Raw genomic sequence first — 70,613 nt, forward strand, 5'->3', positions numbered from 1 at the left:
GCTGATTCGCCTCATGGAATTCAGGCGCTGGCAGACAAACAGGCCCACATTCAAGGAAGACAACATTTTTAGAGGTGCGTTAACAGCCCGGTCAATGACTCGTATGCAGCAGTGGTTGCTTCCTTCCTCTTCCATTGTTCTGGCCTGCTCAGAGGGGAGCCCAGCCGGCGGCGGGGGGGGGGGGAGGAAGGGAGGGGGGAGTCCAGGGTGGGATTGGGGGCACTTGGAGGCATCAGGAAGTCCTGCTGCCTCGTCGTTTTTTGCGTGCCTCAGACGGGGTCGAGGCATGCGAAAATGACGAGACAGCAGGACTTCCTGGTCAGGTGGGGGGGCCGATTTTGCGCCCTCTACGTGGCTAGAAGAATGGTGCCCAGGGACAAGGGGTACCCCTTGTCCCTAGGCAGATACGCCACTGTTGACATGCCTCAGTTCTTTCTCAGCTGGAATGGGCCCAGGTTAGGAGCAGAAGCACCCAGGAATCCTGGTCTGCTTGGCATGCAAAAGGTCCCAGGTTCCATTCCCGGCATCTGCAGTTAGAAGGACCAGGCAGTAGGTGATACGAATGACTTCAGCCTGAGACCCTCCAAAGCCATGGGAAGGGTCTGTGGCTCAGTGGCAGATCGTCTCCTTGGCACCCAGAAGGTCTCAGGTTCGATCCGTGGCATCTCCAGTTAAAAAGACAAGGGAGGAGATGTTTTGAAAGACCTCCCAGAAAAGCCCTGCCACTCTAAGTAGCCAAGTAGTAATATGGGAGTAGCTAATATGGGACTTTCTCGTGAGGAGAACAGTTCAGGACTCCCTTGAGTCCTGAAATTTCAGGTCAAACTCTGAGGTTTGACGGTTAAATCCTAAGGTCGCTACCAGGGCTAGAGGAAAGTGTTCTGTCCCTTTAAGAGAGGTTTAATGCGTGGAAACTGGTAAATGAAGCTTTTCATGGTGCCGAGGGAAATCTCATCACCTGGCCAATAACTTCCTGTTGAGCCTTAAAGGGGCAGAACATTTTTTTCTCTCCAACCATTTGGCATCTCAGTCAAACTCTCACTAGGTGTGATTGTTTGGGTGGTTTGAAGGCTTCTGCGAGGGCTGAGAGAGTTCTGAGAGAACTGTAACTGACCCAAAGTCACCCAGCAGGCTTCACGTGGAGGAGCAGGGAAAGAAATCCTGTTCACCAGATAAGAGGGGAATCAAACCTGGTACTCTAGATTAGATTCCACCACTCTTAACCACTGCCCTACACTGGCTCACAATCTGTGTTCACAAATCTATATATATAAAAAGCTAACCGTGTATTTGTTGATGATAGTATACCTCAGTAACTGCTGGGCCAATTCCGCTGAAAATTCCCAGCCACTATAGTCAGCCAGGTGAGAGTGTTTTTAGATGTTCATATACCTGAAATTTCACTCCTGGCCCAGGTAAAATGCCTTTTTCCTGGCGCTCCCTGGTGAAGGACATGCAGCTGCCTGTGTGTAACTGTCACCCTTAGAATGTTCGTGCTGCTTAGAATGTTCACTCAGCCGGCCAGATATGAGCAGTGGAAACAGTGAAAACAGAAGCGACACCCATTGCCACCAACCAAACTTACTCCCAGGTAAAGGAACATGACCAGCCAGCCTAGATGTGTGGGAGGGGTGCCTTTCCATTCCGCCCCCCCAAGGAGTGCAGGCCCACACATCACTGACATCGCACAGTATCAGGCTGTGTGTTTGCATGAGCACATACTGCTGGCCTCTGCAATTGATTTGCTGCTACTGTTCCTTTCCCATTTCACCACAATAAGCCACAGCAACGCGTGGCCGGGCCCCGCTAGTGCATATATAATTTTGATTTGCAACTGTTCACGTGTATATGTGTTAAAAGAGGGGTCCCCAATCTTTTTCAGCCTGTTAGCAACTTTGAATTCTGACACAGGATGGTGGGTGCAACCACAAGATGGCCACACGGGAGCGAGAACCAACCACACACATGTTGAAGAAGCCAAGTGCAGGGCATAAGAGGAGTACATTTTAAAGACACTCTTGTAAAGAGGAGACACATACAGAGAATAAAACCAACACAGTAGTGGCCCCTGTCAATGAAATGTTATTTTAATCTGCACAAATGGGCAATCAAAAGTTCTACTGGGCAGGGCTCCACATGGTCCCACCCATTTTCTCAAAACACTTGGTGGATACCAGGAAAGGTCAGTATCAGGGTCCCCCTCGGCACCTCGTTGGGGACACCTATGTTAAACTTTTCCTACCTCCCGTAGCCACGGTATAAAATGTAGACCACGGAACTCACTGCGACTAGGTTAGTGCCATGTTAACATATAGAAACTAACATTTTCCAAGTTAGCGATGATGAGCCCCTGACTATTATGTGCTAAATATTAATTTTCTTTTAATATTTCTACCACATCGTGCTGAAAATCGCCATCGTCCTACGTCTTGCTGACCCAGAACAAACATTACTCAGACCCTTAGAGGCCAGATGGATGGGAAACAGATATCCATCAATCCATCAGACACAAGTTCTTGGCTCACTGAACCAGGGACGGGGAAGGACATAATTGGTTGTTCTAGCTTGGGACTGTCAACTTCAGGTGAGTCCACCTCAACAGTGATTGGGTAGGTGTACCAAAAGGTAAAGCAGCACCTCTCTACACCTGTCACTTTAGGTGGCTTAGAACCTAGCAAATATTTAAAGGATCACTCAATATGATATTTCAACGTAATTATTTTTTCTTTTTCACCTCCAGGTTTCCCAGTTAAACAGTGCAGGAAAGAAGACGGTGACAAAAAAATGTTCTAAGAAATATTATAATGACCCCGTTCTGTGTCTTTTACTTACAAATCATTGATTACAACGACTGAAACTTCATAGCTGCACATACGTGCCTCTTACATAAAGCATTACAGCATATAACAGAGGAGCATCGTATTATAAAAACAACCATCAGGGCCATACAACCTCTGGATTGGTTAATATTTCGTAGAAATTTCTTCAAGCCCAATATCTAAAGGTAACATAAAAACATCCAAAAGGGATCAGACCCAATCACCATCTCACTGGCATATTAACATTTATATTTTATACTAAGATGCAGGGGCGTAATGCCCATTGGGAAAGGTGGGCAGCTGCCCAGGGCATCACCTTGTGGGGGCATCACCTGGACCCTCAAAACGCAGGGTTCGTTTTTGGGTATTTCTAGTGGTTTTCCATTTTTGGCCTGCAGGGGGCGCGGTTTTTAGGCTAGCGGCACCACAATTTCAGCGTATCATCAGGAGACTGTCCTTATGCTACCCCCCAGGTTTGGTGAGGTTTGGTTCAGGGAGTCCAAAGTTATGGACTCCCAAAGGGGGTGCCCCATCCCCCATTGTTTCCAATGGGAGCTAATAGGAGATGGGGGCTACAGTTTTGAGAGTCCATAACTTTGGCCCCCCTGAACCAAACTGCACCAAACCTGGGGGGTATCATTAGGGAAGTCTCCTGATGAGACCCTGAAAGTTTTGAGACTGTGCCTTCAGAAATGTGCCCCCCCCCCCAGCCTGCAACCCCCATTAACAGCAATGCAGAAAATTCAATGCAGAACAAAGATTCTTGGGCAAATTTCTGGGATGTTCCTGCAGGGGGTGCATTTTTGGACGTATCAGCACCAAAATTTCAGGGTATCATCTGGAGGCTGTCCTGATGGGACCCCCCAAGTTTGGTGCAGTTTGGGTTAGGGGGTTCAGAGTTCTGGACCCTCAAAAGGGTAGCCCCCATCTCCTTGGTCGTGGTGGAGTGGCCGCCCATGGGAGGGGGGCATCCAACTCAGGTTTTGCCCAGGGCTACAGTTTGCCTCATTCCGCCCCTGCAAAGATGTACTCTAATTAGCTCCTTTGGAATAGAACAGTCAGTGCATACCTCTGAATGTTTCCTGAGCTTTACAGCATTTTGTTCCTAAAACTGCAAATGACAATGTGCACATTTAATGAGGAAACCTCGCGGTGAAATGAGGAAACCTGGTGCCGAAAAAGAAAAAAATAGTTCCGTTGAAATTGAGCAATACCGCAATATTCCGTTTAAATATTAAATTGAGCAATATTGCAATATTCCCTTTAAATATTTACCAGAGTCTAAGAAACCAAAAGCAACACAGTGGGGTGGCTGTTCCTCCAGAGTTCTCTTAAAATTACTGTCAGAGATTGCACCTAGTTGATTGAAATGCATTCCTAGCTCAATGTAATCGCTACAAGATATGTGTAACCAGCCTGCTACATGTTACCACTGCTGTTAAGAGATAGTCTTCCCTTGATCCTTTCTTTATGGCTTCACATGCTTTGTAGATAAATAGGCTTACCCCTGACACCCTCTGCTGTCTTGAGAAACGGGATGTTTCCGTTGCTCTAAATTTAATTAAATTAAATTAATTAAATTTCTGGGCATTATGATTAAAGAGGACTTGACCTGGGGTGTACAGACTGCCGCGGTGGTTAAGAAGGCCCAGCAAAGACTGTACTATCTGAGACTTTTAAGGAAACGACAACTGAATGGAAGACTCCTGGTGTCCTTTTACCGCTGTGCTATAGAGAGTGTCTTAACCGACTGCATCTGTGTATGGTTCTCCAGTTGCACAGTGGCAGATAGGAAGGCGCTCCAAAGGGTGATCGCTACTGCACAGAGGATTATCGGCTGCCCTCTCCCCTCCTTGGAAGAACTCTACAATTCCCAAAGCCTAAAGAAAGCCCAAAATATTCTGAGAGACCCGTCTCATCCAGCACACTGTCTTTTTGAACTGTTACCATCTGGCAGACGATACAGGTCTACCAAAACTAGGACAAAGAGGCTTAGAGACAGCTTCTACTCTAGAGCTGTGGCTACGCTGAACTCCGCGGCTTCGTGTCGATGTGTTTGGGGCTGTGTAGGGATGGGTGGAGGAAGGGGACAGTGAGGATGGGGTATGAGTCTGAAATTGTGTGCGCCGAGGAATGCTGCTGTACATTTCGTTGTGCGTGCACAATGACAATAAAAATGCTTATGCTTATGCTCTGTGGGAGCAGGAGGCCAGGTGGCCTTATCACTATCTGTCACTTGGGCCGCCTTAGCTCCAAAGTAACTTTTTCTCACATTCTTTGGGGAAGCGGGAGGGGGGATCATTTTTGAATAAAGGGGATAGCAAAGCTGGGTGCTTTGCTGCCTTCCAATAAACTCCACCAATCAACGATCCAGAGTCCGTTTATTGATCGAAGGTTCAAGACCCGACAATTACAACTGAGCTCCAGACTATAGGAAATAGTTCTCCGGGAGAAAATATCTGCTTCGGAGGGCGGGTTCTAATATACCAAAAGCCTCTTGAAGTCATTCTCTTCCCCAAACTCTTCTCTTCCCCAGGCTCTGCCTTCAAATCTCCAGGAAATAGCTAATCCTAAGTTCCTGACTGGTTCCCCTTGTTCAGAGGGGGGATCCAGCAGGTTCTCACAGGTTCCCGAGAGTAGGTTACTAATTCTTTGTGTGTGCCGAGAGGGGGTTACTAATTGGCGATTTTGCCACGTGATTTTTGCCTTAGTGATGCCCCTCCTCTCAGCAGTAGCGCGCAGAACTTGAAGCAGTCTAGCAGGAGGTGCAATCCGAAGCGCAGGTGGCAGCCTGCCGCCTGCTTCAAGGCAAGTATCTGCTTCCCTCTACTAAGGACCCGCGAAGCAGGGCAGTCCTTGCCACAGCCCCGGCCTCGGAATGCCCGGCCACGCCTGGCTACCGGGGTAGTCCCCTCACTAGCGCTCCATTGGCGCTACGCCACAGTTTGAATCCCACCACCATGGGAACCCAGATTAGAGGGCACCTGCTCTTAACTACTACGCCATGCTGGCTATCCCTAAAAACCTGCTGCATATGTCTGCCTTAGCCTTTATGGAAGGTTTGCAGTGCATCAAGGCAGCAGGCGAAGCCTTTCACGGGGATCCTTATCTCGTTCGCATCCACCCAAACAGCCAAGGAAGCGGTAAACCAGTTTCCAGTAAGGCTGCAACGCCAGATTGGGAAACGCCTGGAGGTTTTAAGGGGCGGCACATGGGAAGAAGGCAGGGTTCGGGATTGGGCGAGACCTCGGCCGGATACAAGGCGGCTGAGTCCACCCTCTGAAGCAGCTGTTTTCTCCAAGGGAACTAATCTTGATCATCTGGAGATCAATTATATAAGTGGGACATCTCCATGTGTCGGCAACCCCATTTCCTGTGCTATATTGCTTTGGGCATTTCAGGGAGGAACATGCCTCCAAATTGTTATCTGCACACAGAAAAGTTGTATTTGCACTCTGGAACAAAGGACAACTCTAGGACAAAGGGAGCAACCTTGTTTTCTGCTGCTCCAGAGACTAGGACCAGGAGTCATGGGTTCAAGGGGAAGGAAAAGAGATTCCATCTAAACATCAGGAAAAACTTCCTGACAGTCAGGGCTGCTCGACAGGGGAATTGCACTCCCTCGGAGGGTGGCGGAGTCTCCTTCTTTGGAGGTTTTTACAGAGAGGCTGGGTGGCCATCTGTCAGGAGTGCTTTGATTGTGCGTTCCTGCATGGCAGGGGGTTGGACAGGATGGCCCCTGGGGGTCTCTTCCAACTTGTGGCTCTAGCCCAGCCCTCCCTTGGACATTCTAGATTTTTTCCACATACAGGGAATTTTTGACAGAATATTGCCATGATAAATGGAACTCCTCCACCCCTCCTGTTGCTTGAAGAGAGAGGGTCCAGGAACAAGTTTACCAGGTGATGCATAGTGGCCTGTTAGCGTGGAAGAAGAAGAAGAAGAAGAAGAAGAAGAAGAAGAAGAAGAAGAAGAAGAAGAAGAAGAAGAAGAAGAAGAAGAAGAAGAAGAAGAAGAAGAAGAAGAAGAAGAAGAAGAAGAAGAACAAGAACAAGAAGAACAAGAAGAAGAGGAAGAGGAGGAGGAGGAGGAGGAGGAGGAGGAGATGGAGGAGGAGGAGGAGTTTGGATTTATATCCCCCCTTTCTCTCCTGCAGGAGACTCAAAGGGGCTTACAATCTCCCTTCCCTTCCCCCCTCACAACAAACACCCTATGAGGTAGGTGGGGCTGAGAGAGCTCCGAGAAGCTGTGACTAGACCAAGGTCACCCAGCTGGCATGTGTGGGAGTGCCCAGGCTAATCTGAATTCCCCGGATGAGCCTCCACAGCTCAGGCGGCAGAGCTGGGAATCAAACCCGGTTCCTCCAGATTAGATACACGAGCTCTTAACCTCCTAAGCCACTGCTGCTCCTTTGCTGTTTGGGTGGATGTGAACTAGGAGGGGGCAGAGTCGTGTGGTAGTGTAACATGCCATTTCATATGTTTCAAGTGCTCCTTGCCAACCGGAAATGAGCGCAGGAAAAACTCCTTGCCAATAGAAAACTAGCAGGCAAAACGACCACCGGCCAAAAGCAAAAAATCCTTTTCTCGTGCGGTGCTCGTTTTCCATTTGCTCGGCAGATGGCGTGACCAAAATCAGGATTCACAACCTATTGCTGGCATCGATGCTACCAGTCTACCTCCCCAGCAGTACGGTTGTGATGGGGAGGGAGCACAGCATTGTGGGAAATTTTCTTTAGAAAAATGCAACTTCCCGGGGTTACTAGAGGTTCATATGAGCAGTGTGAAAGGATAGCTAGGGATCACTGGAAGTTAGCTCTAGGAATTGCTAGGGATCACCGGAAGTTAGCTCTAGGAATCGTTAGAAACCCTAAAACAGTAGAAATTCTGGCAATTCCTAGATCTACGCTTTGTCGTTTCCTGTATGAACTTCCAGTAAATACACAAAAGAAAAGAAATTCTCCCGCACTTGAGAGTGGCGAATCCCTGCCTACGCCGAGTGTAGCTGTCCTGTTACAACTTCCTTTTCCTCTACCGCTAGACCCGACCTGGGTCTAAACTCAATGCTCTATCCAATGTACCCCACTGTCCCTCGCTACACCAATACCCTTCTTCATTTCTCCAGCTTCGTAGAAACCACCTACTGGATGGACATTCTGTCTTTCTACCAAGCTTTATGCAGACCGCAGGGTAAGACAGCATACATCATAGAACGTTGCTTCCCCGCTCGAAAAATCCACTGGAAGGTGATATACGGACACACACACACCCCGTTGTACCACAGTGCAGGTTTGAAGGTAACACACTTCCCGTGTTTCGGGTGTTGTGTACAAAACTCCCTTCTGTGCAAAACAGAACCTCTACCATTGTAGACAAATAACACTTTGCAAGACCGTCGAGGTCAGAAACGTCACCGGCTAGGACACCAATTTTTTCGCTTTCATGGCGAGAGAGTTTTTGGCCTGCGTGGGACAGCTGGGCGTGCTGTCCGAGTCTGCCGGGTTCTGCCCTCGGGCCGGTGTTTTGGGGCAGGCAAATTTCACAAACTTTTGCCCCGCCAAGAAGTACAAAATCGGATCCAGGCAGCTGTTGGTGCTCGCCAGGGGCCGGGTGACTTTGTAAGCCATATTGATGGCGTTGAGTATCTCGCAGGTGATGTCGTCCCGGTCGCGGAGGTAGTAGTACAAAGTGCGAGTGACGTGGAAAGGCAAGAAGCAGATGACGAAGACCACCAGGACGATGACGATCATCTTGACCGACTTCTTCTTGGAGCGGGACATGCGGGTGGTGCCGCGGGTCGGCTGCAGCAGCTGGCGGGCCATGAGGCAGTAACAGACGATGATGACGAGGAAGGGGATGCAGAACATGAAAACGAGCATCACCGTGCTGTAGACGATGAACTGGTCTAAATGCTCTCTCGCCGACGTGTCGTGGCAAGTGATGCCGTCGCACCGGGCGCTGGTGGTGATGAAATACAGCACCGGGGATTGGCAAGCGATGACAACGAGCCAGACGATGCCCGACACCCAACGAGCGTAACGGACCTGACCCCACTCCAGAGACCTCAGTGGGAGGCAGACACCCATGAACCGGTGGGCGCTGATACACAGCAGGAAGAGGATGCTGCAGTAGAGGTTGGTGTAGAAGAGGAAACGGACGATTTTGCACAAGCCCACGCTGAAGGGCCAATTGTCCCCGGCGCCGTAGTAGTACACCAGAAGGGGCAGCGAGATGACATAGAGAGAGTCCGACACCGCCAAGTTGAACATGTATGTTGTGGAGGCGTTCCAGGTCTTGATCCTGAAGACGAAGACGTAGAGCGCCAGCAGGTTGAGGCAGAGGCCGACCACGAAGACGATGCCGTAGGAGATGGGGAGGAGGAGGTACTTGAACTCCTCGTCGAATTTACACCTGTAAGGGTGGTCTTCGCTGCCGCAGTCTGAGGAGTTGGCGCTGGAGTTCAGGGACAGCAGGAACGTGGCATTCTCCATGGCACTAGAGAAAAAGCAGAAAGGAAACCATGAATGATTAATAATGCCCGTTTGGAATCTGTTTTGCAATGGCACCACGATCTTGCAGCTTTTGTGCCATCCTGTGTGGACAAGAAAACCCAAGATTATGACAGCAATGTATGCAAAACATGTTCCCCGTCCTTGTGTCAGGAACTGAGGTGCTTAGGGATTGAGGGGTACTTTTGCTCCAGTGTAATCGCTGCAAGACATATGTAACCTGATCGGTATATGTAAAGAGGCTTTCCTCTTCCTCTCTCTTCTGATCTTTAGGGCTTTAACATGGATTGTAGATAACTAGGGGCCTTTCCCCACTCACTGTTTGCTGCGCGCTACTCTTGCCAAGTAGCGCGAGGTCCAGCGGCACTCCCCACTACAGGGCAGCTTTTGGCCACAACCTCCGAGCCGGCCTCGACTCTGTCCGCCGCCTGCTACCTCAGACTGCTGGCCATTTCTGGCGCTGCTGAAAACGGCGCTTTTTGATGACCCCACGGAGAGCGCGGGGCAGTGGGGAAGCCGGGGAACACAATCCCCGCGCTGAAAAGGTCCACGCTGGATGAAACCGACGTCATTTTTTAAAGTGGGGAAACGGCCTAGGCTAAGTGACCCTGGCAGGCCATCTCCCAAGAGAAACAGGATGTGCCTGTTTGTCCCAAGGGCTGTATCTATCTCTATTGTAGCCTTGAGGCGCCTCAGCCTCTAAACAACCCTCTTCACATTTTCTCTGGGGAAAAAGGAGTGGGGGGGATCAATTGGGAATAAAGAGCTCCAAAAAAGCCAGGTCGAGCTTTCTCATGCTGGATACTTCACAACCTTCCAATAAATGCTACTGATCAAGAATCCAGAGTCTGTTTATTGACTGAGGAGACGAGACCTAACACCTTGAGCTATTATTTATTTATTTTTGCAGCACACGAGTGTTTACTCAGAAGTAATTCCCCGAGCTCAATGGAACTTACTCCCTTCCCTGCTGAGGATTGCTGGCTTTAGAAAATGCCTCTGGTTGGAATCATAGAATCACAGAATCATAGAGTTGGAAGAGAGCCCAAAGGACATCCAGTCCAACCCTCTGCCATGCAGGAACACCTAATTAAAGCACTCCCGACGTAGGTTCATCCAGCCTCTGTTCAAAAAACCTCCAAAGAAGGAGACTCCACCAAGCTCCGAGGCAGTGAATTCCACTGTCCAACAGCCTCATATGGAGTCTCATATGGGGCAGATAACCCTTGACTTGTCTTAGGAAGCAGGTTATTTTGTTTGCCTAAATTATTCCGATTGCAGAAATTCTGCACCAAGCCAGAGAAGGAAAGATTTGTGCGGAACCGGATTTGCATGTCTGCACAAGGAACCATGAATGTAAATAACAATGTATCATCCAAAGAGGATATCATCTAGGGTGTTGTGGGTTTTCCAGATTGTATGGCATCTTCAGAGGATGCCAGCCACAGATGCAGGCGGAACGTCAGGAGAAAACGCTACTAGAAAAAAAAATTTAAAATGGGTTTTGCTGGGTGCCTTTGACTTTGATTTGTAATTTGTACTAACCGCTGTTTTTAAAAAGGGATTTAGTAATTTATTTGTATCGAAATTTAATTGTTTTGTTTGATGGTTGTTTGGTTGTATTATGATTTAATTTTGTTGTACACCGCCCAGAGCCCTTCGGGGATAGGGCGGTATACAAAACCAAACAACAAATAAATAATAAATAAATAGAACACGGCCATACAACCCGGAAAACCCACAACACACCTGGAGATTCTGGCCATGAAAGCCTTTGGCAATAGGGGATATCATCTGTTCACATAGCATGTATTAGACGCGGATGTCAGTGTGGTTTAGTGGTTAGAGTATCAGGCTAGGATCTGAAAGATCGAATCCGTACTCTGCCATGAAAGCTTGCTGGGTGACCTTGGGTCAGGAACACACGCAACCTAGCCTACTTTTCAGGGTTGGTGTGGAGATAACATGGAAGAGAGGAGAATTATGTAAGTCACTCTGGGTCCCCGCTGGAAAGAAAGGCAGAGTGTAAATGAACTAACTTGCTGCATTCACATCAACAGCTTGGCAGGGAAGAAAATCCTGTCTTTGGAAGCAAACCAGAAATGCACCTGCCATGGAAAGTACCACTGCGTAGGAAGACAGCCGGCGCACTGAGATGTACATTCTAAGGAACATCTCGTGTATGCATGAAGTTCCTGATCTGGCTATAGGGTTGCCATCTCCAGCCTGGAAAATTCCTGGAGATTTGGGGGCTGTGCCTGTGGAGGGGGGGAATTTGGGGAGGAATTTCATCTAGAACACAGGTGTCAAACTCGCGGCCCTCCAGATGTTATGGACTACAGTTCCCATCATCCCCTGCCAGCATGACACCTATGATCTAGAACCTATGGCAGTGGTGGCGAACCTATGGCACGGGTGCCAGGGGTGGCACTCAGAGCCCTCTCTGTAGGCACGCGCAGAGTGGCCCCCCACACACACACATCTAGGCTGGCCTGGGCCGCTGGGCTCGATTATTAGCATTAAACCTAAGACCTAGTTTTGGGGAAGCAGTGCAGGTAACCCTGTTAAGCGCTGTTAAACCCCACTGATTTTCATGCGCTAAACTAAAGCGCGATCCTTTACCTGGGAGTACGTTCGGTTGCTGGCAATGGGGCTTGCTTCTGAGTAAACCCTCCTAGGGTCATGATTCACCCGTTGGAAGAGTTGCACGGTTGCTTCAAAGCAAAGCCACCGACGACCACCAAGTTTACTCCCGAGTAACACACGCCGCGGAGCCAACCATATTTTCTAAACTAAAACCTCAGTATTCAGGTTAAATTGCCGTGTTGGCACTGTGATAAATAAGTGGGTTTTGGGTTGCAATTTGGGCACGCGGTCTCCAAAAGGTTTGCCATCACTGACCTATGGTATCCAATCGTTTTCCCTCCAATATTGCCATTTTCTCTGGGGAAACTGATTTCTGTTGCCTAGAGATCAGTTATTTTATTTTTCCATTCATATCCCGCCCTCCCCAATAGGGCTCAGGGCAGCAAACAACAAATAGCTATAAAACACTATAAAATACACGTAACCCAGTAAAAGCAATAAAACAACTTAACTCAGATGATGACTTCCCCGCCTCCCTCCCCGCCGTGCCCACAGGGACCAAAATAAGATTCAGGTCAAGTTGGCTGGCCAAATGCCTGATGGAAAAGCACCATCTAACAGGCCCCCTGCGGGACCTGATCTTATTCAGGAGCTTATTCCACCAGATTCCAGAAGAACTCCAGGTAGAGGCTGGAGATTGGCAACCTAACTGTGGAAGGGAGCTAAGTCCAATTCAATAAGCCTTTATTGGCATATACACGATAGTATAAAAATACAGTTCCAGTTAAAAAGTGAATAGTAAAAAACTTCGCGTTTGTCATAGGCCCCTTCCGCACCCACAAAATAATGCGTTTTCAAACCACTTTCACAACTGTTTGCAAGTGGATTTTGCTAGTCCGCACAGCTTCAAAGAGCACTGAAAGCAGTTTGAAAGTGCATTATTCTGCATGTGCGGAATGACCCATGCATTCAGTTTACAAACTTCTGACAAAAACTTTGCCCCTATAAGGCAACAATGAAAATCCCGACAATTTAAAAGCATGACTACTTTATCTGATTCAGTATAATCAATCATAGAGTCTATAGCTTGGGATAGCAGGCTGGATCGGAGTTCTTGGTATAATAAGCAGTTCAGGAGAATGTGTGGGATGGAATCCAGCTGTCCTATGTTACAGGGACAGAACCTCTTATCGCTTGGAAGACCTTTAAGTCTTCCTCTATGTAGCGGAGATGGCATGATGTTAAATCTAGCCAGCATATAGGCCAGTAGTGGCGAACCTTTGGCACTCCAGATGTTATGGACTACAATTCCCATCAGCCCCTACCAGCATGGCCAATAGGCTGGGTATCCCTGTGTGAAAGGAATTGACATATTCGTTGGTAAAGGGAGCTAAGTTCTGTGTTCAGGTCTCTTTGCAGGGTTGGGGCGTCTCAAGATTCTTTTTAAAATGTAGCATTCGGCCCCTTTGGTGCAGAAGCGGCATATCCGATGTATGAGAAAATTCACATTTGATTGCTATTTATTTTCTATATATTTACATTTATTCCTCACCTTTACCACAGTTTCAGGACAGGTTTCAATAAAAACCACACCACAATAAATCACAGAAGTAAAAATCCAACAACAGTAAAAACACCATAAAATCCCATCCTAAAAACCCAAACACGAGCTAAAATCTCCCGCACCCACCCCACACACAAAAAAGAGAGGGGTATACAGATATCTCGGGGGGGGGGGGCTCCTAGTGGGGGGAGCCAGACAAATGCCCTAGTGAAGAGGACAGTCTTCGCCACGTGCCAAAACTTTGAAGAGAGTATGTGCTTGGCAAATCTCTGGAGGGAGAGCATTCCACAATGTGGGGGCCACTGTAGAGAAGGCCATCCAGCTGCCCCCAAACCCCTTACCTCTGAAGGGGAGGGGCAGCCAGCTGGACCTCTCCCTCCAATCTCAGTGCCCGGGCAGGAACATATCCACAGGTGCGCTCTCTCAGGTACCCAGGACCGAAGCCGTATAGGGCTTTATAGATTCCATTCAAACTGGAACTGGTTGGTCACAGGGTGCTGGAGTGGATGGGTCGTTGGTCTGATCCCGCAGGGCTCTTCTTAGGTTCTTAAATCCTGCCCTGCGCCAACCCCATCCAAAGAGAAGACTCACCGTTTTCATGACGCGTATCTTGTCCCGCCTAGTTTACGGGCCTGCACTTTGCATCTCTCTACCGGCCGCTCGGAAGATTGTGCAAGCAGACATTCTTCATCCCTTCTCTTAAATGGCTTTTTCCGGGTGCAGGGGGAAAGTTTGCATCTTAATGATTAACTCCCGGGAGGTGCAGGCCAGCTGTTGCGATGATGTGTGGGAAGATGAAATGCAAACAGGCGGGTTGGGTTACATAAGTGGCAATTTTGCCCGGGCTCAGATTTCCTGCAGCCACAGCCTGCTTTTTCAAGAAGGAAGAGCGGGGCACTGAGATACTCTCTGACCTCTTTAACTCCTGCTTACTCACACCTTTGATTCTGTTCCTGCCTACAATTGAAGAATGTATCGCAGATGACAGCGTTACAGTTAGCCAAGACGGTCAAACCAACCGGGTGTTGTGGGTTTTCCAGGCTGTGCGGTCTGATAGTTTTTGCTCCTAAGTAGTCCGGCTACTAGGGATGCCTACTTCCAAGTAGTAGTATAGAACCATAGAGTTGGAAGAGACCCCCAAGGGCCATCCAGTCCAACCCCCTGCCATGCAGGAACACATAATTAAAGCACGCTTGACAGATGGCCATCCAGCCTCTCTTTAAAAACCTCCAAAGAAAGAGACTCTACCACCCTCCGAGGTAGTGCATTCCACTCTCCAACAGCCCTTACTGTCAGGAAATTTTTCCAGATGTTTTCGTGGAATCTCTTTTCCTTCACCTTGAACCCATTATTCAAGCCTCTCCCTATGAGGAAAGGCTGCAGCGTTTGGGACTCTTTAGTTTGGAGAGAAGTTGGCTGAGGGGGAATATGATTGAAGTCTATAAAATGATGCATGGGGTAGAAAATGTGGACAGAGAGAAATTGTTCTCTCTTTCTCACAGTACTAGAACCAGGGGGCATTCATTGAAAATGCTGGGGGGAAGAATTAGGACTAATCAAAGGAAACACTTCTTCACGCAACGTGTGATTGGTGTTTGGAATATGCTGCCACAGGAGGTGGTGATGGCCACTCACCTGGATAGCTTTAAAAGGGGCTTGGACAGATTTATGGAGGAGAAGTCTTGATCCTCCTCGATCTCAGATTGCAAATGCCTTAGCAGACCAGGTGCTCAGGAGCAGCAGCCGCAGAAGGCCCTTGCTTTCACATCCTGCATGTGAGCTCTCAAAGGCACCTGGTGGGCCACTGCAAGTAGCAGGGAGCTGGACTAGATGGACTCTGGTCTGATCCAGCTGGCTTGTTCTTATGTTCTTATTCCTGGTTCTAGTCTCTAGAGCAGCAGAAAACAAGCTTGCTCCCTCACCAACATGGCATCCCTTCAAATATCTAAACATGGCTATCATGTCATTTCTTAACCTCCTCTTCACCAAACTAAAGATACCCAGCTCCCTAAGTCTCAGACTGGCAGACTGTGATATTAATCAAAGTTCAATAATACTAATAACAATAATAACAACTTAACAATAATAACAGCCATCAATGAACTCCACCCAGACACAAGCAAATGCGAGTAATCCCAGGTAGTTTTGCAACCCATGAAAAAGTTGTCCCGGTCTTATCAGATCATTGATTTGACTCCATCTCGCAGCTCTGGAGTGCAACGCCCCCATTCTAGGCGGTGAAGTTTTCTACCATTACTCTGGTCAACAGAAGAATCATTTCCCTGTTTACTGCTGAGATCAGCTCTGTTAATTTCGCTGGTTTAGGTTTTCATTTCTGAGGATTGAGAGCAGTTACTCAGACTTCAAGAGAACTGTCCAGTACGGACCAGGAAGCAATCAGACAGCAACGATTAAAACCTTGTGAATTGGCCGCCCACAAAAACCACCAAACGTTGAAAGCCAACATGGACAGAGGTGACACGAAACGCCCACAGCTGCCCGACTCGTCGAACTGGCACATAATTCTGAGTCAATGAACTGAACAGCTTCACTCACAGAACAGGAGTAGCTATGGCTCAGGAGAAGAAGAAGAGTTGGATTTATATCCCCCCTTTCTCTCCTGCAGGAGACTCAAAGGGGCTTACAATCTCCTTGCCCTTCCCCCCAATGTTCCTCCAGATTAGAGTACACCTGCTCTTAACCACTACGCCACTGCTGCACCCCAGTGTCCGCTTCGCACGCAGGAGTTTATTTAAAACATTTTAATGCCATCTTTCTACTTGATGAGGATCCCCAAGGGATGCACCTAAAAACATCATGGAACCATAGAGCTGGAAGAGACCAGAAGGGCCATCAGGTCCAATCCTATATCGAACCAGTGGTTTGACTGTGTGGAAGGCAGCTGCATATATTTATAGGTTCAGGTGGTGATGGTTGGCATGGTCTATATCTGCTAACCGTTGACTCATAGAATAATGGAGTTGGAAGAGACACCCAAGGGCCATCCAGTCCAACCCCCTGACATGCAGAAACACACAATCAAAGCACTCCTGACAGATGGCCATCCAGCCTCTCTTGAAAAACCTCCAAAGAAGGAGACTCCACCACTCTCCAAGGCAGTGCACTCCACTGTCGAAAAGTCCAGACTGTCAGGAAGTTCTTCCTGATGTTTAGGTGGAATCTCTTTTCCTTCACCTTGAACCCATGACTCCTGGTCCTAGTCTCTGGAGCAGCAGAAAACAAGCTTGCTCCCTCACCAACATGGCATCCCTTCAAATATCTAAACATGGCTATCATGTCACCTCTTAACCTTCTCTACACCAAACTAAACATCCCCAGCTCCCCAAGTCTCTCCTCGTAGGGCATGGACTCCAGACCTTTGACCATCTTGGTCGCCCTCCTCTGGACCCGTTCCAGCTTGTAAATATCCTTCTTGAATTGCGGTGCCCAGAACTGAACACAGTACTCCCTAATGTCGGACTGCCTTTCCTGTTCTGCATATCATCTTTGGGGGAGCGATTTGTAAGGGAGAACGATAAGAAGAGGTGCTTAATGTTTCTCCTCAGCTCCTGACATCCCCTCAAATATCTAAACATGGCTACTACATCACCTCTTAACCTTCTTTTCACCAAACTAAACACACCCAGCTCCCTACGTCTCTCCTTGTAGGGAATGGAAAACTCACATGGAACATATGTTTTCAGGGTTGGCACAACCACTACCAGGGGTCTGCAACTTGCGGCTCTCCAGATGTTCATGGACTACAATTCCCATCAGCCCCTGCACTAGGCAAACCCAGGGCCCGAGATTTTGAGGGGCACCGAAAAGACAAGAGAGGCCTACTCTGCCTGCCGGAAGGAAAGATTGCCGTTAACCGCCTTCTACAATCCCCAGACCTGTTGACTCCGCTTGTCCTGTGGCTACCCAGATGATGTTAACAAGGAGGGCTTGTTGACTTTTATTTTTATACCAGCAACGAAGTCTATTGTGTGACAAAATTAAACAGGTTGTGGAAAAACTTGTGAGTTGTTGCCAATACGCCTTGCGCCAGCACGGCCTACCCCCTCCGCTCACGCACCCGCACAGCTTTTTAAAAATGAGTTGTCGCCAATAAACCTTGCCGTATATATACATCAAAAATATTTGTTTTGCAGGTCGGGCCGGTAAGATCCTCATTCTCGCAGTGGCGTAGGAGGTTTAGAACTCGTGTATCTAATCTGGAGGAACCGGGTCTGATTCCCCGCTCTGCTGCCTGAGCTGTGGAGGCTTATCTGGGGAATTCAGATTAGCCTGTGCACTCCCACACATGTCAGCTGGGTGACCTTGGGCTAGTCACAGCTTCTCGGAGCTCTCTCAGCCCCACCTACCTCACAGGGTGTTTGTTGTGAGGGGGGGAAGGGCAAGGAGATTGTAAGCATTTTTGAGTCTCCTACAAGGAGAGAAAGGGGGGATATAAATCCAAACTCCTCCTCCTCCTCCTCCTCCTCCTCCTCCTCCTCCTCCTCCTCTTCTTCTTCTTCTTCTTCTTCTTCTTCTTCTTCCTCCTTTCTGTTGAATGGGGGCAACAAAGTCATAGTTTACTTTGGGTGCAAAAATCTTATGATTGGTCCTGTGTTCTTTCCGAGAGGTCCGTCTTCTTGGAAAGATTCAGTGGTGGGTCAGATTGGCAGCTCCAGATTGGGAAAGATTTTGGGGGTGGAGCCTAGGGAGAATTTGGGGAGGACAGGGATCACAGCGGGGTATCATGCCATAGAGATCACCCTCCAGAGTGGCCACTCAGAAGAAGTGTTTGGATTTATACCCCACCTTTCTCTCCTGTAAGGAGACTCAAGGCGGCTCACAAGCTCTTTTACCTTCCTCTCCCCACAACAGACACCTGGTGAGGTAGTTGGGGCTGAGAGAGTTCCAAGAGAACTGTGACTAGCCCAAGGTCACCCAGCAGGAATGTGGGAGTGTGGAAACACATGTGGTTCACCAGATAAGCCTCCGCCCCTCAGGTGGAGGAGCAGGGAACCAAACCCAGTTCCCCGGATTAGAATCCACCTGCTCTTAACCACTACATCATGCTGGCACTCAAGATTAACTGGCCACATGACATCTAGTTGAACGCCCATGAACACAAGTGAATCATTCCCTTAGTCCATCAAGGAGTGGCAGCAGCTGTCCATGGAATCAGGCAGAGGCATCTATGAGAACATAGGAGCCGATTATGTACAGCATGTTTGCTCATGGTAAGGGTCTCACATCAAGATTTCTTATTTGGACATATTTCTTTAAGCCTCGCTTTCACTTTTCATTCTCTCCGTGGCAAGAGAGACTGCTTCTAGCACCATTTTTAGTTTTGCTTCACCACCAAAGTGGGCAGATTTTCCAGTGAGCACAGCTTTGCACCAGATACCTTCCCTCGGCCCTTGGTCAGCCTTCCCACTGCCACCCGCAGGGGAGTATCTATTGAAAATGGCACCTGGAACAAGCTCTCAAACGTGCCCCCCCCCTGCTCCAGGTACCAACCTCCCAGCTGCCCACCAAGCAAACTCCCTGACCCCAACATCCCTGAGGTAAGTATTCCATGCATCATGGACCAGCAGTGGCGTAGGAGGTTAAGAGCTCGGGTATCTAATCTGGAGGAACCGGGTTTGATTCCCAGCTCTGCCGCCTGAGCTGTGGAGGCGTATCTGGGGAATTCAGATTAGCCTGGGCACTCCCAAACATGCCAGCTGGGTGACCTTGGGCTAGTCACAGTTCTTCGGAGCTCTCTCAGCCCCACCCACCTCATAGGGTGTTTGTTGTGAAGGGGGGAAGGGCAAGGAGATTGTCAGCCCCTTTGAGTCTCCTGCAGGAGAGAAAGGGGGGGATATAAATCCAAACTCCTCCTCCTCCTCCTCCTCCTCCTCCTCCTCCTCCTCCTCCTCTTCTTCTTCTTCTTCTTCTTCTTCTTCTTCTTCTTCTTCTTCTTCTTCTTCTTCCAAGTAGCCAACAACCATCGTAGCGGGGGTCGTTGCTTAAGTCCAAAGCTTACAGAGGTCTGGACTTGCTGAACCCGATGCCTGGCCTAGAGTGCAAAACAGCAAAACGCCAAGCTCCGATCCTTCACCTAGTTCCTGTCCCGTCACATTCCTCTAGACTGCGAGGTCAACCCTTTGAGTCTTGTTTGAAAATAAAGCTATTAAAACCATAGTAGGCATTTTAAAGATGTTTACATTCTTCCTTATCACATCTTGAGATGTTTATTTCTCTCAAAGCCTTCTGGGAAAAAGGGGGGCTTGTCTCTTCTCTTGTGGAGCTGTGACCGTGCGACCCTGCTGCTGTTTTTCCTAATTCGCAGCCCTCCTTTCGGACCGACTGTTTCGCCTTTATTGCGTTGCAATAAAGCAATAACAAAGTATATATGAATGAATTGCTTTACACCAGGAAACCAGTTGCTTGTGGAAAGCTGGCAGGTGAAGGCTGTTAGAAGAAGAGTTGGTTTTTATACCCCACTTTCCTCTCCTGTAAGGAGTCTCGAAGTGGCTTACAATCACCTTTCCTTCCCCTCTCCACAACAGGTACCTTGTGGGGTAGGTGGGGGTGAGAGTGTTCAGAGTGAATTGTGGCCCCTTCCGCACATGCAGAATAATGCACTTTCAATCCACTTCCAGTGCACTTGGCATCTGTGCAGAATAGCAAAATCCACTTGCAAACTATTGTGAAAGTGGATTGAAAGTGCATTATTCTGCATGTGCGGAAGCGGCCTGGGACTGACCCAGGGTTGCCATGCAAAGGTAGGCAATGGCAAACTACCCCTGTTCCTCTTTTGCCTTGAAAATCCTAGGGGGTGTCCGGAATTCAGCCGCAACTTGACCACACTTTCTACGGCCACCTCCAGCTACCTGACCAATGCACCTTAAAAACAAAGCATTAATTGTGTCCCCTATGGTGTTCTTTGTTCGGAATCAGGGCAACGTTTATTAGAAACAAGGGCATGGGTTGTAACTTTTAAGTTTTGGCTGCGTCTTTGTTTCTGCACTGACCCTAACAGTTTGTCCCAGTTAGAAATGAGAGAGCTTCAGCTTTCGAAATGGTGGCTGCATATTGAAAAAAAGATCTTTTCCTTGGGCTTCTCTTGGGAGGCCCTACAAATGCTCTCACCGCTCCGGAGATTTACCATCGCTGAAAGACTAGATTATTCGATCGAGAATATCAATTTCTCCTGAGCAAAGTGCCAAAGCTCTTGCTCTTCCAATATTCTTTTGGGATTATCCCTCAGAAATTCCTAGTCCCTGCCATATACCTGGGACAACTTTGTCAATTACAATTGCAGATGGGTCATGACTAGAGCAAGGTGTAACCTCTTTTCCGGCCAGTACATCTTCAAGGTTGCTTTTCTAGTATTCCACAAAATGAGCGTTGCTGTCAATTTTGTCCTGATACAACTGATTCGCTTTCTCATATTCTGCTTCACTGTTCAAAATACAACAACATCAGAACTGATTTGAGAACTGTATTACCAACAGGATTTATGCTCCTTTCTGATAAGATAAAAATGGCTGAGCTTCTAAATAACTCTAATGTTGAAATCTCTGAAGCTGTTGCTATATTTTTACTCTGTGTACTGCAAGTTGTGCAATAATGATCTTCTTATTGTATTTGGAATTCTTGACACACACCAGTTTTATGCCTAATAAAGATTTTGGATTTGGATTTGGAACAAAGCATTTAAAATGTCATTTAAAAACTCAGCATTAAATCTCAACATTCTGACATAAATCTTGACATTGGGAAAGGGCGGGGATAAAGGTTTTGTGTTCCAGAAGGGTGTGGATGTGTATACTGTCCCATGACCTGTTTCAGATTGTTCCACTAGAGTTTAGAGGCTATTACAATTGTACCAGCCCTGTAAGTAATCTTCAGGGAGGGATGTATGGCTCAGCGGTAGAGCATCTGCTTGGCGTGCAAAAGGTCCCACGTTCAATACCCGGGATCTCCAGTTAAAGGGACCAAGATAATAGATGCCTCTAGCAGAGACTCTGGCCGGCGGCTGCTAGTCTGAGTAGACAGTACTGATCTGGAGGACCAAGGGAATGATTCAACAGCAGGCAGATCCATATCTGTCTGTGTGCGTTCAACCACATATCATGTGGCCACATGTCGTAGAATCATAGGCCCCTTCCGCACACGCAAAATAATGCGTTTTCAAACCACTTTCACAACTGTTTGCAAGTGGATTTTGCTATTCCACACAGCTTCAAAGAGCACTGAAAGCAGTTTGAAAGTGCATTATTCTGCAGGTGCGGAATGAGCCATAGAGTTGGAAGAGACCCCAAGGGCCATCCAGTCCTTGCCCCTGCCATGCAGGAACACACAATCAAAGCACTCCGATGACCATCCAGCCTCTGCTTAAAAACCTCCAAAGAAGGAGACTCCACCACACTTCCAGGTAGTGCATTCCACTGTCGAACAGCCCTGACAGTCAGGAAGTTATTCCTGATGTTCAGGTGGAACCTCTTTTCCTTCACCTTGAACCAGTGACTCCTGGTCCTGGTCTCTGGAGCAGCAGAAAAACAAGCTTGCTCCCCCTACGACATGATATCCCTTCAAATATCTAAACATGGCTATCATGTCACCTCTTAACCTTCTCTTCACCAAACCAAACATCCCCAGCTCCCTAAGTCTCTCCTCGTAGGGCATGGATTCCACACCTTTTGCCCTCCTCTGGACCCGTTACAGCTTGTCAATATCCTTCTGGAATTGCGGTGCCCAGAGCTGAACACAGTGCTCTATGACGTCAGACTGCTTTCCTGTTCTGCATATCATCGTTGGGCGAGCGATGTATAAGGGAGAACTATAAGAAGAAATTCTTAAGGGAGCAGCAGTGGCATAGTGGTTAAGAGCAGGTGCATTCTGATCTGGAGGAACCGGGTTTGATTCCCCGCTCTGCCGCTTGAGCTGTGGAGTCTTATCTGGGGAATTCAGATCAGCCTGTGCACTCCCACACACGCCAGCTGGGTGACCTTGGGCTAGTCACAGCTCTAAGGAGCTCTCTCAGCCCCACCTACCTCACAGGGTGTTTGTGAGGGGGGAAGGGCAAGGAGATTGTCAGCCCCTTTGAGTCTCCTGCAGGAGAGAAGGGGGGGATATGAATCCAAATTCTTCTTCTTCTTCTCCTCTCTCCTCCTCCTTCTCCTCTCTCCTCCTCTCTCCTCCTCCTTCTCCTCCTCCTCCTCCTCCTCCTCCTCCTCCTCAGCTCCTTCCCTGAGCCCTGCTAACCTCCAGGGAGGGCTTGGAGATCTCCCGGTGTCACAACTGATCTCTAGCCTACAGAGATCAGTTTGTGCGGAAAGAGTGGCCGCTCTAGGGAGAAGACTCTATGGCATTATAGTTAATTGATTAGTTAAAACTTCCCCTTAAGGCTTTGGGAATTCCAAAACCTTAAGGCTTGAAGATTCTAAAACCAAAACAGCCACGAACCCCAATAAAACAATAAAACAGTAAAACAATTAGATAGGAGCTAGCAGTTACTAAAAAAAATAATATCTTTTTTTTAAAAGTTACACGGACTCTAATTACCCTAATAAAGGAGTCTGGTTTCAAGTTATGGCATTATACTCGGCAGATGCTCCTCCCCCTCCCCATACCTTGCCTCCCTGGGCTCCACCCCCCAAATCTCCAGGAATTTCCAAACCGGAAGCCGGCAACCCTCCTTTTTACCCAGCTGGAGTCTCAGATCAGGTTGAGGGCTAAGGTTTGGACAGCAGAGGCATTAGGCAGGGTAAAAGACCTTCACTTCTCATGGGCTGCCTCCCCCCTGCAATATTATTCCGCCCCCATGGTGCTTTGCAAAGAAGAAGAAGAGTTTGGATTTATACCCCACTTTCTCTCCTGTAAGGAGGCTCAAAGGGGCTTACAACAAAGGGAGCAGCAGTGGCGTAGTGGCTAAGAGCAGGTGCACTCTGATCTGGAGGAACCGGGTTTGATTCCCCGCTCTGCTGCTTGAGTTGTGGAGGCTTATCTGGGGAATTCAGATTAGCCTGGGCACTCCCACACACGCCAGCTGGGTGACCTTGGGCTAGCTAGTCACAGCTTCTCGGAGCTCTCTCAGCCCCACCTACCTCACAGGGTGTTTGTTGTAAGGGGGGAAGGGCAAGGAGATTGTCAGCCCCTTTGAGTCTCCTATAGGAGAGAAAGGGGGGATATAAATCCAAAACTACTCCTCCTCCTCCTCCTCCTCCTCCTCCTCCTCCTCCTCCTCCTCTTCTTCTTCTTCTTCTTCTTCTTCTTCTTCTTCTTCTTCTTCTTCTTCTTCTTCTTCTTCTTCTTCTTCTTCTTCTTCTTCTTCTTCTTCTTCTTCTTCTTCTTCTTGCCCAAGCAAACAATCCGAATGTTCCATTGAGGGGCAGGTGAATCGTGGAAATGTTAGCAAAATAAGGAAGCACCCATGGGATTGGCTGTTTCGGTCTGTTGTGCTCATGTTCAAAATTAAGCTTGCAAATGGGTCTCTCCAACAGAACACCTGCTGCTTCATCTCTTTTGACTGGTGGTGGAAAGTGTTGTCAACCAACGTTGTCCCAGGAATCATAGGAATCATAGAGTTGCAGGAGACTCCTAAGGGCTATCAGGTTCAATCCCCTGCCATGTGCATGTCTCTACTTGTATTTGTGCAGGGTTTGGGAAGCAAAACAGGAGCAGAGGAAGTATGACATTGCCAGCATAGTGTTAGGCAGGGGCGAATCTAGGCAAACTGGAGCCCGGGGACAAAATCTGAGTTTGGTGCCCCCCCCACCCCAGGTATGGACGACCACCCTCCCCCACAATGACCAAACAATGATTTTTTGCACCAGCTCACAAAACACCTCCAACCACCAGCAAAACATACACATGGCTTTCTCCCCCCACCGGTTCTCTCTTTTCCCACTCAGGTCCCCACACCACCCTATGAGGTAGGCTGCTAGCCTGAGAAACAGCCTAAGTGGGAATTAACTTTAAGCATGTAAATCTCACAAGTCACCCCCATCATCTGAAGGTTTACCAAGCAAACGCTGGCACTAACTTCTCACAATCACCTCCTACCCCCCCAGCAAAACAGGCATGGCTCTCTCCCCACCACTTTCCTAATTGTGTCCTCACACCAACCCTGTGAGGTAGGCTGCTAGCCTGAGAAACAGCTCCAAGCCAGTGCAAGGGGAATTAACTGTTAAGCATGCAAATCTCTCACAAGTCACCCCCCCCATCTGAAGGTTTACCAAGCAAACATCAGTATCATCTCTCAAAAATCACCTCCTACCCCCAGCAAAACAGGCATGGCTCTCTCCCCACCACTTTCCTAATTGTGTCCTCACACCAACCCTGTGAGGTAGGCTGCTAGCCTGAAAACAGCCCAGCCAGTGGTAAGGAGTTAACTTTTAAGCATAAATCTCTCACAAGTCACCCCTCTGGAAGGTTCACCAAGCAAACGCCAGCATCATCTTCTGCCCTGCTGCTGCTTCTGCCTCCTGCTCAGGCTTCTTCTGCTCCTTTCCCAGTGCCTGCTGCCGGGAGAAGGCTTTATGTCGCCACACTTAATTTAAGGCTAAGGTGCATGCTGGGTTAGAGGGAGGGGAGACGGAGCTCCTGTCCTGCTCCTGGGAGTTCAGTGGGACTCTCCCCCACTCTGGACACCTCCAGGCCACTGCATAGAAGTGATGGGCTATGGCAGGCACTGGGAGCAGTCCGCTGTTTCAGTGCCTGCTTTCTAGGGTTTGCCTTAACCCCGCCTGTAGGAGGGATTGCTCATGGCCCCCACGCGGACCACCTGATACTGGGACACAAGGTTCTATGTCCTAGGCAGGAAATCCAGTGGTGTTGAGCAGAGGGGCGAATCTAGGCAAACTGGAGCCGAGGGGACAAAATCTGAGTTTGGTGCCCCACCCCGGGTATGGACGACCACCCTCCCCACAATGACAACAATGATTTTTGCCAGCTCACAAAACACCTCCAACCACCAGCAAAGCATGCATGGCTTTTCTCCCCACAGAGCTCTCTTTCCTAATTGCGTCCTCCACACCAACCCTATGAGGTAGGCTGCTAGCCTGAGAAACAGCTCAAGTGGGAATTAACTTTTAAGCATGTAAATCTCACAAGTCACCCCATCTGAAGGTTTACCAAGCAAGCGTCAGCATCCATCTCTCCTGCAAATCACCTCCCTCACGCCCCAGCAAAACAGGCATGGCTCTCTCCCCACCACTTTCTAATTGTGTCCTCACCAACCTGTAGGGGAGTAGGCTGCTAAGCCTGAAAACAGCTCAAGCCAGTGCAAGGGAATTAACTGTTAAGCATGCATCTCTCTAGAGTCACCCCATCTATGAAGGTTTACCAAGCAAACATCAGTATCATCTCTCAAAATCACCTCCTACCCCCAACAAAAACAGGCATGGCTCTCTCCCACCACTTTCTAGTGTGTCCTCACACCAACCCTGTGAGGTAGGCTGCTAGCCTGAAAAACAGCTCCAAGCCAGTGCAAGGGGAGTTAACTTTTAAGCATGTAAATCTCTCACAAGTCACCCCCCCCCTCTGAAGGTTCACCAAGCAAACGTCAGCATCATCTTCAGTTCTGCTGCTGCTTCTGGGCTCCCTGCTCAGCTTGCCTTTTCCTGTGCCTGCTGCGGGGAGAAGGCTTTTGAGTAATGCCACACTTAATTTAAGGCGAATAAGGCATGCTGGGTTAGAGGGAGGGGAGACGGAGCTCCCCAGTCCTGCTCCTGGGAGCCCAGTGGGACTTCTCCCCCGCCCCCTGGACACTCCAGGCCACCCATTACAGGTGGGGGCGGGGCTATGACGAGCACTGGGAGCTGATCCGCTGCTTCAGTGCCTGCTTTCTAGAACTTGCTCAATCCCTCAGCTCTGTAGGAGGATGTTTGGCGGCCCCGTGACTATCTGTCGATGGCCGGGGACAAGGGGTACCCCATGTCCCTAGGCAGGAACGCCAGTGGTGTTAGGTCTTGCAACCTGAAGACAACAAACGGACTCTGACATATTGATCAGTAGCGTTTATGGAACAGGCATCGAAGCACGACACTTAGCAAAGCCAGCTGTCCTTCACAGTCCCCTTTATCCCCCGTTGAAAGCCCCCCTCCCATTTTCCAAAGAAGTTGTGAATAGCAGTCTTTGGAGCTGAGGGGCCCAAGGTCACCAGCGGATAGCAAGAGAAAGCCACCTGGCTTCCTGCCCCAGGAGATAATGAGTGTAATATAGTTCCCACGGAACAGAGGTTCCAGGGGAAGCCTAGTTGTCTACAAAGTGTGTGAAGCCATAAAGTAGAGATTAAAGGAAAGAATGCACAGATGGCAGTGGATACATCTAGCAGGCTGGTTAGATATATCTTTCTAGCAGCATTAATTTGTTATTTTAAGCAGCTGCATTGACTTGGGGATGTATCTCAACCACCTAGACAGCATCGCTCTGACACACAGCAATCCAGGATTTCCCATCAAAGTAGAAGAAGAAGAAGAGTTTGGATTTATATCCCCCCTTTCTCTCCTGCAGGAGACTCAAAGGGGCTGACAATCTCCTTGCCCTTCCCCCCTCACAACAAACACCCTGTGAGGTAGGTGGGGCTGGGAGAGCTCCGAGAAGCTATGACTAGCCCAAGGTCACCCAGCTGGCGTGTGTTGGAGTGCACAGGCTAATCTGAATTCCCTAGATAAGCCTCCACAGCTCAGGCAGCAGAGCTGGGAATCAAACCCGGTTCCTCCAGATTAGATACACGAGCTCTTAACCTCCTACGCCACTGCTGCTCCAACCACAGCCAATACTGCTTAGTTCCAAGAACCGATGAGCCCAAGCTAGCCTGGGCCATCGAGGCCAGGATAAAAGACAGATAGAGGTGGTTTACCATCGGCTGCCTCTGCGTAGCAACCCTAGATTTCCTTGGTGGTCTTCCATCCAAGTACTACCCAAGGGCTAACCCTGCTCAGCTTCTGAGATATGACAAGATCAAACTCTGCCTTCCTTAGAATTTGCCCCGGATCTCCAGGAATCTCCCTCCCTGGAGCTGGTAACCCTAGGAGACTCGTTTCTCAAGGTCATCTCTAGAACTGAAAAGGAAAGCAGAAGGAAAATGCAGTTCTCAAAGTTCTCATAGAACAATGATGGCGAACCTTTTCGAGACCAAGTACCCAAACTGCAACCCAAAACCCGCTTGCTTATCGCAAAGTGCCAACGCGGCAATTTAACCTGAACACTGAGGTTTTAGTTTAGAAAAAACGGTTGGCCTCCAAGTCGCGCATTACTCGGGAGTAAGCTTGGTGGTAGTCGGTGGCTTTGCTTTGAAGCAACTGTGCAACACTTCGAACGGGTGAATCACAACCCTAGGAGGGTTTAGAAGCAAGCCCCATTGCCAGCAACCGAGCTTACTCCCAAGTAAAGGATTGTGATTTAGTTCTTCCCATGAAAATCAGGGGGGTTTAACAGGGTTACCTAGACATCGTGCCCGGCAGCCCAGGCCAGCCTAGATGTGTGTGTGGGGGGGATGATTTTCCGCCCCCCCCCCCCCGGCCACATGACAAACTCCATGCACGCGTGCCCACAGAGAGGGCTCTGAGTGCCACCTCTGGCACCTGTGCCAGAGGTTCGCCACCACTGTCATAGAATCATAGAGTTGGAAGAGACCCCAAGGGCCATCCAGTCCAACCCCCTGCCATGCAGGAACACACAATCAATGCCGTGTTGTCAGCGTTCGGGTTGTCGGGCAGAAATCCCACCAACCCGCCTTTGAATGCCTCCAAAGGGCACTTGGCCGTGGATGTTATTTGGCAACGTGAAACTATTTGGTCCCGGTTTCGGCGAGGCAGCCTCTCTTTATTCTGTCTCTAAATGCCCGCAGACAACAAACCCAGCGTTCTTTGTGCGTCTCACATATTCTTCCAGCGACAGAACTGGCCTTTGAAAGGGGAGGTCGGCCTGACCTTTCCCGGGAGCGAGAGGGAAAAATTCTGTGTCCTGCCAAGAGCCCTCTTGTCCCAAAGATACTTAGCTAGAGAGAAACCCCTAGGGAACAAACCACAATGGGGGCAACTCGGAAATAAGGCCTTTATCATTCAGTTGGGTCTTACTCCTAGGAACGTGACGTTTGTGTTACACTCTTCACGTCCAATAGCTTCTTTACGTGTCAAAATAAAAGCTCACTTCATCAGATATAGGCTGTGGCTCAGGGACGGCTGTTCCTAATTGTAGCTGAAAAAAGAGTTTGACTTATGAAAATATATATCCCAGAAATCTTGTTGGTTTCTAAGATGTAGAGTTTACAGGTTCTTCTCGGACACCAGTGCTTGGGTGGGGTGTGTGTGTGTAGATTTGCAAGTTCCAGGTTGGGAAACCCCTGGCGATTTGGGAGCGGGACCTGAGGAGGACAGATACTTTAGTGGGATGCAACACCACTCCACAGTTTCCATTTCCTCTAAGACAGGGGTAGGGAACCTGCGGCTCTCCAGATGTTCAGGAACTACAATTCCCATCAGCCCCTACCAGCATGGCCAATTGGCCATGCTGACGAAAACGATAAGGGTGCTGGATTCCTAGGCTGTATCTGAAGCCTGAAATTCTACTCTAAGAGAACTAATCTCTATACTCTGGAGATGACCTGCAATTTTGGGAATTCCCATGTCCTTCCTGGAGGCAGGTATCCCTACCAATGTACTGTAGGATTTGCATATTTTATTGTCAAAAGCTTTCACGGCCGGAATCACTAGGGTGTTGTGGGTTTTCCGGGTTGTATGGCCGTGTTCCAGTAGCATTTTCTCCTGACGTTCCGCCTGCATCTGTGGCTGGCATCTGCAGGGGATCGGATGGTAGTAAAGCAAGTGGAGTATAGATACCTGTGGGATGTCCAGGGTGGGAGAAAGAACCATTTGCATTGGCTCAAAGTGTTAAAGATGCAACTTGCGAGTGTGATTTCCATGTGTTAAGTGGAATCCACCCATTTTAGCATATGTCTGTAACACTGAAGTTGCATAACCAATTAGTAAGGGTATCTACATAGCAGTTGCCTGGCATTTTAATCCATTTAATTGCTTCCCGCAGGGAGACACCCTGGTGTCCACCAACCTTTGTCTTGATTTTTTAAAGTACTTTTTAAAGTGTTTTTAAGTACTGGTGGCCAAATTTTGTTCATATTCAGTTTCTCCCTTTTTGTCGAAGTTGTCCGTGTGCTTGTGGATTTCAATGGCTTCTCCAGAGGGCAGGCGAAACGTCTGGAGAAAATGCTGCCGGAACACGGCCATACAACCCGGAAAACCCACAACACCCGAGATTTGCATATTGCTCTTCTATGAGAGACCAACATGGCTGCCCGCTTAAAACTTTGAACACCTGAGCTGAAAGGGTCCTAGCACCATGGTGTCGAACCTTTGGCACTCCAGATGTTATGGACTACAAATCCCATCAGCCCCTGCCACTATGGCCAATTGCTGGCAGGGGCTGATGGGATTTGTAGTCCATAACATCTGGAGTGCCAAAGGTTCGCCACCACAGGCCTAGCAGGTCATCTAGTCCGGTTCCCTGCCTCAAAAATCCAGCATCTGACCCGCTCTGAAATAATGGGTCTCTTGATCAGCACCTGCTTAAAGACTTCCAGGGGAGAAACACCCACCCTCCGGCCAAAGGTTCCATTGTTGTTCTTATTGTTAGGAAGCTTTTCCGAAGGTTTGGTGAAGAACCACTCTCTCCTGCAACTGAAGCCCACTAGATCTGGTCTTGCCCTGCGGAGGAGCAAAGAACCAGTCTGTGCCCTCTTTCGGGGGACAATTCTTCAGATAGGTGAAGCGCATGATCATCTGACGCCCGACCTCCTCTTCGCCAGGCTCAGTAAATCCCGTTGCTGCAACCTCTCTTCACAGGGATTGAATTCCAGACTCACCAACCATCGGTACTGCCCCCCCCCCTCTCTCTTTGAATGTTCTGTGACCGTGCCTGTTCACTCCTCCTGATAGGTGGCACTGCCTTCTGAATGTTGTCGACAAAGAAGAGAGTTTGAAGAAGAAGAGTTTGGATTTATACCCCACCTTTTTCTCCTGTCAGGAGACTCAAGGTGGCTGACAAGCTCCTTGCCCTTCCTCTCCCCACAACAGACGCCTTTTGAGGCAGGTGGGGCTGAGAGAGTTCCGAAGAACTGTGACTAGCCCAAGGTCACCCAGCAGGAATGTAGGAGTGCGGAAACACACATCTGGTTCACCAGATAAGCCTCCGCCACTCAGATGGAGGAATGGGGAATCAAACCCAGTTCTCCAGATTAGAATCCACCTGATCTTAACCACTACACTACACTGGCTCTAGGTCCGTGGGGGCGAACCTTTGGCACTCCAGATGTTATGGACTACAATTCCCATCAGCCCCTTCCAGGGGCTGATGGGAATTGTAGTCCATAACATCTGGAGTGCCAAAGGTTCGCCACCACTGCTCTAGGTTCTCACCTGGAATACTGAATCCAGTTCACCCTGGGTACACTTTTTTAAAGGCACCCTAGGCTCAGCTGCAATCTCTAATGCCTATATCCAGCCAGTGACTACAAAAGTCACGGCCGCTAACTCCAGACTGGGTAAAGTTAACTGGAAACTGAGGGGTGGAACCAAGGGGGGTGGGGTGGGAAGGGGAGCAAACTCAGTGCAACATAACGCCACTGAGTCCCACACAACCATTTTCTCCAAGGAAACGGATCTCTGCCATCTGGTGATCCGCTGTAATTCCAGATCTCCTGGCCCACCCTGGAGGCTGGCAACCGTACCTGCACAACAGACAACCAGCTCGGCCAAGTCCAGATCCGTGGCCACTCAGGGCTCAGAGAAATCTCTGGTTTCCTGAGCAACTGGGTCCCTCTCCGCTCGGATCCCATCAGGGGCCAACCGTCCCGACCGGCAGCCGGAACTGCAGTTATTACCTCCGTCTATTACCAGGCTGGATCTTGGGTAGTCCCGTTTTATTCTTTTATGGTTGAAACCTGCCCTGTGGGTTGTTTAAACGCGGTACACGGGAGATAAATAGCTTAAATAAATGCATAAAAAACAGGGAGGATGGCACGCACCTGTCAGGGTGTACCGTATCTCTGGTGTGGTCTGTTTGGTTTGCTAGAAGCCTGTTCCCTGGGTAATGTACTCAACGCAACGTTGATATCGCAGCGACCACCCCTATTTTCTTAGCAGGGAACTGAGTCACACCTTTGATTCCTTTAGCCCAGGGGTCTGCAACCTGCGGCTCTCCAGATGTTCATGGACTTCAATTCCCATCAGCCCCTGCCAGCATGGCCAATTGGCCATGCTGGCAGGGGCTGATGAGACTTGTAGTCCATGAACATCTGGAGAGCTGCAGGTTGCAGACCCCTGCTTTAGCCCGATGCTGTCAACCTTTCCCCAAACTTGAGACTCACTGGGCTCCAAGCTTATGGTAGGTAGTCATTTGACATCAGAGTCGTGTAACAAAACACACAGCCTGAGGTTTGAGGCCAGGACTGTGGACAGCGGAATAAGAAAATTAGATTCAGGAGATACAAGCAGAACACACAAGGAGTGTAGTAAGGTGAGGACAAGCCAAGAGAGAACTGTAGAAGACTATTCCTCACTAAAAAGTGACTTGACTTCACCATCCTGCATCTTTGTTGAGTGTACACGCAAAGGGAGGCAAACCCCATTCCTTGGCCCCGATCTCTCACTCTCAAGAAATTGAGGATCAACAGAAAAAATGGCTGGAAAATCATGCTCTAGGAATCTATCCAAGACTCTATGGTCTTAACCATGGAGATGAGCAGGAAACCTGCAATGCCCGCAAGAAGAATTGAGGGTCAGCGAAAAATAAAGTACGGAAAATACGCCCAAAGCCAAAACTCTAGGAATATATTCTATGACTCCATGGCTCCCCAAATCATAGAGGAGAGTATAAACCCCAGGAATGTCCCCCAGAGTGCTCAAGCATTCTTCCCCAATTCCAACCTCGCAAATCGCCTCACATTTGCTGAGATAAGGTTGGCCAATCCTAGGCACGGACCTCCCTGAACATGGCAAACAACAGTGAGTATAAGAAGAAGAAAAGTTTGATTTATGAGTCCCCCTTTCCTGTAGGAGACTCCAAAGGCTGACAATCTCTTGCCCTTGCCCTCACAACAAACACCCTGTGAGGTGGGTGGGCTGAGAGTCTGAGTAGCTGCAGACCAGCCCTGGGTCACCCAGCTGGCAGTGGGAGCGTACAGGCTAATCTGAATTCCCCCAGACAAGCCTCTCCACAGCCTGTAGGCGGCAGAGCTGGGAATCGTAAACCCGCTGTTCCTCCAGATTAGATACACGAGTCCATCTTTAACCCTCCTACTGCCACTGCTGTCTCTACTGCTGATATGAAGCACCTCGGCCTCTGACCCTGGAGAGCAGCTGCCACTCTGAGTAGGCAATACTGTCCTTCATGGATCATGGTTTGATTCAGCAAAGCTGAAGCTGCCACATATTAATGCACTTCTTCCTTCGCTAAGCTACTCTCCCAACCTGGACACAACACAACACCATGTGCCATTGTCTACGTGATTCCAGATATTTTCTCCCCCCCACTTCCTCCAAGAAACTTTAAGGGAATGCTCTGTTAGGTTGCTCCATTTTCCCCTCACAACTGCCCTGTAAGGTAGGCTAGGGTGAGAAACAGAACCTAAACCCAACTTTGCAACAGAATGGGAATTCTGAACCCATCTCAAACCCTGTGCCCTCATCCGAACCCTTCAGTGACAACACCACCCCAAGCCTCACCAAGTACAGCAAAACAACAACCGCAATCACAAGCAAGCAAACACAACATCCACTGTAATTTTTGCCATTTCTGGCTCCTGTTCAAATTCACAGGATCAGCCCCGTCTGCGATTCCCACGCGGGTCGGGTGATCCGTTTTTGTTTCCGCTTCATAAGCAGCTCACAACTGAAGCCCTGATTTCAGTGCACAGCTTGCAGAGGCCAAAGGGGTGTTCCACGGGGCTATGCGCCGGCACAGCCTCTTGTGAAAACTGGGGTTGCACCTGTGCAAAACAACAGTCTTGCACAAAGCCCCGTGGGTCACTCCTCAGCCTGCCCTACATTTCCATCGGGCCTCGTTCTCGATAACTGGAATTGGAGAGAATCTTGCTTAGCTCACTTGTTCCTTTCCCTCCCCAAGCCACGGAGAGGAGGGGGCAGACAGCTGCAATTATCCCGGGCCAGCTATTTGTGCTCCGACAGTGGTGTTCTTGCGCACGAGGCCCTGAAGCAACAAAGCCCTGTGCATTTAAGGCGTTGAGGGAGGTAGACCTTTGTCAGCCCAATACTTCTCCCCTTAGCCAGCCTTGGCCGGAGCCCCGTGGAAACCGTTCAAAGTGTGGGAGACAATTGGCCGTGTGTTTGCGGAGGGGGAAAGGATCCGGCACTCAGAAGGGTCTCCCTAGGAGGCAGCCGCGCTTGCCAGATGAAGAACAGACATTTGGGGACAGCACCCAGCGGCTGGTACCCTATCCGTGGGTCAGAGCACGGGAGGGCTACTTTCTGCTTCGGCGACCGAGAGTTCGCAGGAGCCCACACGAGGTTGCATCCGAGAAGGGAGCGTCGGATCCCATCCAGAAATCTGTTCTGCCAAGCTGCCCTCTGAGCAAACACAGTACAGTCCGTGCAAAGGCAAGCCCAACATGTTCAGAGCACACCGTGCGAAGCCTCCGCTCCCAGCCTCCGAGGATGCGTTGACAGACGTGGGTTGGCCAGCTGTTGACGGATGAGCAGCAGGCGTGGATCAAACGCCACAGACGCAGCGTTTGTTTAGATCGCCTTATGCAACGCTTTCAGGGCCCTCGAACCGGCGAAGACTTTGGGATTTTGAGAGGGCACCTTTGACGCCGCAGCAAAATGGCAGCCGCAGCCCAAACAAAATGGCAGGAGGCACAACCCAAAACAAAAATGGCCGCCGCTGAGGGGGAAGTCAAACGCAGCCATTCCGTCCTTGCTTTGTCAAAGGGGAATAAGGAGAAACGAAGGAAAGTTTGGATGGGGAAATGGGAGAATAAGGAGGAATAATGAAGAAGAAGAAGAAGAAGGAGAGGAGGAGGAGGAGGAGGAGGAGGAGGAGGAGGAGGAGGAGGGAGAGGAGGGAGGGAGAGTTTGGATTTATATCCCACTACTCTCCTGCAGGAGACTCCAAAGGAACACAATCTCTTCCCCTCACAACAAACACCCTGTGAGGTGGTGGTGGGCCTGAGAGAGCTCCAGAGAGCTGCTTGTGACTAGCCCAGGGTCCACCCAGCTGGCGCGGTGTGCGAGAGTGCACCCAGGCTAATCTAGATTCCCCAGATAAGCCTCCCACAGCTCAGGCCCGGCAGAGCTGGGAATCAAACCCAGTTCCCTCAAGATTAGATGCCGACTACCTCTAACCTCCTAAGCCCACTGCTACGCTCTACTGAATGAAGAAGGAAAGTCTGAGGGTGGGGGGGGATGGAACAGCTAGCCTGGGTTGGTTGCCCAGCAGCCACGGAAAACCTTTTCAACCAACAATGTCCATTTTCTGAAAAGCTTTCCAGATAGCTAGAGTGACAGATCCTCACCCCACCTTGCCTGATCTACTGGCCAATGGGAGAGACCTAGGCTGCTATTGTAACCCCCATGCCCAGAATGGGTTGGCCCAGAAATGGAGGTTGACTCCAGTATGTAAGTGGAGACTCAGAGCAGCAGAAAGGCTGCAAGAGCTCTTTGCACAGGACAAGGCTACCAGACTAGGTTTTGGTTTCTATAAACCCCTTAACACCTTGTTAAGGTAAGTGCAATATTGACATTTGGAAACTACTGGGAAGGTGGTTGTTGTTTTTACTATGTTGTAAATGTTGGAGTTTATTGTTTGGGGTTTCTTTTGTATTGTAATGGGTGAGGGGTTCTCCTGGGGAGACCTTCATCATGTTACAACCCTGTTCATCAAGCCCTTGGAGTCTTCAGGAGCCAGCCAACTTGCAAAGAAGAATTTGGACTTGGCAATATCAGTAGACTGTAAATAGAAGGACTTGAAATGCAACCTGAACAGGACCTTGAATTGTAACGTTAAATGTTGATGTTTTAAAAGTGTTAATTGTAAAGGAAAGTAAACCATTTTGTTGTTTAAAAATTGTTGTTGCAACTCATTCCAAGTACTGCCCCACAGAACCCACAAGTTAGAGGTTACACTATCACAGGCAACGCAGTGATGTCACTTCCGGGAGCAGCAGCATCATGTCATGGAAACACATCGGTATTTGGAGAAGCCATTTCTACCACAGAATTTTTACCCGAACACCAGAACATTGCTGTCCCCCTGGTGAAGTGATGATGTCACTTCCGGTTCCTTCTGGAAGTGACATCACAGTGTTGCCAGCAACGAGCCAAGGTTTCTCTCTCAGTCCTGTCAAGTCCCCTCTTGCTGGCCTCCAGGTGGATCCTGGAGATATCCGGGAATTACAGTTAATCTCCAGACTACAGAGATCAGTTTCCCGGGGGGGGGGGGGGAGATATTTTGGAGGGTGGACTTTATGGCCTTAAACCCCTCTGAGGTCCCTGTTCCAAAATCTCCAGGAGTTTCCCAAAGTGAGGCTGACAACTCCACCTCCGCTGGTTCCCAGTTGAGACCTGGCAACCATACGTATATAAAGGATCTCATCTGGGCAGGTGCCACCCTAGAATGGACCATCCCTAAAGGGAGGCAACTTGCCAGGAACTTTCCCAGTCGATCAGCGCCCTCCTTTCCCACAAAGTCCCAGTTATGCAAGAACCGCCCCTCTTGCCTTCAGGATCAGCCCCGATCCATCTTGGATCTTCTTGCCAGGAAGAACTTTTGGAATCAAAAATCTCCCAACAAATGATTGGTCTAAATGAAGCCAAAATTTTATATTTGCAAACAGAAAACTGGGGGGGGGGGGGGACATACAAACAAAACGATGCAAATGTTTTCCCCAGAGTAAAAAGAAGAAGAAGAAGAAGAAGAAGAAGAAGAAGAAGAAGAAGAAGAAGAAGAAGAAGAAGAAGAAGAAGAAGAAGAAGAAGAAGAAGAAGAAGAAGAAGAAGAAGAAGAAGAAGAAGAAGAAGAGGAGGAGGAGGAGGAGGAGGAGGAGGAGGAGGAGGAGGAGGAGGAGGAGGAGGAGGAGGAGGAGGAGATTTATATTCCCTCTTTCTCTCCTGCAGGAGACTCAAAGGAGCTTACAATCTCCTTGCCCTTCCCCCCTCACAACAAACACCCTGTGAGGTAGGTTACTTTATGTGAGGTAGGTTACTTTATAATGTCCCATAATGTCCCATAATGCATGGTAACAGTGGCAGATTTGATTGGCGGTTCATAATTTAGGCAAATACCAGACATTTGATTGGACTGTCTTAACACAAAGAACTTAACAGAGACAGGTCTTGGCAACCAGACTTGCTTTGGTCTTAAATAAACAAAGAACGACAGTCCCCTTTATCTTTGTCTGGTCTGAGAAACCAAATGTTCCTGAAACATAGGCTTGCAGTAACTCTGCGCCCCCACCACGCCCCCGCACAGGCGCACGCTTTGTGCGTCGTCCACTCCCTTATCCCCTTGGCACTACGCCACTGCCTATGAACCTGCTTTAATACAGACACAATTATGTTACTTAGCTTTTAACTTTTACAAGTTAAATCAAACAGATGTTAGCGAAGGCTTTCACGGCCGGGATCACTGGGGTGCTGTGTGATTTCCGGGCTGCATGGCTGTGTTCTAGTAGCATTTTCTCCTGACGGTTCGCCTGCATCCTCCGAAGATGCCAGCTGCAGGCGAAATGTCAGGAGAAAATGCTACTAGAACATGGCCAGCGGGGGATGATGGGAATCGTAGTCCATGAGCATCTGAAGCGCCAGAGTTGGACACCCCTGTCCTACAGTAATAGAATGGAATAGAATATAGTAAGATGGATGATGGCCAAGTCACAGCTGTTTTATGGTGACCCCATAGGGCAGTGGTGGCAAACCTTTGGCACTCCAGATGTTATGGACTACAATTCCCATCAGGCTGGCAGAGGCTCTCCTGCAGGAGACTCAAAGGGGCTTATAATCTCCTTGCCCTTCCCCCCTCACAACAAACACCCTGTGAGGTAGGTTACTGGCAGGGGCTGATGGGAATTGCAGTCCGTAACATCTGGAGTGCCAAAGGTTCGCCACCACGGCCATAGGGTTTTCAAAGCTGGTCTCCCACCTGACATGCGTTCAACAAGATCATGAAGCATTTAGGTTTAGAAGATCTTTAAACAGGCACAGATTGTCACAATGGAGACCCTGGCTGATCTGAGGGCCTTCCGTAAATAATTAAATTCCTGACCATACATGGAATTTACTCCCCAGGACTGAGCCCCAGGACATGTTTTCGGCAGACTCTGACTGGGTGATCTGCACTATTAAAAAGGAACGGCCCCTGGAGCAAGCAGATCTTAGCAGCCTGTTCTGCACTAGCAGCCCCTCCGGGCCAATCGATTCCAACTTGGGCCGGGGCAACACTCAGCTGCGATTGGCCCATTGCCACGTCTGTTCTAAGCAGTTTTCAGCCGTAGTGCAAGTCCCATCGTGGTTCTGTCTGGCTTGTTTTTGAATGACCAGCAGTCCTACAAAATAGCGGCCTGCCAGGAGGAGTTTGGATTTATATCCCCCCTTTCTCTTCTGTAAGGAGACTCAAAAGGGGCTTACAAACTCCTTTCCCTCCCCCCACCCACAACAGATACCTTGTGAGGTAGGTGGGGCTGAGAGAGTTCACAGAAAACTGTGACTTGCCCAAGGTCACCCAGCAGGCTTCATGTGCAGGAGTGGGGAAACAAACTTGGTTCTCCAGAGTAGAATCCACCTGCTCTTAACCACTCACCATGCTGGTTCTCCAGCGTGGAGGAAAAAATAATGCACTACGCCACAGGTGTCAAACTCTCGGCCCTCCAGATGTTATGGACTACAGTTCCCATCATCCCCTGCCAGCATCATGCCTTTGCTGCTTGGGATGATGATCCTGTAGTCCATAACATCTCAGAGGCCACCGAAGTTTGTTTACACACCTATGCACTACTCATGATGGTGGCTTGAGTTGCGTCTGTCAGGGCATTCAGAAGTTTCCCGAAGTTGAAAGTGCAGGTGACCTGGGCTACAAGAAACGTGCCTGGTTGCCCATCGTTGGCACACTGATGCTAGATGCAGGCTCCTTCCGGACATGCAGAATAATGCACTTTCAATCCACTTTCATAGTTCAAATTTCATAATTTAATTTCAAAAATCCACCAGACCACGGCCACACAGCCCGGAAAACCCACCAGAACCAGCTGAATCCGGCCGCGAAAGCCTTCGACAATACTTTCATCATTGTTTGCAAGTGGATTTTGCTATTCCGCACAGCTTCAAAGTGGATTGAAAGTGGATTGAAAGTGCATTTTTCTGCATGTCCGGAAGGGGTTGCAGAATGGTGGATACACATCACAGGTGCATTTTGATGTGACGGGACGCACATTTTTGTGGGCTCTATGGGCCCACTTTACATCTGTTCTGTCCTAAGTCTAACCCCTTCCCAATATGTTGTTGTCGCCCGAGATGAACTTGGCCGCGTAAATGAGATTGTGAACATCCACCAGCTGTCCGAGGCTTATTGGGTTTCCAGTCCTCCGACATTTGACACCCGCAACATCACCTCACTTAAAGGTGACCCCAGAACTTCTTATCCAAGCAAAGCCTCTGAAAGCAAACTGTAGGCCTCTTCAAGAACCCACCACTGTCTCCTAGCATTTCAGCTAACTCTGGCCTTCGGGCTGAGGGGGCAAAAAATATGAAACAGTAATGCCTCCAAAAAAGGGTAGAGGGTTGAAACCTCACATGGCGAAAAAAGCAATCTCGGCATGTAGAAAGCCTGCAACCAGACAGAAGGGGAACTAACAACTTTTCTCCCTAAAAAAGCAGCAGTGATGCGTGAGGGAAGTTAAGAGCCTCGTGTATCTAATCTGGAGGAACCGGGTTTGATTCCCAGCTCTGCCGCCTGAGCTGTGGAGGCTTCTCTGGGGAATTCAGATCAGCCTGGGCACTCCCCACACACGCCAGCTGGGTGACCTTGGGCTAGTCACAGCTTCTCGGAGCTCTCTCAGCTCCACCTACCTCACAGGGTGTTTGTTGTGAGGGGGGAAGGGCAAGGAGATTGTCAGCCCCTTTGAGTCTCCTGCAGGAGAGAAAGGGGGGATATAAATCCAAACTCTTCTTCAAACTCTAAAATATCCAGCTTCAAAGTGCATTGAAAGTATAATAAAAGTGCATTATTCTGCATGTACAGAAGGGGCCATAGTGTAAACATGACCTCTGCTGCAGGCGTTGGAATCTTTCTCCAGGGAATAACTGGAGTGTCTTGTTTTCTCATTCTTTGGTTTTTAATTTCCGTTCAGCGTTCTGCAGGCCAACACTTCTTTCCCTCCCTCCCAACCCGCTGGATCAGACCGCTCTTGATTCTTCACCCCTCTAGCCTTCTGTTCCGTTTCTTTCAAAAAGCCCTAAATACTCTCCCCTTCAAAATTTACTGCTTCAAGATTGGGGGACGGCAATTGTCCTCAACGGTCATTTTAAAAGGGTTGTTTTAATATTTTTTTTATTATTTGATTTACTATCCCGCCCTTTTAGACAGATTTGCCATCGGGAGGGGGCAAGTAGTCATAAAAGATAAGAGATGGAACTTCCATATCTACAGGCAGTTTACCTGGGAGTCAAGGAAGTTAAAATCGCTGAGAATTTAAAAAAAAAAATTTTCATGACTAAAGTCTCTTCTGCACATGCAGAATAATGCACTTTCAATCCACTTCCACAATTGTTTGCAAGTGGATTTTGTTATTCTGCACAGTAAAATCCAGCTGCAAAGTGCACTGAAAGTGGATTCAAGTTGCATTATTCTGCATGTGCGGAAGGAGCCGAAGATTTTAATCAAAGCACTCCTGACAGATGGCCATCCAGCCTCTCTTTAAAAACCTCCAAAGAAGGAGACTCCACCACACTCCGAGGCAGTGAATTCTAATGCTCATAACAGCCCTGAGTTGGTGTCAGGGAAGTTTTCCCCTGATGTCTAGGGGGAAATCTCCTTTCCCCTTGAACCCATGACTCTGATTCAAGTCTCTGGAGCAGTAGAAAACAAGCTTGCTCCCTCTTCAACATGACATCTCCTCTGTGATATTTAAACATGGCTACTGGTGTCCCCTTAACCTTCGCTTCTCTAGACTAAACATCCCCAGCTCCCTAAGTCTCTCCTTGTAGGGCAGGGTCCCTAACCATGCTCCAGGGGGGGCCAAATGTCAGGGTCCCCTGAAGGTATTTATCCGCCCTCGCCAGGCATGGCGCTGGCGGCTCCACCATGTGCAGGGGGGGGGCCTGGTGGGAGAGGAGGAACCGCCCCCCAACGGGCTGTTGATTGCAGTTTACAAGGCATCGACGGCACCTTCAAATCTCCATGCATTTTCTGACCCAGAGTTGGAACCTTACATGTGGCAAATGCCTGCTCCGCCCCTTCCCTCTCAGCTACTCCATGTGTTGCTCTCAGGCTTTCTGTTCCGCCTCACTCCTGATTGGCACTCACCAGCCAGGCTGGCTGGATCGCTTCAGCTGGCTGCTAGGGAGGAAAAGTCCTGCAGCTGAGGATACCCATCCCGCTAGATGGCGCTCTATTGGGAAAGTTCTGCTCTTTTTTTTACAGGGGAAGGTATTCCACAGCCTCCCCAACAATATTTGGAGCCCACCCTGTACTTGACATACTTTGGTCACTGTTCTAAAAATAGACCATGACAGAAAGGCTGAATTTACAATCATTTGTGCATAGGAATTTGTTCATAGTTTTTTTTAGTCCGGCCCTCCAACAGTCTGAGGGACAGTGAACTGGCCCCCTGTTTAAAAAGTTTGGGGACCCCTGTCGTAGGGCATGGACTCCAGACCTTTGACCATTTTGGTTGCCCTCCTCTGGACCTGTTCCAGCTTGTCAATAGCCTTCTTAAATGGCGGTGCCCATAACTGTACCCAGTATTCCAGGTGAGGTCTAACCCATGTAGAATAGAGAGGTACAATTACATCCCTCTAGTCTATCTGGACACTATTCTCCTACTGATACAGCCCAGAATTGCATTGGCTTTCATATGTGTACGGTTACTTGTACTTTTATGCCAACTGTCACAGGTGCAGGCCTAGAGCTCACCTGGTCTTGTTCTGTTGGCAGGTAAGCAGGCTCTCTTGCAGGCTGGCTGAATCTAACACCTGCAAAATGGTCATTATTTGTGGAGTACTTATTTGTGGGCAAAAGAATCCGCTTCCGGGGTCAGAGAGAACTAGAACTGTGTCAGGGGGCTAGAAAGCCCATAACAGCTAATTCCCAGCACAGTGTATTGCCAAAGGCTTTTACAGCTGCAACCAAATGGCTTTGTAGGTTTTCCGGACTGTTGTGGGCTCGGGAGCAAAATGTACCAGACCGCAGTCACACAACCTAGAAAACCCACAACAACCAATTCTCAGGATCCTCCCAGTGCCTTTGACAGATGCAGACGTTACCGTGTTTCCCCGAAAATAAGACAGTGTCTTATATTAATTTTTGCTCCCAAAGATGCGCTACGTCTTACTTTTGGGGGATGCCTTATATTTCGCACTTCACTACATCTTATTTTCTGGGGATGTCTTATATTCGGGGAAACAGGATAGATGGCTGGATTAGGAGAGCGGAGGGCTGATTGACCTCCATCCCACCCTCGCAGGGTTGTTGTGGGGACCAAGCAAAAGGGTGGCGAAGTCAGCACATGCTTTGTGGAGGAAGGGCGGGATGGAAGCGTACTAAATAAACAAATCTCGGCTACTGATAGTGGAAGAATGAGGGAGGGGACATCCTTGTGTGGGTATCAGCTCTCTGACCTTGGAAAGTTTCTACTGTTTTTGGTAGCTGGCGGCTGGAATCTGTTTAAATGGGACTGCAGTTTCTTTTTTACTTCCTCCAGGCCGGATCAGCTTCTCGCTTACATTTAACAGACAGCTGTCTGGTTTTCCACACTGGGACCAGAATCTAAGCCGGGTACAATGCCCCGGACCCCGCCCTCAACAGCCGCCATTTTCCCCAGAGGAGGTGATCTCTGTAGTTTAGAGATCATTTGTAATTCCAGCAGATCTCCAGGCTCCACCTGGAAGTTGGTTACTCTGGATTCTAGACTAGACAGGCCATTGGTCTGATTCTGCAGTCTTCTTATATTTTTAAGGTCTTGAAAGAAGAAAGGGGCTTTTGAAGAAGAAGAAGAAGAGTTTGGATTTATATCCCCCCTTTCTCTCCTGTAGGAGACTCAAAGGGGCTGACAATCTCCTTGCCCTTCCCCCCTCACAACAAACACCCTGTGAGGTAGGTGGGGCTGAGAGAGCTCCCAGAAGCTGTGACTAGCCCAAGGTCACCCAGCTGGTGTGTGTGGGAGTGCACAGGCTAATCTGAATTCCCCAGATAAGCCTCCACAGCTCAGGCGGCAGAGCGGAGAATCAAACCCGGTTCCTCCAGATTAGAAACACGAGCTCTTAACCTCCTACGCCACTGCTGCTCTATTTGCCTGATTTTGCCTGATTTTGTTACATACTCTCCGAGCTTTCAATTGTTCCGAAATTCCCGGGCTTCTTGGAACATTGGTGATATTTTTTGGCAAGTGATATTTTTACGGCTTATTTAGATAGGCCCCTTTAAGGCCAGAATCCACAGGTGAGTTTGTAGAAGTGTTTAAAATAATATATATATATATATTTTAAAGAGTTCTGTGGAATTGGGTATGGACTGTCTTGATTTCTTCTCACTTCCTCCTGCTCAGTGACTCAAAGCACAATTACACCCCAGTGAAAAATTCAGTGTTAGAAGAGCTATGGGGATTTCAGGAAACACTCATGTCCATCCACAAAAGTACCCAATTGTCACGGACTGGCGCACAGGTAGGACGTTTCTTGGCTCAGGGACAGTTCTCCATCAGCGACAGCAAAGCAAACGTTTGGGAGCGGCCAGAGGTGTGACAAGTGACAGAGACTCCAGGTGTAAACAAGTCACTTCTTAATTAGGTGGGAATTTGAACTCAAGCCTCCATGGGCCTGCCCGAAGAGCCCTTCACAAGGCCATGAGAGCAGAGGTGGGATCCAGCAGGTTCTCACCAGTTCCCGAGAGTGGGTTACTAATTATTTGTGTGTGTCGAGAGGGGGTGACCAATTGGGTCCGCTTTTCCATTAGAAATCCCATTAGGTCCAAAAATCATAAAGTCCTGTTGTTTCCTATGTGGCTGGTTAGCGAAGGTAGAAAACGGGATCATTCTCCCTGTTGGGCTGTTTTAAAAACATGTTTTAGAAATACGGTAAAGTTCCTTAAGGAAAGTATCCTTCTTTTGATTTCTAGAAACAAAATTAAGTATTTGAAAGTATTAAGTATTTGACAGGCAGCCAATTAGAGGAGAAGTAGTTGTTTCTGTTGGCAGCAGACGATAGGACTTGCTAGAATGAGTTTAAATTATGGACAGAAAGATACCAGCTGGAAATCAGGAACTTTTTTTTTTACAGTAAGAGTTTTTTACAGTAACAGAGAAATTATTACTGCCCCGCCCCCGGAATGCCCGGCCACACCCCCGTCATGCCCCGCCCAGCCCCATTGGCGCTGCGCCACTGTTTGAATCCCACCCCCATGGGAACCTGTTACTAAAATTTTTGGACCCCACCACTGCATGCGAGCTCAATTTATCAATGGATTCAGTTGCCATTTCCCTCTTCCTCCACGATGGCATCCACAGTCTTACTACATCTGATCACAACAACCCAGTGAGGTCGGCCGAGAAAGAATAACTAATGTCTGGCGCACGGTTAATTACCGAATGGGGATTGGAACCTGGGGTGTTCCAAATTCTAGCAGTCTAATTCTCTAACAGCTCTTTTGCTGTTTTGATCTTCTATGGCACTGATAGTGTTAAAAAACTGCAGTGTCATTTACATCTGAATAATTTTGGTTTCTTTTGCAACCTCTATCGAAACATGGGCTCATTCCGCACATGCAGAATAATGCACTTTCAAACTGCTTTCAATCCTCTTTGAAGCTGTGCGGAATGGCAAAATCCACTTGCAAACAGTTGTGAAAGTGGTTTGAAAACACATTATTTTGCATGTGTGGAAGAGGCCATGGGCTGCCAGGAAGTCCCGTAGAGATTCACCTGCCACCCGGCTATTAAAGCATCGGTTCCCAACTTCGTTGAGCCAGTGGGCACCTTTGGGGTTCTGGCGCAGCACGGTTGGCATGGCCACAAAATGGCTGCTGCAAGAGGCGGAGCCAGACATAATATCAGTGCTACAGATAAACTGCAGCGGCACAGTGAATGTCTTTGATCACATCCAATCAGAAGATGCACTGGGCAAAAACCCAACCTGGCCACATCTACCTTCTGAAAACAATTGGTGGATGGCAGGAAAGGTATCAGTGGGCACCACGGTGCCCATGGAGCACCATTTTGGAAATCCCGGAATTAGAACATGCAACTTCTCTTGCCCTGCGTCCTCTTCTGGGTCCTGAATTTTCGGCATTGTGCAGGGGGTCAGACTAGATGACCATGGAGATCAGTGGTGGGATCCAAAAATTTTAGTAACAGGTTCCCATGGTGGTGGGATTCAAACTGTGGCGTAGCGCCAATGGGGCTGGGTGGGGCACGATGGGGGCGTGGCCGGGCATTCCGGGACGGGGCATTCCTGGGCGGGGCTGTGGCAAGGACGCAGCCACTGAACCTGTCCTTGGGTGGGAAACGAATGCACACAGGCGCAGGCTGCCACGCATGCTGGTGCACCTCCTGCTAGACTGCTTCAAGTCCTGCGCGCTACTGCTGAGAGGAGGGGCGTCACTAAGGCAAAAATCACGTGGCAGAATCACCAATTAGTAACCCCCTGTCAGCACACACAAATAATTAGTAACCTACTCTCAGGAACCTGTGAGAACCTGCTGGATCCCACCTCTGATGGAGCTGCCTTCCAGATCTATGCTTCTTGCTTCAGCAGTCACTGGACAAAGAAGAACCAACGGGTCGGGACAAAAACGAAAAGAAGAACCGGAGCCGCCTGCTGCCTCTTCACATAGCAAAAGCAGAGTTTCTCGCCCAGTGTCTTCAAAGTCACCGTTCGATGGCATTTTTCCTGGAAATAAACCCTACTAAATTCACTAGAAAGGAAGTATGCATAGAGAAGTACTAGCAGAGCGTCAAACCACAAGATACGTCAGCCACGGGTCCAACAAAATGCCGACTCCCTTTTGGAGAAACTTTTAAAAGAATTTTTAGAGAAAAATGTTTAGGTGGAATCTCTTTTCCTTCAACTTGAACCCATGACTCCTGGTCCTAGTCTCTGGAGCAGCAGAAAACAAGCTTGCTCCCCTCACCAACATGACATCCCTTCAAATATCTAAACATGGCTACACATGGCTATACAGTTGCCAGTCCTAAAGTCTTTCTATATGTACCAACTTCAGAAACCCTGTCCCACAGAGACACAAAGGACACCAAATGTGTACTGATGTCACCTGGAGCTTCCTAGGTCTCCAAACGATCTGACCCGAAACAGTTCCTGGAAACATACAGATGTCTTCCTAGATAACCTCTCCGAAGGCCACTCCGTCCTTGAAGCAAACAAAGAAAATGTAAAGCCGGGACTGAGCAAACGTTCTGACGGTTTTTCTCAGACCACAGAAAGGAACCGTTCCTGTTTGGGGTTATGGCATTGCAGCGTGGTTGGGGAACGAGGCTTGGGTTACTGGCCACCCGACGGTTAAACCACACTATAAACAAAACAGGGACAATGTATTGCTGAAGGCTTTCACGGCCAGATTCAACTGGTTCTGGTGGGTTTTCCGGGCTGTGCGGCCGTGGTCTGGTAGATCTTGTTTTTAACGTTTCACCTGCATCTGTGGCTGGCGTCTCCAGAGGTCTCTGTGATACACCTCTGAAGATGCCAGCCACAGATGCAGGCGAAACGTGAGGAACAAGTTCTACCAGACCACGGCCACGCAGCCCGGAAAACCCGCCAGAACCAAAACAGGGACAGTGCAACTGAATACCAGAAAAACAACCACTCTGCACCTATCGGCGAGCAGTACCCTAGTACTGAATAACACAAAACCAATTTCTTTTCAACACTCTGGCCTTTTCTGCACAGCACAAATAAAACATCTTGAGGCTGTTAAAAGAAGCGATTCCACACAAATCCCCCCCCCACGCCCTTAGGACGTTTTATTTCAGCCCGACCCAGTTTTTAGCAACAACGCTAAACTAGCAACTTTTCCTCTGAAGTCGCTTTGAAAACGTCTTCTGCTTTCTGTGCAGAGAGCAGGAGATGTTTAATTTTTCTCACCACCCCCAGCGCAGGAATGTTCCCACGGAGTTTCCTCTGCTTGAAACTCATCTGAATGTCACTTCAGTGTATAAAGTTCATTAATAAAGTTAGATATTTCTGGCAGTCCTGCGCACGGATAGTTTTTCCCTTTTTTGTTTCATATATCTTCAAAACCTCGGCGTCACAACATGGGAATCGGCTGCGATGCGGGCAAAACGTTAAAAGCAAAAACTACAAGACCACGGCCACGCAACCGAGAAAATCCACTACAGCCAGTTAGTGGAATCACATTGTATGTGAAAAACAATGACTGGAAGCAATGTGTGTGTTATGTAGTTTGATAACACTGGGATCACATTATTATTGAACGGTTGTAATACCTAAGCAGACGGAAGAAGCCGGGTTCCAGTTTGTTCAACAGAACCACAGCAAGGGACTCTGGCATTTGGGGAGACCTAAAAGTTAGATTTTGCTCACCCTAACGGGTTTCAAATTTGCTCACCCTGAAGGGTTCCAAACGCAGCAGCCAAGAAAGCCAATGCGATTCTGGGCTGCATCAATAGGAGTATAGTGCCAAGATCGAGGGATGTAATTGTACCTCTCTGTTCTGCATTGGTTAGATCTCACCTGGAATACTGAGTCCAGTTCTGGGTACCGCAATTCAAGAAGGATATTGACAAGCTGGAATGAGTCCAGAGGAGGGCAACCAAAATGGTCAAAGGTCTGGAATCCATGCCCTACGAGGAGAGACTCAGGGAGCTGGGGATGTTTAGTCTGGAGAAGAGAAGGTTAAGGGGGGGGGGGGGGAACATGATAGCTATGCTTAAATATTTGAAGGGATGTCATTTTGGTGAGGGAGCAAGCTTGTTTTCTGCTGCCTCAGAGACCAGGACACGGAGTCATGGGTTCAAGGTGCAGGAAAAGAGATTCCACCTAAACATTATGAAGAACTTTCTGACTCGACAGGGGAGTTCACTACCTCGGAGGGTGGTGGAGTCTCCTTCTTTGGAGGTTTTGAAACAGAGGCTGAATGGCCACCTGTCAGGAGTGCTTTGGTTGTGTTTTCCTGCATTGCAGGGGGTTGGACTGGATGGCCTTTGGGGTCTCTTCCAGGATTCCACAAAATGACAACCGGCAACTCTGCTGAACTCAAAACAATATTGGCTGCAAGTTTCTGTTCCTTATTGCACTTCTGTGTTGGAAAAAAGAAAGTTGTATTGTTCTGACTGTTTTTGATTTGAAAGGAAATCCCCCCACGTTGGGGAACCCCACAGCCGAGGAAGCGAGAGGAAAATATGCTGCCCCAACATTATTGGAGAAAGAGGGGAATTTAAGTTGCCCTTTTCTGTTCATTGTTTTTGCACAATGGAGAAATTGTCGATGGCACGCAATGTCGGCAAACAGGGCATGCTAAACAGGGAAAGCCAAGCGTGGTGTATACTCTATTCAACGCAAAGATCTCGGGAGATGTGTGAAGTAATTTCCTGGACCTCTTTTAAGGTGGAAGGCTCAGGAGATGTGTGAAGTAATTTCTCAGGAGATGTGTGAAGCAATTTCCCGGACCTCCTTCAAGGTGGAATGCTCTTTCCATATTAGAGAATTTTATTTAAACACCACTTCCGTCAAAACCATTATTCCCTGCACTGTTGAACATAACAGCTTTCAGAAAAGAGCATTTATATTGCCCCCACACAGCTATTAGCTAGACTTGCCCTTTTGGAAAGTTGCATCCGCCATTTTGGAAACAAAAAGGCAAGTCTGGCTAAGAGTCGTCCAGGTTGGTGTAAATACACTTTTTTTTTCAAAGGTCTGTGTTTAACAGTGCAGGGAATTATGGTTTTGACGGAAGCGGCGTTTAAATAAGATTCTCAAATGCAAAAAGAGAATCTGAACAATTTTCATTAGTGGAAACACGCTGCTGTAACTTCCTCTGCAGAACGCAGAACACACTTACATCTTTATATGAATGGAGTACAGAAGAAGAAGAAGAAGAAGAAGAAGAAGAAGAAGAAGAAGAAGAAGAAGAAGAAGAAGAAGAAGAAGAAGAAGAAGAAGAACAAGAACAAGAACAAGAACAAGAACAAGAAGAAGAAGAAGAAGAAGAACAACAACAACAACAACAAGAACAAGAACAAGAAGAAGAAGAACAAGAAGAAGAGGAGGAGGAGGAGGAGGAGGAGGAGGAGGAGTCCATCTAGTCCAGCTCTCTGCTACTCGCAGTGGCCCACCAGGTGCCTTTGGGAGCTCATGTGCAGGAGGTGAGAGCAATGGCCTTCTGCGGCTGTTGCTCCCGAGCACCTGGACTGTTAAGGCATTTGCAATCTCAGATCAAAGTTCAAGGTAGTGCAAGTCCCATGGAGCACTCAGCTTGGTCTGGCTAGGTTCAACTCTAAACATTGAATCATAGAAATCACAGAGTTGGAGGAGACCCCAATGGGCCATCCAGTCCAACCCCCTGCCATGCAGGAACACACAATCAAAACACTCCTGACATATGTTCATCCAGCCTCTGTTTAAAAACCTCCAAAGAAGGAGACTCCACCACACTCTGAGGCAGTGAATTCCACTGCCCTGACGGTCAGAAAGTTCTTCCTGATGTTTAGTTGGAATCTCTTTTCCTGCACCTTGAACCCATCACTCCTGGTCCGAGTCTCTGGGACAGCAGAAACAAGCTTGCCCCCTCACCAACATGACATCCCTTTCCAATATCTAAACGTAGCTATCATGTCACCTCTTCACCTTCTCTTCACCAAACTAACCATCCCCAGCTCCCTAAGTCTCTCCTCGTAGGTCATGAGGAGAAACTTATACCCCACTGCCAAACTTCACATGGAGTTCAGGGTGGGGCGCAATTCGAGGGTGGCTGGTTGGAGGCTTCAAGGCACGGGCTGGCACCCCCTTGAAGAGGTAGCAGCCAGGGCACCTGCCCTGCTTTGCCCTACCCTAGATACGCCTCGGTCGGTTCTTCTGTTGTCAGAGGCTTTTAGGCAACTTCCTTCCATTACAGCTCAGCACAACTGATTTATCTCATAAACACATTTTTATGCAGACCAATCAGTGGAGTTCTTCCTCTCCCTCTGTTATATTCAGTAGGCAATAATTTAAAAAGACAAATTAGATCAGTCGCAGATTGCATAAGTCCGCTATAAATACGCCACTGGGGGAGAGGAAGGGAAAGGAATTTGTACGCTGCCTTTACAGGAGGGAAAGGCGGGGATATAAACCCAAAATCTTCTTCTAGTGCAGTGATGGCGAACCTTTTCAAGACCGAGTGCCCAAATTGCAACCCAAAACCCACTTATTGATCGCAAAGGGCCAACACGGCAATTTAGCCTGAATACTGAGGTTTTAGTTTAGAAAAAACGGTTGGCTCCGAGGCGTGCGTTACTCGGGAGTAAGCTTGGTGGTAGTCGGTGGCTTTGCTTTGAAGCAACCGTGCAACTCTTCCAACGGGTGAATCACGACCCTAGGAGGGTTTACTCAGAAGCAAGGCCCAGTGCCAGCAACTGAGCTTACTCCCAGGTAAAGGATCACGCTTTAGTTCTTTGCATGAAAATCAGTGGGGTTTAACAGCGCTTAACAGGGTTACCTACACTGCTTCTCCAAAACTAGGTCTTAGGTTTAATGCTAATAATCGAGCCCAGCGGCCTAGGCCAGCCTAGATGTGGGGGGGGGGCACTCTGTTTGCGCGTGCCCACAGAGAGGGCTCTGAGTGCCACCTCTGGCACGCGTGCCATAGGTTCGCCACCACTGTTCTAGTAACATGAACTGCCAGCAAGCAAAGACTTTTTCTTTTGTTTTCCTTGGCATGTCTTCAAGGATCGCTTCTTCCTAACCCAGTGTTTTGGGTGTATTTCAACTTAGTTTTGTATTTCTAATTTTGTTTTTTTTTAATTGTCCTAATGATATATGTTTGGGTGCGGGTTGAATTTTATGGTTTAATTTTAACGGTTTTAAAACGTAATCACGCGTGTTTTAAATGGCTAGCTGTCTTCGTGGCCCTTGGAAGGGTCAAAAAGCGAGATACAAATTTTGCAAATGAAACAAATAAATCGGGGGGGTTGATTCCTTTGGATCATTAACATTTTTGTGTGTGCGCTGTTTTGCAAAAAAACAGATACAAACTGGGATGCAGCAGTTTGAGACAGCTGGTGTCGAACTAAACACACCCTGACATAGAGTTACCAGCTCTGGGTTGGGAAAGTCTAGGCCCCCTTCCGTACATGCAGAATAAAGAACTCCCAATCCACTTTCACAATTGTTTGGAAGTGGATTTTGCTATTCTGCACAGTAAAATCCAGCTGCAAAGTGGATTGAAAGTGGATTGAAAGTGCATTGTTCTGCATGTGCGGAAGGGGCCTAGGAGATTTTGGGGGTGGAGCATGAGGAGGGCGGAGTTTGGGGAGGGGAGGGGTTTCAATGGGGTATAAGGCCATGAAGACCACCTCACAAAGTGCCCGTTTTTTTCCAGGGGAATTATCTCCATGAGCTGGAAATCACTTGTTATCAGAGGTGGGATCCAGCAGGTTCTCACAGGTTCCCGAGAGTAGGTTACTAATTATTTGTGTGTGCCGAGAGGGGGTTACTAATGGGTGATTTTGCCACGTGATTTTTGCCTTCGTTACGCCCCTCCTCTCAGCAGTAGCGCGCAGAACTGGGAGCAGTCTAGCAGGAGGTGCACCGGCGTGCGTGGCAGCCTGCGCCTGCGTGCATTCGTTTCCCGCCCGAGGACCGGCGCAGCAGCTGCATCCTTGCCACAGCTCCACCCCCGGAATGCCTGGCCACGCCCCCGCCATGCCCCGCCCAGCCCCATTGGCGCTACGCCACTGTTTGAATCCCACCACCATGGGAACCTGTTACTAAAATGTTTGGATCCCAGCACTGCTTGTAATCCTAGGGCTGGAGGATGGCAATTCTCCCCTGGCAGCAGCTTATATCTGACGGTCATGGTCAAACACAGTCAATCCAACCGCCGACTTCATTAATCCAGAAATGTGCAGCATTCCTGCTAAAAAACACATCCCCTCGAAATGCCACAAAATAAACGCACAAATCGGGAACTGCATAAGCGCAGGGAAAGCAAAACGGAGAGGCTTACCACGGTGAGAGAGGGGAAACAAAACACAGTTTCAGAAGCAATGTTCATACCCTGCCAGGAATCCTCCCCGCTTATCAGAAGACCAGCTCACAAAGACAGTGCCAGTGAGCCAATGCAACATGCGGTGAGGAATAAGAGTCGCCCCCCCCCCCCCCCCCCCCCCCCCCCCCGGCCTGGTTCCCTGGGTCCACAAAGAACGCTTTCTACAAACCCTGCAGGATCCGGAAATCGTACGCCCCACGCAGACAACCGGCCTGACCAGCGTGCGTGAGTGGGCATGCCGGGACAGGACGGCAGATGCTTTGATGCACGCTAAATTCTTGAGCGCCGCAATGGGAGAGAGCTGTGAGTCACGTCTGCCCATCCCACTGAACACAGAATGAACCCGCTCTGAAAGACTGTCGCAGAGCTGCTGAGATAAGGCGGGACAAATTGGATCCGAGTTCCCTGCCCCAAAGCAGGAAGCCAAAGGATAGTTATTTTGTTGTCGAAGGCTTTCACGGCCGGAATCACTGGGGTGCTGTGTGGTTTCCGGGCTGTGTGGCCGTGTTCTAGCAGCATTCTCTCCTGATGTTTCGCCTGCATCTGTGGCTGGCATCTTCAGAGGATCTGATGGTATCCCCCCCCCCCACCCCCCCCCCCCCCCACCCCCCCCCATCCCCCGCGCTCCCCCGCCCCCCGCCCCCCCCCCCTCACCCACACACCCCCCGACCCCCCACCCCCCCACGCCCGCCCCTCCCTCCCCCCCCCCCCCCACCCACCCCTCCCTCCACCCCTCCACCCATCCCCCCATCCCCCCCTCCACCCACCCCCCCCCCCACCCCCCCCCCCCCCCACCCCCCCCCCCCCCCCCCCCCCCCCCCCCCCACCCCCCCCCCCCCCCCCCCCACCCCCCCACCACCCCCCCCCCCCCCCACCCCCCCCCCCCCCCACCCCCCCCCCCCCCCACCCCCCCCCCCCCCCACCCCCCCCCCCCCCCACCCCCCCCCCCCCCCACCCCCCCCCCCCCCCACCCCCCCCCCCCCCCACCCCCCCCCCCCCCCACCCCCCCCCCCCCCCACCCCCCCCCCCCCCCACCCCCCCCCCCCCCCACCCCCCCCCCCCCCCACCCCCCCCCCCCCCCACCCCCCCCCCCCCCCACCCCCCCCCCCCCCCACCCCCCCCCCCCCCCACCCCCCCCCCCCCCCACCCCCCCCCCCCCCCACCCCCCCCCCCCCCCACCCCCCCCCCCCCCCACCCCCCCCCCCCCCCACCCCCCCCCCCCCCCACCCCCCCCCCCCCCCACCCCCCCCCCCCCCCACCCCCCCCCCCCCCCACCCCCCCCCCCCCCCACCCCCCCCCCCCCCCACCCCCCCCCCCCCCCACCCCCCCCCCCCCCCACCCCCCCCCCCCCCCACCCCCCCCCCCCCCCACCCCCCCCCCCCCCCACCCCCCCCCCCCCCCACCCCCCCCCCCCCCCACCCCCCCCCCCCCCCACCCCCCCCCCCCCCCACCCCCCCCCCCCCCCACCCCCCCCCCCCCCCACCCCCCCCCCCCCCCACCCCCCCCCCCCCCCACCCCCCCCCCCCCCCACCCCCCCCCCCCCCCACCCCCCCCCCCCCCCACCCCCCCCCCCCCCCACCCCCCCCCCCCCCCACCCCCCCCCCCCCCCACCCCCCCCCCCCCCCACCCCCCCCCCCCCCCACCCCCCCCCCCCCCCACCCCCCCCCCCCCCCACCCCCCCCCCCCCCCACCCCCCCCCCCCCCCACCCCCCCCCCCCCCCACCCCCCCCCCCCCCCACCCCCCCCCCCCCCCACCCCCCCCCCCCCCCACCCCCCCCCCCCCCCACCCCCCCCCCCCCCCACCCCCCCCCCCCCCCACCCCCCCCCCCCCCCACCCCCCCCCCCCCCCACCCCCCCCCCCCCCCACCCCCCCCCCCCCCCACCCCCCCCCCCCCCCACCCCCCCCCCCCCCCACCCCCCCCCCCCCCCACCCCCCCCCCCCCCCACCCCCCCCCCCCCCCACCCCCCCCCCCCCCCACCCCCCCCCCCCCCCACCCCCCCCCCCCCCCACCCCCCCCCCCCCCCACCCCCCCCCCCCCCCACCCCCCCCCCCCCCCACCCCCCCCCCCCCCCACCCCCCCCCCCCCCCACCCCCCCCCCCCCCCACCCCCCCCCCCCCCCACCCCCCCCCCCCCCCACCCCCCCCCCCCCCCACCCCCCCCCCCCCCCACCCCCCCCCCCCCCCACCCCCCCCCCCCCCCACCCCCCCCCCCCCCCACCCCCCCCCCCCCCCACCCCCCCCCCCCCCCACCCCCCCCCCCCCCCACCCCCCCCCCCCCCCACCCCCCCCCCCCCCCACCCCCCCCCCCCCCCACCCCCCCCCCCCCCCACCCCCCCCCCCCCCCACCCCCCCCCCCCCCCACCCCCCCCCCCCCCCACCCCCCCCCCCCCCCACCCCCCCCCCCCCCCACCCCCCCCCCCCCCCACCCCCCCCCCCCCCCACCCCCCCCCCCCCCCACCCCCCCCCCCCCCCACCCCCCCCCCCCCCCACCCCCCCCCCCCCCCACCCCCCCCCCCCCCCACCCCCCCCCCCCCCCACCCCCCCCCCCCCCCACCCCCCCCCCCCCCCACCCCCCCCCCCCCCCACCCCCCCCCCCCCCCACCCCCCCCCCCCCCCACCCCCCCCCCCCCCCACCCCCCCCCCCCCCCACCCCCCCCCCCCCCCACCCCCCCCCCCCCCCACCCCCCCCCCCCCCCACCCCCCCCCCCCCCCACCCCCCCCCCCCCCCACCCCCCCCCCCCCCCACCCCCCCCCCCCCCCACCCCCCCCCCCCCCCACCCCCCCCCCCCCCCACCCCCCCCCCCCCCCACCCCCCCCCCCCCCCACCCCCCCCCCCCCCCACCCCCCCCCCCCCCCACCCCCCCCCCCCCCCACCCCCCCCCCCCCCCACCCCCCCCCCCCCCCACCCCCCCCCCCCCCCACCCCCCCCCCCCCCCACCCCCCCCCCCCCCCACCCCCCCCCCCCCCCACCCCCCCCCCCCCCCACCCCCCCCCCCCCCCACCCCCCCCCCCCCCCACCCCCCCCCCCCCCCACCCCCCCCCCCCCCCACCCCCCCCCCCCCCCACCCCCCCCCCCCCCCACCCCCCCCCCCCCCCACCCCCCCCCCCCCCCACCCCCCCCCCCCCCCACCCCCCCCCCCCCCCACCCCCCCCCCCCCCCACCCCCCCCCCCCCCCACCCCCCCCCCCCCCCACCCCCCCCCCCCCCCACCCCCCCCCCCCCCCACCCCCCCCCCCCCCCACCCCCCCCCCCCCCCACCCCCCCCCCCCCCCACCCCCCCCCCCCCCCACCCCCCCCCCCCCCCACCCCCCCCCCCCCCCACCCCCCCCCCCCCCCACCCCCCCCCCCCCCCACCCCCCCCCCCCCCCACCCCCCCCCCCCCCCACCCCCCCCCCCCCCCACCCCCCCCCCCCCCCACCCCCCCCCCCCCCCACCCCCCCCCCCCCCCACCCCCCCCCCCCCCCACCCCCCCCCCCCCCCACCCCCCCCCCCCCCCACCCCCCCCCCCCCCCACCCCCCCCCCCCCCCACCCCCCCCCCCCCCCACCCCCCCCCCCCCCCACCCCCCCCCCCCCCCACCCCCCCCCCCCCCCACCCCCCCCCCCCCCCACCCCCCCCCCCCCCCACCCCCCCCCCCCCCCACCCCCCCCCCCCCCCACCCCCCCCCCCCCCCACCCCCCCCCCCCCCCACCCCCCCCCCCCCCCACCCCCCCCCCCCCCCACCCCCCCCCCCCCCCACCCCCCCCCCCCCCCACCCCCCCCCCCCCCCACCCCCCCCCCCCCCCACCCCCCCCCCCCCCCACCCCCCCCCCCCCCCACCCCCCCCCCCCCCCACCCCCCCCCCCCCCCACCCCCCCCCCCCCCCACCCCCCCCCCCCCCCACCCCCCCCCCCCCCCACCCCCCCCCCCCCCCACCCCCCCCCCCCCCCACCCCCCCCCCCCCCCACCCCCCCCCCCCCCCACCCCCCCCCCCCCCCACCCCCCCCCCCCCCCACCCCCCCCCCCCCCCACCCCCCCCCCCCCCCACCCCCCCCCCCCCCCACCCCCCCCCCCCCCCACCCCCCCCCCCCCCCACCCCCCCCCCCCCCCACCCCCCCCCCCCCCCACCCCCCCCCCCCCCCACCCCCCCCCCCCCCCACCCCCCCCCCCCCCCACCCCCCCCCCCCCCCACCCCCCCCCCCCCCCACCCCCCCCCCCCCCCACCCCCCCCCCCCCCCACCCCCCCCCCCCCCCACCCCCCCCCCCCCCCACCCCCCCCCCCCCCCACCCCCCCCCCCCCCCACCCCCCCCCCCCCCCACCCCCCCCCCCCCCCACCCCCCCCCCCCCCCACCCCCCCCCCCCCCCACCCCCCCCCCCCCCCACCCCCCCCCCCCCCCACCCCCCCCCCCCCCCACCCCCCCCCCCCCCCACCCCCCCCCCCCCCCACCCCCCCCCCCCCCCACCCCCCCCCCCCCCCACCCCCCCCCCCCCCCACCCCCCCCCCCCCCCACCCCCCCCCCCCCCCACCCCCCCCCCCCCCCACCCCCCCCCCCCCCCACCCCCCCCCCCCCCCACCCCCCCCCCCCCCCACCCCCCCCCCCCCCCACCCCCCCCCCCCCCCACCCCCCCCCCCCCCCACCCCCCCCCCCCCCCACCCCCCCCCCCCCCCACCCCCCCCCCCCCCCACCCCCCCCCCCCCCCACCCCCCCCCCCCCCCACCCCCCCCCCCCCCCACCCCCCCCCCCCCCCACCCCCCCCCCCCCCCACCCCCCCCCCCCCCCACCCCCCCCCCCCCCCACCCCCCCCCCCCCCCACCCCCCCCCCCCCCCACCCCCCCCCCCCCCCACCCCCCCCCCCCCCCACCCCCCCCCCCCCCCACCCCCCCCCCCCCCCACCCCCCCCCCCCCCCACCCCCCCCCCCCCCCACCCCCCCCCCCCCCCACCCCCCCCCCCCCCCACCCCCCCCCCCCCCCACCCCCCCCCCCCCCCACCCCCCCCCCCCCCCACCCCCCCCCCCCCCCACCCCCCCCCCCCCCCACCCCCCCCCCCCCCCACCCCCCCCCCCCCCCACCCCCCCCCCCCCCCACCCCCCCCCCCCCCCACCCCCCCCCCCCCCCACCCCCCCCCCCCCCCACCCCCCCCCCCCCCCACCCCCCCCCCCCCCCACCCCCCCCCCCCCCCACCCCCCCCCCCCCCCACCCCCCCCCCCCCCCACCCCCCCCCCCCCCCACCCCCCCCCCCCCCCACCCCCCCCCCCCCCCACCCCCCCCCCCCCCCACCCCCCCCCCCCCCCACCCCCCCCCCCCCCCACCCCCCCCCCCCCCCACCCCCCCCCCCCCCCACCCCCCCCCCCCCCCACCCCCCCCCCCCCCCACCCCCCCCCCCCCCCACCCCCCCCCCCCCCCACCCCCCCCCCCCCCCACCCCCCCCCCCCCCCACCCCCCCCCCCCCCCACCCCCCCCCCCCCCCACCCCCCCCCCCCCCCACCCCCCCCCCCCCCCACCCCCCCCCCCCCCCACCCCCCCCCCCCCCCACCCCCCCCCCCCCCCACCCCCCCCCCCCCCCACCCCCCCCCCCCCCCACCCCCCCCCCCCCCCACCCCCCCCCCCCCCCACCCCCCCCCCCCCCCACCCCCCCCCCCCCCCACCCCCCCCCCCCCCCACCCCCCCCCCCCCCCACCCCCCCCCCCCCCCACCCCCCCCCCCCCCCACCCCCCCCCCCCCCCACCCCCCCCCCCCCCCACCCCCCCCCCCCCCCACCCCCCCCCCCCCCCACCCCCCCCCCCCCCCACCCCCCCCCCCCCCCACCCCCCCCCCCCCCCACCCCCCCCCCCCCCCACCCCCCCCCCCCCCCACCCCCCCCCCCCCCCACCCCCCCCCCCCCCCACCCCCCCCCCCCCCCACCCCCCCCCCCCCCCACCCCCCCCCCCCCCCACCCCCCCCCCCCCCCACCCCCCCCCCCCCCCACCCCCCCCCCCCCCCACCCCCCCCCCCCCCCACCCCCCCCCCCCCCCACCCCCCCCCCCCCCCACCCCCCCCCCCCCCCACCCCCCCCCCCCCCCACCCCCCCCCCCCCCCACCCCCCCCCCCCCCCACCCCCCCCCCCCCCCACCCCCCCCCCCCCCCACCCCCCCCCCCCCCCACCCCCCCCCCCCCCCACCCCCCCCCCCCCCCACCCCCCCCCCCCCCCACCCCCCCCCCCCCCCACCCCCCCCCCCCCCCACCCCCCCCCCCCCCCACCCCCCCCCCCCCCCACCCCCCCCCCCCCCCACCCCCCCCCCCCCCCACCCCCCCCCCCCCCCACCCCCCCCCCCCCCCACCCCCCCCCCCCCCCACCCCCCCCCCCCCCCACCCCCCCCCCCCCCCACCCCCCCCCCCCCCCACCCCCCCCCCCCCCCACCCCCCCCCCCCCCCACCCCCCCCCCCCCCCACCCCCCCCCCCCCCCACCCCCCCCCCCCCCCACCCCCCCCCCCCCCCACCCCCCCCCCCCCCCACCCCCCCCCCCCCCCACCCCCCCCCCCCCCCACCCCCCCCCCCCCCCACCCCCCCCCCCCCCCACCCCCCCCCCCCCCCACCCCCCCCCCCCCCCACCCCCCCCCCCCCCCACCCCCCCCCCCCCCCACCCCCCCCCCCCCCCACCCCCCCCCCCCCCCACCCCCCCCCCCCCCCACCCCCCCCCCCCCCCACCCCCCCCCCCCCCCACCCCCCCCCCCCCCCACCCCCCCCCCCCCCCACCCCCCCCCCCCCCCACCCCCCCCCCCCCCCACCCCCCCCCCCCCCCACCCCCCCCCCCCCCCACCCCCCCCCCCCCCCACCCCCCCCCCCCCCCACCCCCCCCCCCCCCCACCCCCCCCCCCCCCCACCCCCCCCCCCCCCCACCCCCCCCCCCCCCCACCCCCCCCCCCCCCCACCCCCCCCCCCCCCCACCCCCCCCCCCCCCCACCCCCCCCCCCCCCCACCCCCCCCCCCCCCCACCCCCCCCCCCCCCCACCCCCCCCCCCCCCCACCCCCCCCCCCCCCCACCCCCCCCCCCCCCCACCCCCCCCCCCCCCCACCCCCCCCCCCCCCCACCCCCCCCCCCCCCCACCCCCCCCCCCCCCCACCCCCCCCCCCCCCCACCCCCCCCCCCCCCCACCCCCCCCCCCCCCCACCCCCCCCCCCCCCCACCCCCCCCCCCCCCCACCCCCCCCCCCCCCCACCCCCCCCCCCCCCCACCCCCCCCCCCCCCCACCCCCCCCCCCCCCCACCCCCCCCCCCCCCCACCCCCCCCCCCCCCCACCCCCCCCCCCCCCCACCCCCCCCCCCCCCCACCCCCCCCCCCCCCCACCCCCCCCCCCCCCCACCCCCCCCCCCCCCCACCCCCCCCCCCCCCCACCCCCCCCCCCCCCCACCCCCCCCCCCCCCCACCCCCCCCCCCCCCCACCCCCCCCCCCCCCCACCCCCCCCCCCCCCCACCCCCCCCCCCCCCCACCCCCCCCCCCCCCCACCCCCCCCCCCCCCCACCCCCCCCCCCCCCCACCCCCCCCCCCCCCCACCCCCCCCCCCCCCCACCCCCCCCCCCCCCCACCCCCCCCCCCCCCCACCCCCCCCCCCCCCCACCCCCCCCCCCCCCCACCCCCCCCCCCCCCCACCCCCCCCCCCCCCCACCCCCCCCCCCCCCCACCCCCCCCCCCCCCCACCCCCCCCCCCCCCCACCCCCCCCCCCCCCCACCCCCCCCCCCCCCCACCCCCCCCCCCCCCCACCCCCCCCCCCCCCCACCCCCCCCCCCCCCCACCCCCCCCCCCCCCCACCCCCCCCCCCCCCCACCCCCCCCCCCCCCCACCCCCCCCCCCCCCCACCCCCCCCCCCCCCCACCCCCCCCCCCCCCCACCCCCCCCCCCCCCCACCCCCCCCCCCCCCCACCCCCCCCCCCCCCCACCCCCCCCCCCCCCCACCCCCCCCCCCCCCCACCCCCCCCCCCCCCCACCCCCCCCCCCCCCCACCCCCCCCCCCCCCCACCCCCCCCCCCCCCCACCCCCCCCCCCCCCCACCCCCCCCCCCCCCCACCCCCCCCCCCCCCCACCCCCCCCCCCCCCCACCCCCCCCCCCCCCCACCCCCCCCCCCCCCCACCCCCCCCCCCCCCCACCCCCCCCCCCCCCCACCCCCCCCCCCCCCCACCCCCCCCCCCCCCCACCCCCCCCCCCCCCCACCCCCCCCCCCCCCCACCCCCCCCCCCCCCCACCCCCCCCCCCCCCCACCCCCCCCCCCCCCCACCCCCCCCCCCCCCCACCCCCCCCCCCCCCCACCCCCCCCCCCCCCCACCCCCCCCCCCCCCCACCCCCCCCCCCCCCCACCCCCCCCCCCCCCCACCCCCCCCCCCCCCCACCCCCCCCCCCCCCCACCCCCCCCCCCCCCCACCCCCCCCCCCCCCCACCCCCCCCCCCCCCCACCCCCCCCCCCCCCCACCCCCCCCCCCCCCCACCCCCCCCCCCCCCCACCCCCCCCCCCCCCCACCCCCCCCCCCCCCCACCCCCCCCCCCCCCCACCCCCCCCCCCCCCCACCCCCCCCCCCCCCCACCCCCCCCCCCCCCCACCCCCCCCCCCCCCCACCCCCCCCCCCCCCCACCCCCCCCCCCCCCCACCCCCCCCCCCCCCCACCCCCCCCCCCCCCCACCCCCCCCCCCCCCCACCCCCCCCCCCCCCCACCCCCCCCCCCCCCCACCCCCCCCCCCCCCCACCCCCCCCCCCCCCCACCCCCCCCCCCCCCCACCCCCCCCCCCCCCCACCCCCCCCCCCCCCCACCCCCCCCCCCCCCCACCCCCCCCCCCCCCCACCCCCCCCCCCCCCCACCCCCCCCCCCCCCCACCCCCCCCCCCCCCCACCCCCCCCCCCCCCCACCCCCCCCCCCCCCCACCCCCCCCCCCCCCCACCCCCCCCCCCCCCCACCCCCCCCCCCCCCCACCCCCCCCCCCCCCCACCCCCCCCCCCCCCCACCCCCCCCCCCCCCCACCCCCCCCCCCCCCCACCCCCCCCCCCCCCCACCCCCCCCCCCCCCCACCCCCCCCCCCCCCCACCCCCCCCCCCCCCCACCCCCCCCCCCCCCCACCCCCCCCCCCCCCCACCCCCCCCCCCCCCCACCCCCCCCCCCCCCCACCCCCCCCCCCCCCCACCCCCCCCCCCCCCCACCCCCCCCCCCCCCCACCCCCCCCCCCCCCCACCCCCCCCCCCCCCCACCCCCCCCCCCCCCCACCCCCCCCCCCCCCCACCCCCCCCCCCCCCCACCCCCCCCCCCCCCCACCCCCCCCCCCCCCCACCCCCCCCCCCCCCCACCCCCCCCCCCCCCCACCCCCCCCCCCCCCCACCCCCCCCCCCCCCCACCCCCCCCCCCCCCCACCCCCCCCCCCCCCCACCCCCCCCCCCCCCCACCCCCCCCCCCCCCCACCCCCCCCCCCCCCCACCCCCCCCCCCCCCCACCCCCCCCCCCCCCCACCCCCCCCCCCCCCCACCCCCCCCCCCCCCCACCCCCCCCCCCCCCCACCCCCCCCCCCCCCCACCCCCCCCCCCCCCCACCCCCCCCCCCCCCCACCCCCCCCCCCCCCCACCCCCCCCCCCCCCCACCCCCCCCCCCCCCCACCCCCCCCCCCCCCCACCCCCCCCCCCCCCCACCCCCCCCCCCCCCCACCCCCCCCCCCCCCCACCCCCCCCCCCCCCCACCCCCCCCCCCCCCCACCCCCCCCCCCCCCCACCCCCCCCCCCCCCCACCCCCCCCCCCCCCCACCCCCCCCCCCCCCCACCCCCCCCCCCCCCCACCCCCCCCCCCCCCCACCCCCCCCCCCCCCCACCCCCCCCCCCCCCCACCCCCCCCCCCCCCCACCCCCCCCCCCCCCCACCCCCCCCCCCCCCCACCCCCCCCCCCCCCCACCCCCCCCCCCCCCCACCCCCCCCCCCCCCCACCCCCCCCCCCCCCCACCCCCCCCCCCCCCCACCCCCCCCCCCCCCCACCCCCCCCCCCCCCCACCCCCCCCCCCCCCCACCCCCCCCCCCCCCCACCCCCCCCCCCCCCCACCCCCCCCCCCCCCCACCCCCCCCCCCCCCCACCCCCCCCCCCCCCCACCCCCCCCCCCCCCCACCCCCCCCCCCCCCCACCCCCCCCCCCCCCCACCCCCCCCCCCCCCCACCCCCCCCCCCCCCCACCCCCCCCCCCCCCCACCCCCCCCCCCCCCCACCCCCCCCCCCCCCCACCCCCCCCCCCCCCCACCCCCCCCCCCCCCCACCCCCCCCCCCCCCCACCCCCCCCCCCCCCCACCCCCCCCCCCCCCCACCCCCCCCCCCCCCCACCCCCCCCCCCCCCCACCCCCCCCCCCCCCCACCCCCCCCCCCCCCCACCCCCCCCCCCCCCCACCCCCCCCCCCCCCCACCCCCCCCCCCCCCCACCCCCCCCCCCCCCCACCCCCCCCCCCCCCCACCCCCCCCCCCCCCCACCCCCCCCCCCCCCCACCCCCCCCCCCCCCCACCCCCCCCCCCCCCCACCCCCCCCCCCCCCCACCCCCCCCCCCCCCCACCCCCCCCCCCCCCCACCCCCCCCCCCCCCCACCCCCCCCCCCCCCCACCCCCCCCCCCCCCCACCCCCCCCCCCCCCCACCCCCCCCCCCCCCCACCCCCCCCCCCCCCCACCCCCCCCCCCCCCCACCCCCCCCCCCCCCCACCCCCCCCCCCCCCCACCCCCCCCCCCCCCCACCCCCCCCCCCCCCCACCCCCCCCCCCCCCCACCCCCCCCCCCCCCCACCCCCCCCCCCCCCCACCCCCCCCCCCCCCCACCCCCCCCCCCCCCCACCCCCCCCCCCCCCCACCCCCCCCCCCCCCCACCCCCCCCCCCCCCCACCCCCCCCCCCCCCCACCCCCCCCCCCCCCCACCCCCCCCCCCCCCCACCCCCCCCCCCCCCCACCCCCCCCCCCCCCCACCCCCCCCCCCCCCCACCCCCCCCCCCCCCCACCCCCCCCCCCCCCCACCCCCCCCCCCCCCCACCCCCCCCCCCCCCCACCCCCCCCCCCCCCCACCCCCCCCCCCCCCCACCCCCCCCCCCCCCCACCCCCCCCCCCCCCCACCCCCCCCCCCCCCCACCCCCCCCCCCCCCCACCCCCCCCCCCCCCCACCCCCCCCCCCCCCCACCCCCCCCCCCCCCCACCCCCCCCCCCCCCCACCCCCCCCCCCCCCCACCCCCCCCCCCCCCCACCCCCCCCCCCCCCCACCCCCCCCCCCCCCCACCCCCCCCCCCCCCCACCCCCCCCCCCCCCCACCCCCCCCCCCCCCCACCCCCCCCCCCCCCCACCCCCCCCCCCCCCCACCCCCCCCCCCCCCCACCCCCCCCCCCCCCCACCCCCCCCCCCCCCCACCCCCCCCCCCCCCCACCCCCCCCCCCCCCCACCCCCCCCCCCCCCCACCCCCCCCCCCCCCCACCCCCCCCCCCCCCCACCCCCCCCCCCCCCCACCCCCCCCCCCCCCCACCCCCCCCCCCCCCCACCCCCCCCCCCCCCCACCCCCCCCCCCCCCCACCCCCCCCCCCCCCCACCCCCCCCCCCCCCCACCCCCCCCCCCCCCCACCCCCCCCCCCCCCCACCCCCCCCCCCCCCCACCCCCCCCCCCCCCCACCCCCCCCCCCCCCCACCCCCCCCCCCCCCCACCCCCCCCCCCCCCCACCCCCCCCCCCCCCCACCCCCCCCCCCCCCCACCCCCCCCCCCCCCCACCCCCCCCCCCCCCCACCCCCCCCCCCCCCCACCCCCCCCCCCCCCCACCCCCCCCCCCCCCCACCCCCCCCCCCCCCCACCCCCCCCCCCCCCCACCCCCCCCCCCCCCCACCCCCCCCCCCCCCCACCCCCCCCCCCCCCCACCCCCCCCCCCCCCCACCCCCCCCCCCCCCCACCCCCCCCCCCCCCCACCCCCCCCCCCCCCCACCCCCCCCCCCCCCCACCCCCCCCCCCCCCCACCCCCCCCCCCCCCCACCCCCCCCCCCCCCCACCCCCCCCCCCCCCCACCCCCCCCCCCCCCCACCCCCCCCCCCCCCCACCCCCCCCCCCCCCCACCCCCCCCCCCCCCCACCCCCCCCCCCCCCCACCCCCCCCCCCCCCCACCCCCCCCCCCCCCCACCCCCCCCCCCCCCCACCCCCCCCCCCCCCCACCCCCCCCCCCCCCCACCCCCCCCCCCCCCCACCCCCCCCCCCCCCCACCCCCCCCCCCCCCCACCCCCCCCCCCCCCCACCCCCCCCCCCCCCCACCCCCCCCCCCCCCCACCCCCCCCCCCCCCCACCCCCCCCCCCCCCCACCCCCCCCCCCCCCCACCCCCCCCCCCCCCCACCCCCCCCCCCCCCCACCCCCCCCCCCCCCCACCCCCCCCCCCCCCCACCCCCCCCCCCCCCCACCCCCCCCCCCCCCCACCCCCCCCCCCCCCCACCCCCCCCCCCCCCCACCCCCCCCCCCCCCCACCCCCCCCCCCCCCCACCCCCCCCCCCCCCCACCCCCCCCCCCCCCCACCCCCCCCCCCCCCCACCCCCCCCCCCCCCCACCCCCCCCCCCCCCCACCCCCCCCCCCCCCCACCCCCCCCCCCCCCCACCCCCCCCCCCCCCCACCCCCCCCCCCCCCCACCCCCCCCCCCCCCCACCCCCCCCCCCCCCCACCCCCCCCCCCCCCCACCCCCCCCCCCCCCCACCCCCCCCCCCCCCCACCCCCCCCCCCCCCCACCCCCCCCCCCCCCCACCCCCCCCCCCCCCCACCCCCCCCCCCCCCCACCCCCCCCCCCCCCCACCCCCCCCCCCCCCCACCCCCCCCCCCCCCCACCCCCCCCCCCCCCCACCCCCCCCCCCCCCCACCCCCCCCCCCCCCCACCCCCCCCCCCCCCCACCCCCCCCCCCCCCCACCCCCCCCCCCCCCCACCCCCCCCCCCCCCCACCCCCCCCCCCCCCCACCCCCCCCCCCCCCCACCCCCCCCCCCCCCCACCCCCCCCCCCCCCCACCCCCCCCCCCCCCCACCCCCCCCCCCCCCCACCCCCCCCCCCCCCCACCCCCCCCCCCCCCCACCCCCCCCCCCCCCCACCCCCCCCCCCCCCCACCCCCCCCCCCCCCCACCCCCCCCCCCCCCCACCCCCCCCCCCCCCCACCCCCCCCCCCCCCCACCCCCCCCCCCCCCCACCCCCCCCCCCCCCCACCCCCCCCCCCCCCCACCCCCCCCCCCCCCCACCCCCCCCCCCCCCCACCCCCCCCCCCCCCCACCCCCCCCCCCCCCCACCCCCCCCCCCCCCCACCCCCCCCCCCCCCCACCCCCCCCCCCCCCCACCCCCCCCCCCCCCCACCCCCCCCCCCCCCCACCCCCCCCCCCCCCCACCCCCCCCCCCCCCCACCCCCCCCCCCCCCCACCCCCCCCCCCCCCCACCCCCCCCCCCCCCCACCCCCCCCCCCCCCCACCCCCCCCCCCCCCCACCCCCCCCCCCCCCCACCCCCCCCCCCCCCCACCCCCCCCCCCCCCCACCCCCCCCCCCCCCCACCCCCCCCCCCCCCCACCCCCCCCCCCCCCCACCCCCCCCCCCCCCCACCCCCCCCCCCCCCCACCCCCCCCCCCCCCCACCCCCCCCCCCCCCCACCCCCCCCCCCCCCCACCCCCCCCCCCCCCCACCCCCCCCCCCCCCCACCCCCCCCCCCCCCCACCCCCCCCCCCCCCCACCCCCCCCCCCCCCCACCCCCCCCCCCCCCCACCCCCCCCCCCCCCCACCCCCCCCCCCCCCCACCCCCCCCCCCCCCCACCCCCCCCCCCCCCCACCCCCCCCCCCCCCCACCCCCCCCCCCCCCCACCCCCCCCCCCCCCCACCCCCCCCCCCCCCCACCCCCCCCCCCCCCCACCCCCCCCCCCCCCCACCCCCCCCCCCCCCCACCCCCCCCCCCCCCCACCCCCCCCCCCCCCCACCCCCCCCCCCCCCCACCCCCCCCCCCCCCCACCCCCCCCCCCCCCCACCCCCCCCCCCCCCCACCCCCCCCCCCCCCCACCCCCCCCCCCCCCCACCCCCCCCCCCCCCCACCCCCCCCCCCCCCCACCCCCCCCCCCCCCCACCCCCCCCCCCCCCCACCCCCCCCCCCCCCCACCCCCCCCCCCCCCCACCCCCCCCCCCCCCCACCCCCCCCCCCCCCCACCCCCCCCCCCCCCCACCCCCCCCCCCCCCCACCCCCCCCCCCCCCCACCCCCCCCCCCCCCCACCCCCCCCCCCCCCCACCCCCCCCCCCCCCCACCCCCCCCCCCCCCCACCCCCCCCCCCCCCCACCCCCCCCCCCCCCCACCCCCCCCCCCCCCCACCCCCCCCCCCCCCCACCCCCCCCCCCCCCCACCCCCCCCCCCCCCCACCCCCCCCCCCCCCCACCCCCCCCCCCCCCCACCCCCCCCCCCCCCCACCCCCCCCCCCCCCCACCCCCCCCCCCCCCCACCCCCCCCCCCCCCCACCCCCCCCCCCCCCCACCCCCCCCCCCCCCCACCCCCCCCCCCCCCCACCCCCCCCCCCCCCCACCCCCCCCCCCCCCCACCCCCCCCCCCCCCCACCCCCCCCCCCCCCCACCCCCCCCCCCCCCCACCCCCCCCCCCCCCCACCCCCCCCCCCCCCCACCCCCCCCCCCCCCCACCCCCCCCCCCCCCCACCCCCCCCCCCCCCCACCCCCCCCCCCCCCCACCCCCCCCCCCCCCCACCCCCCCCCCCCCCCACCCCCCCCCCCCCCCACCCCCCCCCCCCCCCACCCCCCCCCCCCCCCACCCCCCCCCCCCCCCACCCCCCCCCCCCCCCACCCCCCCCCCCCCCCACCCCCCCCCCCCCCCACCCCCCCCCCCCCCCACCCCCCCCCCCCCCCACCCCCCCCCCCCCCCACCCCCCCCCCCCCCCACCCCCCCCCCCCCCCACCCCCCCCCCCCCCCACCCCCCCCCCCCCCCACCCCCCCCCCCCCCCACCCCCCCCCCCCCCCACCCCCCCCCCCCCCCACCCCCCCCCCCCCCCACCCCCCCCCCCCCCCACCCCCCCCCCCCCCCACCCCCCCCCCCCCCCACCCCCCCCCCCCCCCACCCCCCCCCCCCCCCACCCCCCCCCCCCCCCACCCCCCCCCCCCCCCACCCCCCCCCCCCCCCACCCCCCCCCCCCCCCACCCCCCCCCCCCCCCACCCCCCCCCCCCCCCACCCCCCCCCCCCCCCACCCCCCCCCCCCCCCACCCCCCCCCCCCCCCACCCCCCCCCCCCCCCACCCCCCCCCCCCCCCACCCCCCCCCCCCCCCACCCCCCCCCCCCCCCACCCCCCCCCCCCCCCACCCCCCCCCCCCCCCACCCCCCCCCCCCCCCACCCCCCCCCCCCCCCACCCCCCCCCCCCCCCACCCCCCCCCCCCCCCACCCCCCCCCCCCCCCACCCCCCCCCCCCCCCACCCCCCCCCCCCCCCACCCCCCCCCCCCCCCACCCCCCCCCCCCCCCACCCCCCCCCCCCCCCACCCCCCCCCCCCCCCACCCCCCCCCCCCCCCACCCCCCCCCCCCCCCACCCCCCCCCCCCCCCACCCCCCCCCCCCCCCACCCCCCCCCCCCCCCACCCCCCCCCCCCCCCACCCCCCCCCCCCCCCACCCCCCCCCCCCCCCACCCCCCCCCCCCCCCACCCCCCCCCCCCCCCACCCCCCCCCCCCCCCACCCCCCCCCCCCCCCACCCCCCCCCCCCCCCACCCCCCCCCCCCCCCACCCCCCCCCCCCCCCACCCCCCCCCCCCCCCACCCCCCCCCCCCCCCACCCCCCCCCCCCCCCACCCCCCCCCCCCCCCACCCCCCCCCCCCCCCACCCCCCCCCCCCCCCACCCCCCCCCCCCCCCACCCCCCCCCCCCCCCACCCCCCCCCCCCCCCACCCCCCCCCCCCCCCACCCCCCCCCCCCCCCACCCCCCCCCCCCCCCACCCCCCCCCCCCCCCACCCCCCCCCCCCCCCACCCCCCCCCCCCCCCACCCCCCCCCCCCCCCACCCCCCCCCCCCCCCACCCCCCCCCCCCCCCACCCCCCCCCCCCCCCACCCCCCCCCCCCCCCACCCCCCCCCCCCCCCACCCCCCCCCCCCCCCACCCCCCCCCCCCCCCACCCCCCCCCCCCCCCACCCCCCCCCCCCCCCACCCCCCCCCCCCCCCACCCCCCCCCCCCCCCACCCCCCCCCCCCCCCACCCCCCCCCCCCCCCACCCCCCCCCCCCCCCACCCCCCCCCCCCCCCACCCCCCCCCCCCCCCACCCCCCCCCCCCCCCACCCCCCCCCCCCCCCACCCCCCCCCCCCCCCACCCCCCCCCCCCCCCACCCCCCCCCCCCCCCACCCCCCCCCCCCCCCACCCCCCCCCCCCCCCACCCCCCCCCCCCCCCACCCCCCCCCCCCCCCACCCCCCCCCCCCCCCACCCCCCCCCCCCCCCACCCCCCCCCCCCCCCACCCCCCCCCCCCCCCACCCCCCCCCCCCCCCACCCCCCCCCCCCCCCACCCCCCCCCCCCCCCACCCCCCCCCCCCCCCACCCCCCCCCCCCCCCACCCCCCCCCCCCCCCACCCCCCCCCCCCCCCACCCCCCCCCCCCCCCACCCCCCCCCCCCCCCACCCCCCCCCCCCCCCACCCCCCCCCCCCCCCACCCCCCCCCCCCCCCACCCCCCCCCCCCCCCACCCCCCCCCCCCCCCACCCCCCCCCCCCCCCACCCCCCCCCCCCCCCACCCCCCCCCCCCCCCACCCCCCCCCCCCCCCACCCCCCCCCCCCCCCACCCCCCCCCCCCCCCACCCCCCCCCCCCCCCACCCCCCCCCCCCCCCACCCCCCCCCCCCCCCACCCCCCCCCCCCCCCACCCCCCCCCCCCCCCACCCCCCCCCCCCCCCACCCCCCCCCCCCCCCACCCCCCCCCCCCCCCACCCCCCCCCCCCCCCACCCCCCCCCCCCCCCACCCCCCCCCCCCCCCACCCCCCCCCCCCCCCACCCCCCCCCCCCCCCACCCCCCCCCCCCCCCACCCCCCCCCCCCCCCACCCCCCCCCCCCCCCACCCCCCCCCCCCCCCACCCCCCCCCCCCCCCACCCCCCCCCCCCCCCACCCCCCCCCCCCCCCACCCCCCCCCCCCCCCACCCCCCCCCCCCCCCACCCCCCCCCCCCCCCACCCCCCCCCCCCCCCACCCCCCCCCCCCCCCACCCCCCCCCCCCCCCACCCCCCCCCCCCCCCACCCCCCCCCCCCCCCACCCCCCCCCCCCCCCACCCCCCCCCCCCCCCACCCCCCCCCCCCCCCACCCCCCCCCCCCCCCACCCCCCCCCCCCCCCACCCCCCCCCCCCCCCACCCCCCCCCCCCCCCACCCCCCCCCCCCCCCACCCCCCCCCCCCCCCACCCCCCCCCCCCCCCACCCCCCCCCCCCCCCACCCCCCCCCCCCCCCACCCCCCCCCCCCCCCACCCCCCCCCCCCCCCACCCCCCCCCCCCCCCACCCCCCCCCCCCCCCACCCCCCCCCCCCCCCACCCCCCCCCCCCCCCACCCCCCCCCCCCCCCACCCCCCCCCCCCCCCACCCCCCCCCCCCCCCACCCCCCCCCCCCCCCACCCCCCCCCCCCCCCACCCCCCCCCCCCCCCACCCCCCCCCCCCCCCACCCCCCCCCCCCCCCACCCCCCCCCCCCCCCACCCCCCCCCCCCCCCACCCCCCCCCCCCCCCACCCCCCCCCCCCCCCACCCCCCCCCCCCCCCACCCCCCCCCCCCCCCACCCCCCCCCCCCCCCACCCCCCCCCCCCCCCACCCCCCCCCCCCCCCACCCCCCCCCCCCCCCACCCCCCCCCCCCCCCACCCCCCCCCCCCCCCACCCCCCCCCCCCCCCACCCCCCCCCCCCCCCACCCCCCCCCCCCCCCACCCCCCCCCCCCCCCACCCCCCCCCCCCCCCACCCCCCCCCCCCCCCACCCCCCCCCCCCCCCACCCCCCCCCCCCCCCACCCCCCCCCCCCCCCACCCCCCCCCCCCCCCACCCCCCCCCCCCCCCACCCCCCCCCCCCCCCACCCCCCCCCCCCCCCACCCCCCCCCCCCCCCACCCCCCCCCCCCCCCACCCCCCCCCCCCCCCACCCCCCCCCCCCCCCACCCCCCCCCCCCCCCACCCCCCCCCCCCCCCACCCCCCCCCCCCCCCACCCCCCCCCCCCCCCACCCCCCCCCCCCCCCACCCCCCCCCCCCCCCACCCCCCCCCCCCCCCACCCCCCCCCCCCCCCACCCCCCCCCCCCCCCACCCCCCCCCCCCCCCACCCCCCCCCCCCCCCACCCCCCCCCCCCCCCACCCCCCCCCCCCCCCACCCCCCCCCCCCCCCACCCCCCCCCCCCCCCACCCCCCCCCCCCCCCACCCCCCCCCCCCCCCACCCCCCCCCCCCCCCACCCCCCCCCCCCCCCACCCCCCCCCCCCCCCACCCCCCCCCCCCCCCACCCCCCCCCCCCCCCACCCCCCCCCCCCCCCACCCCCCCCCCCCCCCACCCCCCCCCCCCCCCACCCCCCCCCCCCCCCACCCCCCCCCCCCCCCACCCCCCCCCCCCCCCACCCCCCCCCCCCCCCACCCCCCCCCCCCCCCACCCCCCCCCCCCCCCACCCCCCCCCCCCCCCACCCCCCCCCCCCCCCACCCCCCCCCCCCCCCACCCCCCCCCCCCCCCACCCCCCCCCCCCCCCACCCCCCCCCCCCCCCACCCCCCCCC

General features: G+C 60.3%; 1 protein-coding gene across 2 annotated transcripts; it reads right to left on the reverse strand.

Moving 5' to 3' along the window:
• Positions 1–7,122: 7,122 nt before the first annotated feature.
• On the reverse strand, positions 7,123–31,525 carry P2RY2 (purinergic receptor P2Y2). Of its 2 annotated transcripts, none has more exons than XM_048494993.1 (2): positions 31,506–31,525; positions 7,123–9,313 (listed from the first exon to the last, which is right to left on the reverse strand). In XM_048494993.1, exon 2 carries the CDS (start codon positions 9,307–9,309, stop codon positions 8,236–8,238), a length of 1,074 nt encoding a protein of 357 aa, XP_048350950.1. In that variant the 5' UTR covers positions 9,310–9,313; positions 31,506–31,525; the 3' UTR covers positions 7,123–8,235. The 2 variants fall into 2 exon arrangements, with proteins under 2 accessions (XP_048350950.1, XP_048350949.1); XM_048494992.1 differs by lacking the exon at positions 31,506–31,525 and adding an exon at positions 14,069–14,167.
• Positions 31,526–70,613: the final 39,088 nt, after the last annotated feature.

Source organism: Sphaerodactylus townsendi, linkage group LG04, assembly GCF_021028975.2.
Source record: "Sphaerodactylus townsendi isolate TG3544 linkage group LG04, MPM_Stown_v2.3, whole genome shotgun sequence".
Classification (NCBI taxonomy): Eukaryota; Metazoa; Chordata; class Lepidosauria; order Squamata; family Sphaerodactylidae; genus Sphaerodactylus; species Sphaerodactylus townsendi.

Bases quoted from the DNA above. Each gene is read 5' to 3' on its own strand.
- P2RY2 (XM_048494993.1), bottom strand. From the start codon at position 9,309: ATGGAGAATGCCACGTTCCTGCTGTCCCTGAACTCCAGCGCCAACTCC.